Source organism: Gorilla gorilla, chromosome 18, assembly GCF_029281585.2.
Source record: "Gorilla gorilla gorilla isolate KB3781 chromosome 18, NHGRI_mGorGor1-v2.1_pri, whole genome shotgun sequence".
NCBI classification, from domain to species: Eukaryota; Metazoa; Chordata; class Mammalia; order Primates; family Hominidae; genus Gorilla; species Gorilla gorilla.
In genome coordinates this window covers 66980485-67052573 of record NC_073242.2, presented here as the reverse complement: position 1 = coordinate 67052573, position 72089 = coordinate 66980485, and the positions used below count along the sequence as shown (strand labels likewise).

Sequence of the window (72089 nt, the reverse complement as noted above, 5' to 3'; positions counted from 1 at the left end):
GGTCACCATCATTAAAGACCAAAGGTAGATCAAACCACGAAGATGGGGGGAAACCAGAGCAGACGAGCTGAAAATTCAAAAAAACAGAGCGCCGCTTCTCCTCCAAAGGATTGCAGCTCCTTGCCAGCAATGGAGCAAAGCTGGATGGAGAATGACTTTGATGAGTTGACAGAAGTATGCTTTAGAAGGTCAGTAATAACAAACTTCTCTGAGCTAAAGGAGGATGTTCGAACCCATTGCAAGGAAGCTAAAAACCTTGAACAAAGATTAGATGAATGGCTAACTAGAATAAACAGCATAGAGAAGACCTTAAATGACCTGATGGAGCTGAAAACCATGGCACAAGAACTAAATGATGCATGCAAATGCTTCTGTAGCCGATTCAATCAAGTGGAAGAAAGGGTATCAGTGATGGAAGATCAAATGAATGAAATGAAGTGAGAAGCGAAGTTTAGAGAAAAAGAGTAAAAAGAAATGAACAAAGCCTCCAAGAAATATGGGACTATGTGAAAAGACCAAATCTAAGTTTGATTGGTGTACTTGAAAGTGATGGGGAGAATGTTTTAGACATGAAATCCTTGCCCATGCCTATATCCTGAATGGTATTGCCTAGGTTTTCTTCTACGGTTTTTATGGTTTTAGGTCTAACATGTAAGTCTTTAATCCATCTTGAATTAATTTTTGTATAAGGTGTAAGGAAGGGATCCAGTTTCAGCTTTCTACATATGGCTAGCCAGTTTTCCCAGCACCATTTATTAAATAGGGAATCATTTCCCCATTGCTTGTTTTTGTCAGGTTTGTCAAAGATCAGATAGTTGTAAATATGCGGCATTATTTCTGAGGGCTCTGTTCTGTTCCATTGATCTATATGTCTGTTTTGGTACCAGTACCATGCTGTTTTGGTTACTGTAGCCTTGTAGTATAGTTTGAAGTCAGGTAGTGTGATGCCTCCAGCTTTGTTCTTTTGGCTTAGGATTGACTTGGCGATGTGGGCTCTTTTTTGGTTCCGTATGAACTTTAAAGTAGTTTTTTTCCAATATTGATTCTTCCAACCCGTGAGCATGGAAAGTTCTTCCATTTGTTTGTATCTTCTTTTATTTCATTGAGCAGTGGTTTGTAGTTCTCCTTGAAGAGGTCCTTCATGTCCCTTGTAAGTTGGATTCCTAGGTATTGTATTCTCTTTGAAGCAATTGTGAATGGGGGTTCACCCATGATTTGCCTCTCTGTTGGTCTGTTATTGGTGTACAAGAATGCTGGTGATTTTTGTACATTGATTTTGTATCCTGAGACTTTGCTGAAGTTGCTTATCAGTTTAAGAAGATTTTGGGCTGAGACACTGGGGTTTTCTAGATATACAATCATGTCATCTGCAAACAGGGACAATTTGACTTCCTCTTTTCCTAATGGAATACCCTTTATTTCCTTCTCCTGCTTAATTGCCCTGGCCAGAACTTCCAACACTATGTTGAATAGGAGTGGTGAGAGAGGACATCCTTGTCTTGTGCCAGTTTTCAAAGGGAATACTTCCAGTTTTTGCCCATTCAGTATGATATTGGCTGTGGGTTTGTAATAGATAGCTCTTATTATTTTGAGATATGTCCCATCAATACCTAATTTATTGAGAGTTTTTAGCATGAAGGGTTGCTGAATTTTGTCAAAGGCCTTTTCTGCATCTATTGAGATAGTCATGTGGTTTTTGTCTTTGGTTCTGTTTATATGCTGGATTACATTTATTGATTTGCATATGTTGAACAAGCCTTACATCCTAGGAATTAAGCCTACTTGATCATGGTGGATAAGTTTTTGCTATGCTGCTGGATTCTGTTTGCCAGTATTTTATTGAGGATTTTTGCCTCAATGTTCATCAAGGATATTGGTCTAAAATTCTCTTTTTTGGTTGTGTCTCTACCAGGCTTTGGTATCAGGATGATGCTGGCCTCATAAGATGAGTTAGGGAGGATTCCCTCTTTTTCTATTGATTGGAATAGTTTCAGAAGGAATGGTACCAGTTCCTCCTTGTACCTCTGGTAGAATTCGGCTGTGAATCCATCTGGTCCTGGACTGTTTTTGGTTGATAAGCTATTGATTATTGCCACAATTTCAGAGCCCGATATTGGTCTATTCAGAGATTCAACTTCTTCCTGGTTTAGTCTTGGAAGGGTGTATGTGTTGAGGAATTTATCCATTTCTTCTAGATTTTCTAGTTTATTTGTGTACAGGTGTTTGTAGTATTTCTGATGGTAGATTGTATTTCTGTGGCATCAGTGGTGATATCCCCTTTATCATTTTTTATTGTGTCTATTTGATTCTTCTCTCTCTTCTTCTTTGTTAGTCTTGCAAGCAGTTTATCAATTTTGTTGATCTTTTCAAAAAACCAGCTCCTGGATTCATTAATTTTTTGAAGGGTTTTTTTGTGTCTCTATTTCCTTCAGTTCTGCTCTGATCTTAGTTATTTCTTGCCTTCTGCTAGCTTTTGAATGTGTTTGCTATTGGTTTTCTAGTTCTTTTAATTGTGATGTTAGGGTCAGAAAACACCACAAAGATACTCCTCAAGAAGAGCAACACCAAGACACATAATTGTCAGACTCACCAAGGTTGAAATGAAAGGAAAAATGTTAAGGGCAACCAGAGAGAAAGGTCGGGTTAGCCACAGAGGGAAGCACATCAGACTAACAGCAGATCTCTTGGCAGAAACCCTACAAACCAGAAGAGAGTGGGGGCCAATATTCAACATTCTTAAAGAAAAGAATTTTCAACTCAGAATTTCATATCCAGCCAAACTAAGCTTCATAAGCGAAGGAGAAATAAACTCCTTTATAGACAAGCAAATGATGAGAGATTTTGTCACCACCAGGCCTGCCTTACAAGAGCTCCTGAAGGAAGCACTAAACATGGAATGGAATAACCAGTACCAGCCACACAAAAACATGCCAAATTGTAAAGACCATCCATCCTAGGAAGAAACTGCATCAACTAATGAGCAAAATAACCAGCTAACATCATAATGACAGGATCAAATTCACACATAACAATATTAACATTAAATATAAATGGGCTAAATGCCCCAATTAAAAGACAAAGACTGGCAAACTGGATAAAGAGTCAAGACACATCAGTGTGCTGTATTCAGGAGACCCATCTAACGTGCAGAGACACACATAGGCTCAAAATAAAGGGATGGAAGAAGATCTATGAAGCAAATGGAAAGAAAAAAATAGCAGGGATTGCAATCCTAGTCTCTGATAAAACAGGCTTTAAACCAACAAAGATTAAAGAGACAAAGAAAGCCTTTATATAATGGTAAAGGGATCAATGCAACAAGAAGATCTAACTACCCTAACTATACATGCACCCAATACAGGAGCACCCAGATTCTTAAAGCAAGTCCTTAGAGACCTACAAAGAGACTTAGACATCCACACAGTAATAATGAGAGACTTTAACACCCCACTGTCAATGTTAGACAGATCAATGAGACAGAAGGTTAACAAGGATTTCCAGGACTTGAACTCAGCTCTGCAACAAGCAGACCTAATAGACATCTACAGAACCCTCCACCCCAAATCAACAGAATGTACATTCTTCTCAGCATCACATCTCACTTATTCCAAAATTGACCACATAGTTAGAAGTAAAACACTCCTCAGCAAATGTAAAAGTACAGAAATCACAACAAACTGTCTCCCAGACCACAGTGCCATCAAATTAGAACTCAGGATTAAGAAACTCACTCAAAACCACACAGATACATGGAAACTGAACAGCCTGCTCCTGAATGACTATTGGGTAAATAACGAAATGAAGGCAGAAATAAAGATGTTCTTTGAAACCAACGAGAACAAAGACACAACATATCAGAATCTCTGGGACACATTTAAAGCAGTGTGTAGATGGAAATTTGTAGCACTAAATAGCCACAAGAGAAAACAGGAAAGATCTAAAATCGACACCCTAACATCACAATTAAAAGAACTAGAGAAGCAAGAGCACACAAATTTGAAATCTAGCAGAAGGCAAGAAATAACTAAGATCAGAGCAGAACTGAAGGAGATAGAGACACAAAAAACCCTTAAAAAAATCAATGAACCCAGGAGATGGTTTTTTGAAGAGATCAACAAAATTGATAGACCACTAGCAAGACTAATAAAGAAGAAAAGAGAGAAAAATCAAATGGATGCAATAAAAAATGACAAAGGGGATTTCACCACTGATCCCATGGAAATACAAACTACCATCATAGAATACTACAAACCCCTCTACACAAATAAACTAGAAAATCTAGAAGAAATGGATAAATTCCTGGACAAATACACCATCCCAAGACTAAACCAGGAAGAAGTCGAATCCCTGAATAGAACAATAACAGGCTCTGAAATTGAGGCAATAATTAATTAGCCTACCAACCAAAAAAAGTCCAGGACCAGATGGATTCACAGCCGAATTCTACCGGAGGTACAAAGAGGAGCTGGTACCATTCCTTCTGAAACTATTCCAATGAATAGAAAAAGAGGGAATCCTCCCTAACACATTTTATGAGGCCAGCATAATCCTGATACCAAAGCCTGGCAGAGACACAACAAAAAAAAAGAGAATTTTAGACTAATATCCCTGATGACCAATATCAATATCAATGCAAAAATCCTCAATAAAGTACTGGCAAACCGAATCCAGCAGCACATCAAAAAGCTTATCCACCACTATCAAGTCAGCTTCATCCCTGGGATGCAGGCCTGGTTCAATATACGCAAATCAATAAACGTAATCCATCACACTTCAGCCTTCGAGTAGCTATCAGGTGCGCCACCATGCCCAGCTAATTTTTGTGTTTTTAGTAGAGATGGGGTTTCACCATGTTGCCTAGGTTAGTCTTGAACTCCTGGGCTCAGGTGATCTGCTCGCCTTGGCCTCCCAAAATGCTAGGATTACAGGCATGAGCCACTGTGCCCAGCCAATCTATGTAACTTTTCATGGAAGGCAAATCTATAAAGACAGCAGATCATTTGTTACTTGAGACTTGGGTAGGTGGGAGTGAGGATTTAATGCAAATAAGCATGAGGAAACTTTTTGAGATTATGTAAGTATTCAAAAACTGAATTTTTGTAATTGTTGTACAACTCTATAAATTTGCCAAAACTCATCGAAGTGTGTATTTAAAATAAATAAATTTTGTGCGCTGTGTATTATACCTCAAAAAAGCTGATAAAATATAAATTGGAACAAAAGTACCGGAAAACAGTAAGTTGGGGATGAATGAGGGTGATCAAAATTAATGCATCCTTCAAGATGAAACTAGTGATTTTAATTTTACAATTAGTTTTTTAAATTACTTGTTAATTCAAGTACACATATTACATTTCAAGGGTAATCGTGAATAGAATAGAACTAGAACATACAACTTTTAAACAAATAGAGGGGAAAAACCTTAATCAATCTAATAGAATGCATTGGGGAAAAGAATTGGAGAAATAATATGGTTAACAGAAAGCACAATATATGATGACAGAAGTAAATATAAATTTATCCATAACCACAATAAACTTAAATGGTCTAAATTAGTTAAAGACAGTCACTTGAAGACTGGATAAAAATGTGAAAATCCAGGTATAACCCATAATAGTTAAAAATATGAAGACACAAAATTCTGAAGGTATGAGATGAGTAAATGATAAATAAAACAAATATTAACCAATATATGGCTGATATAGCTATTTTCATATCAAAAACAATAATTTAAGACAAAAAAACATTCTGAGGAATAAAAGTCATTATGTAAAGACATGTATGCATGTAACAATTCAACCGTAAAATATATGAAGCACAAATTGGCAGAATTACAAAGAAAAATGGCTAAATCCTCAACCTTGAAGAAACTTAAACCTCTGAGTCAATGATAATCAAAGTGTAGTAAGATTATCTCAGATTTTTACCACTGTATTTAAAAAGCTTAATTTAAAGGAAATATATAGACTTCTGTATGCTCAAATTAGAGAATATATATATACTTTGAAGCCTGATAAAGTCTTAGGAGAACTGAACCTATGGTAGCCTATGAATCAAATCACAACAAATAAACAAACATTATAACATGCAGCCTATACTCTGTAACCAAAATGCAATTTATTAGAGAACAAATGTAAATTTATTTCATCTTCAAACTAAAGGCATACCTTAAATAATTTTTCAGTCAAAGAAGACATGAAAATGAAAATCAGAAGATATTTGGAAGTGAAATACTACATAACAAAACTTGTGAGATAGAGCTGAGGCAGTACTGAAAGGGTAATTTATATCTTTACATGTTTATATTGAAAAATAGGCTGAAAATTAGTTAAGTGTCCACCTTAGGAAGTTTAGAAAGAGAAAAAGAGATTGGGCATGGTGGCTCAGGCCTGTAATCCCAGCACTTTGGGAGGTCAAGGAGGGCAGATTACCTGAGGTCGGGAGTTCAAGACCAGCTTGGCCAACATGGTGAAACCCTTGTCTCTACTGAAAATACAAAAATTAGCTGGGTGTGGTGGTGGGTGCCTATAATCCCAGATACTTGGGAAGCTGACGCAGAAGAATTGCTTGAGCCAGGGAGGCAGAGGTTGCAGTGAGCCGAGATTGGACCACTGCATTGCAGCCTGGGCAACAGAGCAAGACTTTGTCTAAAAAAAAAAAAAAAAAAAAAAAAATTGAAGTAAACCTAAATAAAATAAATTAAAGGAAATAAGGCTAAAAGTAGAAATAGACATTAATAAACTTAAAGAAACAATAGGCAAGATTCACAAAACCAAATGCTGATTCTTTGAAAAGAATAATAAAATAGGCACTCTTCTGGTAACATTGATTAATTAAAAAGAGAAGGTATAAATAAGCAATATTAGGAATAAAAAATGAAGTGTAAGATAAAATATGAGTGAAAAAATAATAAAGTTAATACTATAAATGACTATATGACAACAGTCTAAAAACATAAGTGAAATGAACAACTTCGTTGGCTACTATAACTTATAAACACTTAGTCAAGAAGAAATGGGACACATGAATATTCATGTATCTATTTTTAAAAATTCAATCAGTAAATACTTTCTCATAGAAAACACCCACTAGTATGAGATACTTTAATATGAAAGTTCTACCAAACATTCAAAGAACATATAAATAAGCACTATCATATCAAAATAATTTCAGAGTATGGAAAAAGAGGGAACACCTTCAATTCATTTTGTGAGGCTAACATAAATGCAATATAAGTATTTAAGATCATTATAATCCAAGAAAATTGGAGGCCAAACTAAGCTTAGATACAAATATCTAAAATAAAATAATAGTAAATCTAGTAATGTATTCTAAAAAAATTCTGGACCAGTTGGGTATCTCAGGAATAGAAGCAAACGTTTAACAGTTTGCCCAAGCAGCTTTTATTTTATTTTATTATTTTTAAGGAGACCGGGTCTTGCCCTGTTGCCTGGGTTGGAATAGTGGCACGATCATATATCTCACAGCATCCTTGACCTCCTGGGTTCTAGGGACCCTCTGCCTTAGCCTCCTGAGTAGCTGGGACTACAGGCACACACCACAATGCCTAGCTAATTTTAAATGTTTTTATTTTGTAGAGATGAAATCTCACTATGTTGCCCAAGCTAGCCTCAAACTCTTGGCTTCAAATGATTCTTCCACCTTGGTGCCCCGAAGTGTTGGGATTACAGGCATCAGTCATGGCACCTGGCCTGAGCAGGTTTTAATAAGTCACCCCATGTTTGGAGAATTTATAACATTATTAATATTACTTTCCCAATGCAGAAGCCAGGAACACAAGTTTTTAAACTTCCTTTGTCATGAAGGCATAGACACATGATGAACACACTGCTACTGACATTAATTTCTGCTTTTATCTGCATAGCTGGTACCTCCAGGAAAAGGAGAGGAATGAGGTTGGAAAATAGTACACAGGAAGCTTCAACTATATCTATAATGATTTTATATGTATATATATATATATATTTTTTTTTTTTTGAGGCTGGAGTGCAGTGGCGCAATCTTGGCTCACTGCGACCTCTGCCTCCTGGGTTCAAGCGATTCTCCTGCCTAAGCCTCTTGAGTGACTGGGACTACACGTGCATGTCATGATGTCTGGTTAATTTTGTATTTTTTAGTAGAGATGGGGTTTCACCATGTTGGCCAGGCTGGTTTAAACACCCAACCTCAGGTGATCTCCCCACCTCATCCCCCAAAGTGCTGGGATTACAGGCATGAACTACCATGCCTGGCCAGATAATGTTTAAATTAGAAGGTTGCATGCATAAATATGATATCTTGGATATTGAAGAGACCACACAGACAAACTATATAAAAGGAAAAGAGGAAAAGGCTCAGGTCGAAGTCCTGAGTGATATTTCATATTTAGAAGTTAGGAAAAGAAGAATGGAATATGGAAGACAAGAAAGGAAGAAGCAGTGAGGGAAGAAGAAAACCAGTAAGTGGTGCCTCAGAATTAGAAAAAAAAAGACAAGTGTTTCAATAAGAGAGTGATCATTGGCGTCAAAAGCTGCAAAGATCTTGAATACGATGCAGACAGAAACGTTCACTGGATTTGGTTAATACACTTAGTCAGATAACAAAAACCCAGCAATTTCACCAGTTACGCTCCTTTTCATACTCCAGAGATGAAGGATAATATTCACTAGCCTATATAATATTCTAGGTCTTGAATGTCAAATAACATAACATAGGTGATTGTCTTAAATGTCAGAATATTTAAGGAATAATTATGTTGTAATATACAGGCCAGCATGCATTTGTTGCTTGCTGGGGTAGTCAAGTTTTATTTCTGACAAGTCTGCAGTTCCAGGGAGCCTCTCCCTGGCTGAGTAACTCTCACCCATCCATCTGTCAGGGAGAGTTTGCTGTGCATCCCAAGTATCTTAGAATTGGGTAGAAGTTTAGCTTTAATTAGTTTGACCTTGAGTCTAGCAACTGGAGAGGGAACAGGCAGCGAAGAGGTCGTGAATGATGTCCCAGCAGCAGGAGACAGGGAGTGTCATTATCATTCTTGGTCTTCTCACAGCACTCTGAATACAGAGAATGAGGAAGATTAGGGAGCCCTGTCTGCTGACTCCCTGATGATCTCAGACCCTCTCTGCTCTTTCTGGATGGTGACCTATTAATTCTGGCATACTATTACTGGTAATATATTTATCCTTTTCACTGTGATTTGCCCAATTGTTGCTTTAGCACTGGACCTTGTCAAGAAGTTGTTGGTAGTGGATCCAAAGGCACGTTTTATGACAGAAGAAGCCTTAAGACACCGTGGCTTCAGGTGGGTGTGGGACAGTGCCTGCTAGCATAAAATACATGGGAAGCCCTGCTGCCTGAGAGACATGAGACAGAGGACAGAAACATGTTTAGTCTGTTTAATCTAATTGTTTTAGATGTATGGGGGGTATCTTGGAGGATGGGTTGCAACCTGTCTTTTTTTTTATTTTTTGAGACAGGTTCTCATTCTGTCACCCTGGCTGGAGTGCAGTGGCATGATCTCAGCTCACTGCAACCTCTGCCCCCTGGGTTCAAGTGATTCTTCTGCCTCAGCCTCCCAAGCAGCTGGGATTAAAGGTGCATGCTACCAAGCCCAACTACTTTTTGTATTTTTTGTAGAGATGGGGTTTCGCCGTGTTGGCTAGGCTACAACCTTTTTGATGTTACTCATGGCTGTTGGATGTACAAGCTCACTTTATGTCCTGTTCTCGTTCCACTTGGCTGTCCCAAGTCTCCAGTATGGCCTGTGTTCTTTTGAGGGCTTGTTCTGGCTCTAACCCCAGCCATGTCCACTGCTCTTCATAGGTGCGGTGCATTCTAGCCATCTTCAACCTTAAATCAGGGAAGTGGGGGAGGGGGAGGAGGGCAGCCTCCCTGGGGAGAATCCAGCTATTTCTCAAGCCCAAGTGACTGGGTGTAAAGGGTCCCACTGCTTGTTCATTCAGGTGAGTAAATGTGTCCTTAGTGAAGGCCATCACCTGCACCTTTCATCTGTGTTACTGCTGTGCTCCTGCTAGGGGTTGGGGCTGCCATTATTAAATGCTGACCTTATTTGGAACTGCCAAGAGTTGGAAGTACGTTTTGGCTTTGCTGGATTAGTCTTTAGTTTTGGAATTAGCTATGGCATTGGGCAGGTTTTCTGATAGATGTCTGGTCTTCTGTAATGAGCAGTTCCATTCAACACAGCCATGCCCCTTTCTATTAATTTTCTTTTGGTCTGTGTATTAGTCTGTTCTCACACTGATATAAAGAACTGCCCAAGACTGGGTAATTTATAAAGAAAGGAGGTTTAATTGACTCACAGCTCCACATGGCTGGGGAGGCCTCAGGAAACTTACAATCATGGTGGAAGGGGAAGAAGGCGTGTCTTAATGGCAGCAGGTGGGAGAGCTTGTGAAGGAAGTGAAGGGCGAAGAGCCTTTTATGAAACTGTCAGATCTCGTGAGAACTCACTATCATGAGAATAGCCTGGGGGGAACTGCCCCCATGAGACAATCACCTCTCAACAGGTCCCTTTCTCAACACCAGGGTAATACAATTTGAGATGAGATTTGGGTAGGGACATAAAGCCAAACTGTATCAATCCGTTTTCTGTGGAGATGGGGGACAGAACTGGTAGCTTGAGCTAAAGGCTGTTACTTGAGCTAAATGCTGTTTCTCTGGGGATTACTGGTCCAGGAACTCCTTGGGCAATCCAGCCTCAGCCCTGTACTTCTGGGACTCTAGGAAGACTGTCTCCATTCTCTGTTCTAATACTCTACACCTAACAGTTTTGCTCAGGCCAGCTCAGGTTGAGAACAACAAAAACTTAAAAAAATAAAAAAAGACAGATATATGTGTTTTGGATGTTGCCCTGGAAACTATAGTCTCCCCAGAAGAAATCTGTCAGATGATTTAGCATTTAATAGACCACACAGATTTGAAACAGTGGGACCCTGGAGGAAAGGGGTTTGGAAACAAAGGGTGCCTTTGCATGTGGGGAATTTAATTTTGATGAAAAAGAGAAACATGTCTTTTGGCTCTTTTCATGTGTCCTAATAGGGAAACTCTTGGGTCTAAATGTAGAGGTACAGGAGCTGTGTTCATCTCTAGCAAAAAAACAGAGCTGGCCTGTTGAGCCTGGGAACAGGGTTTGCATCTGCCTGAAATTTATGAGCAAGCACAGCCCATTTTTCTTGTACTTCTTCATCTCAAAGAAAACTTATTAACAACCAAGGAGAAGGTGTAGTTCATCTCTGTTGCAGGATCTCCCTGGAATACTCTTCTAGCCACCTTTTGTTTTTGCAGTAAAAGGAGGAATGAGCATTGAATGAAGACAAGGATGAAGACTGACCATCTAAAACATCTGTTAGTGATAGTTTGGGTTTTATTTTGTGAAAATTCAGTGTTTTCACAAAAACCAAATGGTTTTGTGGGTCTGGCACTGTACTGAGTGTTGGGAATGTGGATTCTGGTCTCTGTTTTGTCATTAACAGAGTGCCCAGTTTTGGGAGCTTCCCTTACATTTACTGTCTGCCTCATATTTACTGCCTGAAATAGAGGATTACTTCTGTTTGCTTTCCAGGGATATTATAATTTAATTTTTATTTTATTTATTGTTGGAGTCAAGGTCTTCTTCTGTTGCCCAAACTGGAGTGCACTGGTGCAATTATAGCTCATGGCAGCCTCGACCTCCTGGCCTTAAGGGATCCTCCCGCCTCAGCCTCATAAAGTGCTTGGATAATAGGCACGAGCCACTGTTCCTGGCTAATTTAATATTTTGGAATAATTGTAGACATCATGAAGAAAATCAATGTTTATTTATTTATTGCCTTTTTTGAGATGGAGTCTCACTTTTGTCTACCAGGCTGGAGTGCAATGGTGTGATCTCAACTCACTGCAACCTCCACCTCTGGGTTCAAGTGATTCTCCTGCATCAGACTCGCAAGTGGCTGGGATTACAGGTGCCTGCCACCATGCCCAGCCCATTTTTGTATTTTTAGTAGAGATGGGGTTTCACCATGTTGGTCAGACTAGTCTCAAACTCCTGACATCAGGTGATCCACCCACCTTGGCCTCCCAAAGGGCTGGGATTCCAGGCATGAGCCACTGCACCTGACCTGATTACTTGTTTTAAATATAGGCCTGATTAGGCTTGTGACCACTCTGTTTGGCTTCACTGAAGGGCTGCCAAGAGATGGACTTTTGAGAGTGACACTGCAAGATAATAGAGATCCTAAGTAAGGCTGTGAGAGGGTGCGGAGAGGAATCCAGATGAGCTTGCTGCTGTCAAATGGCGATGGGGAGCTACACTGAGTAACTCAAAACAGAGTGACCCCAAGTGATCTGCCCTGCCTTGGCCTCCCAAAGTGCTGGGATTACAGGTGTGAACCACTGTGCCTGGTCCTCCTTTCCTTCTTTCTTTCTTCCTCCTCCTTCCCCCTCCCCTCTCCTCCATTCCTTTCCCCTCCCCTCTTTCATCCCCCCTCCCTTTTTCCTTCCTTGCTTCTTTCCTTCCTTCCTTCCTCAGGGTCTTGCTCTCTCACCTAGGCTGGAGTGCAGTGGCATGATCACTGCACCATGACTTTCAGGCTCAAGTGATCCTCCTGCCCCAGCCTCCCAAGTAGCTGAGACTACAGGTGCATGCCACCGTGTCTGGTTAATTTAAATTTTTTTTTTTTTTTTTTTTTGGAGACAGAGTCGTAGTCTTTTGCCCAGGCTGGAGTGCAGTGGTGTGATACTGGCTTACTGCAACCTCCGCCTCTCGAATTCAAGTGATTCTCCTGCCTCAGCCTCCTGAGTAGCTGGGATTACAGGCATGCACTAGCACACCTGGCTAATTTTGTATTTTTAGTAGAGACGGGGTTTCACCATGTTAGCCAGGCTGATCTCAAACTTCTGACCTCAGGTGATTTGCCCGCCTTGGCCTCCCGAAGTGCTGGGATTACAGGTGTGAGCCTCCGTGCCTGGCCTAATTTTTAATTTTTTTTTGTAGTGACAAAGTCCCACTATATTGCCCAGGCTGGTCTCAAATTCCTGGCCTCAAGCAATTCTCCCACTTTGTCCTCCCAAAGTGCTGGGATTATAGGCATGAGCCACCATGCCCAACCTAGTGTTGTAAAAGTTCCATATCCATCAAATTGCCAAATGGTGGAGGACTTTGCTGTATCCTCTCCCTTTCCCCACTGTGGTATGCTTGGCTCAGCGGGAGGAGGGGCTGGAGTTGGGTGGGAAAGTACATGAGGCATTGGAATCAGATAACTCTGGGTCTGTATTCTGCACATGCCACCTGTGAGTGGCTGAGCTGGGCTTCTGGCCAGAACTCAAAGGCCACGTTCCTAGTTATAGATGTTCCTTTCACCTTGCTGAAGATGGGGAGAGCTGCACCAGACCATCTCTCAGGGTTTCCTAATGCAAATCCTTGAACCCTGCAGAAGTAAGCATCCAGAGAGGTGGGAGCTACTCGTATACACACTGTCTGTGCCCTCCTCATCTCCCGCTCCTGCAGCATGAAACAGCTGTAATGCTTTGTTATGTTTATTGTCTCCCTTTCTCATTAGACCTGAGCTCTGGGATATTGTGGCCTTAAGTACTTCTGAAAATTTGTATGGCATCTGCTGGGTGAATTTTCCTAGGGTGCTGGGCTGGTTGTTAGGACAGCCTGGGTGACTGGCCTCATTCATGGCAGGGGCAGCAGGTGGAGAGTGGTCCCGGAAGGATTTCAGGAGCTGCACGGAGTCAGGCCCAGCCCCTGGCCGCCTGATTGTCACCTTTCTCAGGATCTGGGATGTTAATTCAGAAACTCTTGACTGCTGGAGGCTGTGATTGACCCACTGAGAGCTTTTAGGCATGTGGATGTGAGTCAGCCAGGATTGATGGAGCATTGACTGCTAATTGGACTCCTCTGGGAAGGTAGAGGGGGGCAACACATAATGCCTTCGCTATGGGAGCTTCATCAAGGGGATGATTCTTGGGCGGACATCTTTTCCACCCTCTTTCCACAGGGGCATGCTAGCCCTGTCATTCTAGGAGTTTATTATCCTTCAGACACAGCTACTTATGTTTTTAATTCCCTCACAGGATGAAGACATGAAGAGAAAGTTTCAAGATCTTCTGTCTGAGGAAAATGAATCCACAGCTCTATCTCAGGTTCTAGCCCAGGTATTCGTATTCTCGATGATCACTAAATATAGTTTGGGCTTAAGGAGCTGATTAGCAAAGATGATGAAATTCAAGATTTTCCTGAGTAGCAATTGCTTAACATTGTTTCAGTTATAATGTAGTAGAAACTCTGTTTGAACTTGATTCACTCCAGCACCCTTAGATTTAAAATTGCAGGATATGTTTAATATCTAACACATAATAGACAGATAAGCACAGCTAGGGATTGTCATCCAAAAGGTCACCTGCAACGCAATTTCAAAAGACTCTATTAGAGGCTCAAATATAAATTTGCAGGAAAATTAAAATTTGGGTCAGTAGTTGATTCCTTGATTACAATTTTATTCTTTAAAGTTCTTTGAGAGGATAAGTTAATTCCAGTCCTGCTTTTTTGTTGTTGTTGTTGTTGAATGGTAGCTGTCCTTTTTCCCACTGTTTTCTCCCCCCCTGATTTTTATTTTCTTGAGACAGACTCTTAGTCTGTCACTCAGGCCAGAGTGCAGTGGTGCAATCTCAGCTCACTGCAACCTCTGCCTCCTGGGTTCAAGCAGTTCTCCTGCCTCAGTCTCCTGAGTATCTGGGACTACAGGTGTCCGCCACTGTGCCAAGTTAATTTTTGTATTTTTAGGTGAGATGGGGTTTTGCCATGTTGGTCAGGCTTGTCTCGAACTTTTGACCTGAAGTGACCTACCCACCTCAGCTTCCCAAAGTGCTTGGATTACAGGTGTGAGTCACCACACCCAGCCTTCCTCCCAATTCTGTATATGGGAAAACAACTAAGGCACAAAGGTTGTCTTCCCGCAAAAGACCAAGACTTGGGGCTTCAACTGAGAGGTATTGTAGTCCTTTTAAACTTGATATTTAGAAGAGGATGATCAAGAGGAAGTTGGTTATGCTACTTGCTTTCAGTATACATCATTCAGAGGTCAGAAGCCATAAGGGAGAGAAATATCCATTAGATAAGCATGTCTGAGTTGCGGGCTGTGGTGAGGACTCAGTTGTCAATGATGAAAACCAGTAATTTTTGGTACTAGAATTTCACATCAAATGCCCCCACTTTACTGGAAGTACATTGAGGAACTCTGATAATCTTAAAGAAGCCAGTGATTTTCTTTTGAATATTTCTCCATTTTCCTTTATTTTCAGCCTTCTACTACTCGAAAGCAGCCCCGTGAAGGGGAAGCCGAGGGTGCCGAGACCACAAAGCGCCCGGCTGTGTGTGCTGCTGTGTTGTGAACTCCGTGGTTTGAACATGAAAGAAATGTACCTTCTTTCACTCTGTCATCTTTCTTTTCTTTGAGTCTGTTTTTTTATAGTTTGTATATTAATTATGGAAATAATTGCTTTTTCACAGTCACTGATGTACAATTAAAAACCTGATGAAACCTGGGCTTTGTGCTTCTGCTTGATAATCGGTTCTTTAGTTGAATGGCTTTATTATTTATTTATTTGAGACGGAGTCTCACTCTGTTGCCCAGCCTGAAGTGTAGTGGTGCAAGCTTGGCTCACTGCAACCTCTGCTTCCCAGGTTCAAGCAATTCTCATGCCTCAGCCTCCTGAGTAGCTGGGATTACAGGTATGCACCACCATGCCAAGCTAATTTTTATATTGTTTTGTAGAGACAGGGATTTGCCATGTTGGCCAGCCTGGTCTTGAACTTCTGACGTCAGGTGATCCGCCTGCCTCGGTCTCTTAAAGTGCTGGGATTACACAGGTGAGCCACTATGCCTAGCCTGAATGGCTTTTTATATTTAAAGTTGTTGTGTGCCTTTCATCTGGAGCTACACCTTGGCTATCACTAGGCAGGTTTCCCAGGATGTCACCCTGGTCTCAGCCTGTGAGAGCTGAATGCAAATTCTATGGGACCCTTGGAAAGTTCCACGGAAAGGAGCATAGCGAGGTTGGGGGTGGAGTTTGTAGAGACTGGCTGGCTGGCTGCTGACATCTTCATGAGAACAGCAGGTACCTTGGTGCATAATAACAGGCCAGGTTATATTCTCATCCTTGCCCTCATAAAGATACAGGTCTACAGTCTCTGAAACCCTTGGGCTAGATAAGTTGTGAAATTTAATTACCCAATTTTAGGAAGGTGGTAAGGCATATCTACTATGTGTATGTGTAGCACCCCAGTGGAGTGCTACACATGTGGAGTCCTACCCCAGTGGAGACCAAACATGTTAATATTTCCACAGCAAATATTCACAGTAAGAGGGATAGAGAAAGATTATAGGTAGTTGCATATTGATTCATATCAGTCTTTTCTTCCAAATGAGCTACAATGACTCATTTTTGAAAGCTGTTTGGGTTTTGGAAGTGGAGATAAGGCACAGTTATGTCTTGATGACCCAATAATGACCGGGGAGGCCCTGTGCAAAGACTTACCCTTGGCTGCTCTTGTCCTCACAGTGATTCTATGAGGTCCTCTAGCCACTGTCATGTCACAGGTGAGGAAACCAAAGTTGGAGGATGAAGGTAACTTTTCTGATGTCACACAGCTGGTAAATGGCAGAGCTGGGACCCAACCCAGGTCTTTTTGGCTCTAAAACTAATGTTCCATATTGTCCACTGAATCTGCTTTTATAACTTTGCTTGGTCGATGCTAGGACACTTTGTAGCTCACTGGCCATGGCATGAATTGAGTGCCGTGGTTCAAAGGCCACTGGTGATTCAGTCAAGGCAGGCTCAAGGGCACACAGCCATTTCCTTAGGAAATTGGGATGGTGGTTGAAAATTTCTATTAAAGGGTATATAAGCATTCTGAGACTTGGCTGGCCGGGTGTAGGGGGTTTGTTGGGAATTTAGGTGGTTTGCATGTTTAAAGGAATAAGACTGAGATTGCCAATTAGATGGGTTTTAGCTCATTTGAATATTCAATGTGGAGGCTGTGGTTTCCTGGGACATTTTTCCCACTGTGGAGAGTTAGCCAGCTTTTCTCTGTTTCTTTTTTCTTTTTTTTTTTTTTAATTGAGATGAAGGTGACAATCATCTTACGCTTGTCACCCAGGCTGGAGTGCAATGGTGCAATCTCAGCTCACTGCAACCTACGCCTCCTGGGTTCAAGCGATTCTCCTGACTCAGCCTCCTGAGTAGCTGGGATTACAGCCACCTGCCACCATGCCCAGCTAATTTTTGTATTTGTAGTAGAGATGGGGTTTCACCATGTTGGTCAGGCTGGTCTTGAACCCCTGACCTCAGGCAATCCGCCCGCCTCCCTCCCAAAGTACTGGGATTAGAGGTATGAGCTACCACGCCCGGCCGCCCTTCTCTGTTTCCAGAGCATTTTGTATTAACTCCCTCTCATGATATCTTCCATGGCAGGCTGAATAATGGCCCCTCCAAAGTGTCCTCAACTTAATCCCCGGAATCTGTGACTATGTTCCTTTCCATGACAAAAGGGACTTTGCAGATGTGATTAAGCATCTTGAGATGGGAACTTATCCTATGTTGCCTGTGGGCCCAGTGTCCCATCACAGTGCTTTTTTTTTTTTTTTGAGACGGAGTTTTTTGCTCTTGGTGCCCAGGCTGGAGTGCAATGATGCAATCTCGGATCACTGCAACTCCACCTCCCAAGGTTCAAGCAATTCTCTTGCCTCAGCCTTCCAAGCAGCTGGATTACAGGTGCTCGCCAACATGTCCAGCTAATTTTTGTTTTTCCAGTAAAGATGGGGTTTCACCATGTTGGCCAGGCTAGTCTCGAACTCCTGACCTCGTGATCTGCCCACCTTGGCCTCCCAAAGTGCTGGGATTACAGGCGTGAGCCACCACATCCAGCCTACAGTGCTCTTTTAAGAGGGACTCAGCAGTCAGGGGAGATGGCAATGTGATGATGACTGAGTGTCTTAGTCTTTTTTGCATTGCTATGCAATATCTGAGGCTGGGTAATTTATAAAGAACAGGTTTATTTCTTAGAGTTCTGGAGGCTGGGAAGGTCAAGATCAAGGGGCCTGCTTCTGGTGAGGGTCTTCTTGCTGTGTCATCCCATGATGGAAGTTATCACATCAAGAGAGAAAGGGGGCTGAACTCAATCCTTTTATTAGGAACCCATCCCCATGATAATTAACCCTCTGCTGAGATAACATCATTACTCTATTAATGAGGGCAGATCTTTCATGACCTAATCTCCTCTTAAAGGTCCCACCTCTCAACAGTGTTGCATTGGGGATTAAATTTCCAACACATGAACTTTGGGGAACACATTCAAACCATAGCACTATGCAGAGATTGGAGTGATATGCTTTAAAAATGGAGGAAAGGGCCACAATCCAGGGTATATAGGTAACCACTAAAAGCAGAAAAAGGCAAGAAAACGGGTTTTCCCTTCAGAACCTCCTGAAGGAATCAGTCCTTTACAACTTGACTTTAGCCAAGTGAAACTGATTTGAGGCTTCTGAACTATAGAACAATAAGATATTAAGTCTGTGTTGTTGTAAGTCAATCAGTTCGTGGTAATTTGTTACAGCAGCCATAGAAAACTAATTGACTCACCAATGGGAGAAATCAGCTGCTGATTGAAGGTTACCAAACATCTACTTCCTTTCCTAATGTCACTTTAATTTTATCTTGGAGGAATTCTTTTCCCTACCCCATTAAGTTATGGGAGATGGGGCCAGGCATGGTGGCTTAGCAATCCCAGCACTTTGGGAGGCTGAGGCGGGTGGATCACTTGAGGTCTGGAGTTTGAGACTAGCCTGGAAAACATAGTGAAACCCCATCTTTACTAAAAATACAAAAATTAGCCAGGTGTGGTGGTGGGCACCTGTAATCCCAGCTACTCCAGAGGCTGTGGCATGAGAATTGCTTGAACCTAGGAGGCAGAGGTTGCAGTGAGCTGAGATCGCACCACTGCACTCCAGCTTGTGTGACAGAGTGAGACTCCATCTCAAAAAAAAAAAATGTTATGGGAGAGGATGGTAAAGCTAAGTATCTTTTGCACCTACTCCCCAGCCCCACCACTGCAGAAGCTGAAGGGGTTCCTAGAGGCTTCTTCTGCCATGGAGCTGTTCCCACTGGCCCCTAGCTAGAGGTGGGTGTAGGACTTTGAAACATGAACAAATGGAGCTGGGATGGCAATGGCGGGAACAATATTGTGCTAATCTGAACTCTGCACTTCCTAACTTTGGCTCTTGGTAAATTACCTCAAATTGCTGAGCCTTTGTTTCCATATTTATAAAATGGGTGCGGTAAGAGTACCAACCTCTTCTATGCTTTTTGGAGGAGGCAGGTCCATTAGGTACCTGGCATGTGGTAGGGGATTCATGAATGTTGGCTTCTATCATTAAGGGTGGGGGAGCCACATAAGAAGCCAGAGGGAGTCATAGAAAGTTCTTGAGCCAGAGAAGTAAGATAATCTTTTCAGCTTTTTGTGCAGCATAAAAGGTGGGTAATTTGCTTGCCTTTGACCAAGGAAATTTGGGACGTGCCAGGCCTGGGGTGAATGGTGGGAACCCAAGTAGAGGGATATTTCTCATTGACTGAATTAACTGTGATTCCATTTTGCGGAGCAGCCAGGTTGCTTCATGGTGGACCTGCTGCATGCCTACATGATGGTGCCGTGGATAGCTCTTGTTTGTGCCAGCCCTGTATCTGATACCTCCTGTGGTAATTGCATCCCTATTTTTCAGAAGGAAGCATCCCTCCTGCCACTTTCTGGTTTTCCCCATGTCCTTCTGGAGGGGATGACCCCAACCGCTTCCTGAAGGGGCTTCATGAAAGCCAGGTCTGGCCAGGCTGGATGTGGTGGTTGGCTCAGGCAGGGGCATGTGGCCCAAACGGGTCCAGTGAAAGTCAGTCCTGGGACTTTGGCTGGAACTATTGGGGAACAGCCTCTGCTTTCTTGCGCAGATGTGAGTTAGGAGCTGCTCAGGCCACTATGTGGAAAGAATTGCATGAGAATGAAGTAATCAAAGGGAAGCAAGCACTGAGAGATTAGAGAGACTTATCTTGTATAAGTGCCTGTATCCAGCTATGCCTGAGGTGAGGTACCACCCCAGGCCTTTTCAGTCATGCTATCAGTTTTGTTCCTTTTTTCTGTTTTACTCTTGGTGGAGTGATTTTATTTCCTTGTTACTTGAATAAGAAAAATACCAAACTAGAAGGCTGGGTGCAGTGGCTCACGCCTGTAATCCCAGTACTTTGGGAGGCCAAGGCAGCTTGATCACGAGGTCAGGAGTTTGAGATCAGCCTGACCAACATGGTGAAATCCTGTCTCTACTAAAAATACAAAAAAATTAGCCAGGCGTGGTGGTGCGTGCCTTTAATCCCAGCTACTCAGGAGGCTGAGGCAAGAGAATTGCTTGCATCTGGGAGGCGGAGGTTGCAGTGAGCCGAGATCGTGCCACTGCACTCCAGCCTAGGTGACAGAGCAAGACTCCATCTCAAAAACAAAAACAAAAACAAAAAAACAAAACAAAAAAAAAAACCAGACTAGTAAATGCAACCATTTACAAATCCCAAGAGACTCTTGAAGATTCTTTTTGTTAGTAGGGAAAACATTCTCCATTTTTCTGTCAACTTTAGGGTTTTCAGAGAAGTTTGGGGGAGAGAAAGGAAAGCAAAGAGGTGGGAAGAAAGAGTCCTTGCAACCCCAAGTTGGGCGAACTCCTCCCAGCTACTTATACCACAGGGTTTTGGGAGCAGAGCCCGTTTCATTAAACTTTTAGGATTCTTGGATGGATAGGGTGGGAATTACACCAGTGAAACTCAGCTTTGTGTGTGCCAGGCATTGGGCCCTGGGATATGCAGTCATGTGTTGTATAATGACATTTTAGTCAATGACAAACCACATGTAAGTCAGTGGTACCATACGACGATTATGGAGCTGAAAAATTCCTATTGCTTAGTGACATAGCCATTGTAATGTTAGGGTAATGCATTTCTGTGTTTCTGGTGATGCTGGTGTAAACAAATCTGTGCTGCCGGTTCTATAAAAGCATAGCATGTACAATTACATACAATGTATAATACTTGATAATGAACAACTATGTTACTGGTTTATTTTATTTTTTTGAGACAGAGTCTTGCTCTGTCGCACAGGCTGGAGTGCAATGGCACGATCTTGGCTCACTGCAACTTCTGCCTCACAGGTTGAAGCGATTCTTCTGCCTCAGCCTCCTGAGTAGCAGGGAATACAGGCACCCACCACCACGGCCAGATAATCTTTGTATTTTCAGCAGAGATGGGGTTTCACCACACTGCCCAGGTTGGTCTCAAACCCCTGACCTCAAATGATCTGCCCACCTCAGCCACCTGAAGTGCTGGGATTACCCACATGAGACACTGTGCCCAGCCCTGGTGTATTTAGTGTTTTTCATAATTTTAGAATGTATGTCTTCTACTTACATTAAAAAATAGTTAACTATAAAACAGCCTCAGGCAGGTCCTTCAGGAAGTATTCTGGAAGAAGAAGGCATTGTTATCACAGGAGATGACATCTCCATGCATGTAATTGCCCAGGCAGGAGTGCAGTGGCACGATCTCGGCTCACTGCAACCTCCGCCTCCTAGGTTCAAGCGATTCTCCTGCGTCAGTCTCCTGAGTAGCTGGGATTACAGGTGCACACCACCATGCCTGGCTAAGTTTTGTATTTTTAGTAGAGATGAGGGTTTCACCACATTGGCCAGGATGGTCTTGAACTCCTGACCTCAAATGATCTGCCTGCCTCGGCCTCCCAAAGTGCTGGGATTACAGGTGTGAGACACCACGACTGGCAAAATTTTTAAGATACATTTCAGTAAGCTAAGGTTAATTTATTGAAGAAAAGCTTTAAAAAATTTTGGTGTAGCCTAAGCATATGGTGTTTATAAAGTCTACAGTAGTGTACGGTAAGGTCCTATGCCTTCACACTCATTGACTCATCCACAGCATCTTCCAGTCCTGCAAGCTCCTTTCGTGGTAAGTGCCCTATACAGGAGTACCATTTTAAATTCTCTTATACTCTATTCTTACTGTACCTTCTCTATGTTCAGGTACACAAGTACTTACATTGTGTTACAACTGCTTATGGTACATTCAGTAAAGTATCAGGCGGTACAGGTGTGTAGCCTAGGAGCAATAGGCCATACAGCCTAGGTGTTTAGTAGGCTATACAAGGCTATACAAGGTTTGTGTAAATGCACTTTGCTGTTTGCACAATGCTGCAATCACCTAAGGAGGCATTTCTCAGAACCATCCCATGATTAAGAGAGGCATGATCGTACAGTCATCATCTCCCTGAAAGCTCAGTCAACCCTGTGCAGTGCTACTGCCACACTCCCCTTTTGCACATGTAGAAATCAAGGATCTTTGGCTCCTCTGAGTGACTTGTTCAAGGTTTCTCAGTTTCCAAGAGATGGAGGTGGGACTTGAATTGAGATTTCCCTTTCTTGAGAACCTGCGGTCCTTAACCATTAAAACCACTTAAGAGGTCTTCTCTCTTGATCACTACCTAGTAAGTGCTAGGCGCGGTGCTGAGGCGTTCTCTTGATTATGATATTGAGTCTTTAGATTTCGGAGAAACAGGCCGAGCGCGCTGGCTCACACCTGTAATCTCAGCACTTTGGGAGGCCAAGGCGGGAGGATCACGAGATCAGGAGATGGAGACCATCCTGGCTAACACGGTGAAACCCCACCTCTACTAAAAATACAAAAATCAGCAGGTGGTGGCGGGTGCCTGCAGTCTCAGCTGCTCGGGAGGCTGAGGCAGGAGAATGGCGTGAACCTGGGAGGTGGAGCTTGCAGTGAGCCGAGATCGCACCACAGCACTCCAGCCTCGGTGACAGAGCGAGACTGTCTCAAAAAAAAAAAAAAAAAAAGATTTAGGAGAAACAAGTCCCAAAGCCCTGACCCTGACACGCAAGGGTTAGTGGAGATGTGGGACTTCAACTCAGCTTCTCCGTTGAGTCTGGCTGTCTCCGGGACGCAGGCACCTGCTTGCACACCTACACGGTGGCGATCTCGCCCCCTTAGTAGCGTCCTTAGCTCGGCACTTCTTGCAGGGAAGTTCCTCTTGGCCCAGACCCTCGTCCTAGGCCCCGCGTGGTGGGGGAAGCGAAAGGGGCAGTGTGGGGAAGTGGCCGAGGGGTCGGGTCCGGGGTGGTCTGCAGAGAGGCAGGCGGCGGTGCGAGCCGGGAACCACGCGCTCACCCGCGGAGTCGGACGGGCCCGGCGGGGGTGGGCGAGACACTGGGAACAGCGGCCTGCTCCAGAGGGCGCGAGGCGGGGCGCGCGGGGAGGGGGGGGGGGGTGGCGCGGCGAACGCGCGCGTGCGCAGTTCGTGTGTGGGCCCGCGGGGGCGCGCGGCTGCGGGGCAGTGAGGGTCGCCTGGGCGGCGAGCAGCACGGCGGGAACGTGGCGCGCGGAACTGGCGCGCGCGCCTAGCTGGCGGGACCCTTAGCTCGAGGCGGACGCGGCCCGGACCCGCTGGATATGGAGCAGTCGCCGCTGCGGGCGCCCAAGCCGACCCAAGGGCCGACCCCCGCAAGGAGCTGAAGGAGGTGGGAGCCCCAGTCGCCGCGGGCGTCGGCGCCGGTGAGTGCGTGAGGGGCTCGGGCCGGGAGACTTTCTTTGTGAAACTCCGGCGGTGGGAGCCGGGCCGGGCCTCAGCGGCTGAGGAGTGCCTGTGAGGCAGAAGGCGTCTCGCAGTCCGGGTTCCATCCCAGCCGCTAGCCGTCAGGCGGCGGGACCTGGTCCGCCGCCTGCCTGCCTCAGTTTCCACGGGAGTGTGTGCGGGTGTGTGAGGGTGTGTATGGGTGTTGGCCTGCGCACACCGGAGGGGGGGTCGGTATACTGTCAGCGCCTAATGCGCGCGGCGCCTCCCCCCTCCCCCCAGTCCCCGTGGGGCGGAACTTGGGGACTGGAGTCCACCGGAGCAGTAGGCGGCACCCGCGGGGAGACAGGTGTCCGCGCAGCCCGGGAGGCTCAGGTGCTACCTTTCCCTGGTGGGGTTTGTGAGGAGTGAGCTCTTCGTTCCCGGAGGCGAGCAAGTCTGTCGGTGGCTCATCACAGAGCGCTGTTTTGGAAAGCGTTCCACCCACCTCAGCTTCGTGCTGTATTTGGGCCACTAGTCAGGGGGAAGGATGCTGAGCGACATGGACTTTAGAGGTGGGGCTCCCGCTGGACGGGATGGGTCTGGGCTCTCGAGCTTACCCCCACCCTTTCCTCCCAAACCCGTTAGAGCGTAGGAATCATTGGGAGCACCTGATAAAAATGCCACGGATTGTGGCTCACCTAAGCAGGGAAGCCGATTTGGAACTTAAACAAGCTCCCAAGTTGTGATCAGTGGAGCTTGGCAAGCACTGTTTTAGAGAGTAGGCTTCCCGCAAGCAGGAGCCGGTTTTGTGTATACCTCACCATGGCATCTTGGTACCTGGCATGGTGCCTGGCACACGGTAGATGATCAGAAAATATCTGTAGAAAGTCTAAATTATTAGGGAGAGTGCAGCATAGGAGTTCTTGAGACATTTTCAGGAGCTTCTTGAGATTAATATCTGTCAGATTTGTTTTACAGTATATTTTTCTCAGCTCCCAACTTTTGTGATTGTTTTTAATGCCATGTTTTCAGTATGTTCTAGGCAAAAGCAGGGTATATGTTGCTTAGTATGCACTATCGACTAGGCTGGTTGTGGTGGCTCACTCCTGTAATCTCAGCACTTTGGGAGGCAGATTGCTTGAGCCCAGGGGCTTGAGGCTGTAGTGAGCCAAGGAGTTAGAGACCAGTGTGGGAAACATAGCGAGGCTCGTCTCCGCAAAAATTAGCTGGGTGTGGTAACGTGCACTTGCAGTCCCAGCTACTCTGGAGGCTGAGGTGGGAGGATCGCTTGAGCTCAGGAAGTACAAGTTGCAGTGAGCCAAGGTTGTGCCACTGCATTCCATCCTGGATAACACAGCGAAACCCAGTCTCTTAAATAAGTAAATACATAAATGATTATGTATACTCCAGCTAGGTTAAAATTAATTCTGAATCAAAATTCTAAATTAAAATATGCATGTTTCTTTGTCTTCATCATTTGAGAACACTAGGCTTTTAGGATTTCATTCCGTTGAGGCAGGTAAATATCTACATTTTTGACAAAGCAAATATGAATTACTGTTAATTCAAGAAAGGTGGGAATTTGCTTAAACCTGAGTATTTGTAGTCTTTGTGACTTTTTTAAATTTTAAATTTAAATTTTCTTTTTTTTTGAGATGGAGTCTCACTCTGTCGTCCAGGCTGGAGTGCAGTAGCACAATCTCAGGTCACTACAACCTCCACCTCCCGAATTCAAACGATTCCCCTGCCTCAGCCTCTGGTGTAGCTGGCATTACAAGTGTGTGCCACCACGCCCAGCTAATTTATGTATTTTTAGTAGAGAGAAGGTTTCACTGTGTTGCCCAGGCTGGTCCCAAACTCCTTGACCTCAAGTGATCTGCCCACCTTGGCCTCCCAAAGTGCTGGGATTACAGGTGTGAGCCACAGCACCTGGCCTTATTTTTATTTTTTTGAGACAGACTCTCAGTCTGTCGCCCAGGTTGGAGTGCTGTGGCATGATCTCCACTCACTGCAACCTCCACCTCCCAGATTCCAGCGATTCTAATGCCTCAGCCTCCTGAGTAGCTGGGGTTACTAGACCCGGCTAATTTTTGTTGTATTTTTTTAGTAGAGACTGGGTTTCCCTATGTTGGCCAGGCTGCTCTGGAACTCCTGGCCTCTAGTGATCCACCTGCCTCGTCCTCCCAAAGTGCTGGAATTACAGGCATGAGTCACTGCCCCCAGCCAATCTTTGTGATATTTTGAAATTGACATTTATATTTTGTTCAGAGTCAAAGCTAAAATAGAATTGTTTGAAAATTAATATTTCAGGAACTATTTTTTAATTAAGTTGAATTTTATTTTATTAGTTTCATTTCAGTAGGGTTTTAACCTAATATATATATATATATATATATATATATATATTTTTTTTTTTTTTTTTTTTTTTTTCCTGAGACGGAGTCTTGCTCTGTCACCCAGGCTGGAGTGCAGTGGAATGATCTTGGCCTCACTGCAGCCTCCACCCTCCCGGCTCAAGCAATTCTCCTGCCTCAGCCTCCCAAGTAGCTGGAACTACAGGTGCCCACCACTACACCTGGCTAATTTTTATATTTTTAGTAGAGATGGGGTTTCACCATGTTGTCCAGGCTGGTTTTGAACTCCTGATCTCAAATGATCTGCCCTCCTTGGCCTCCCAAAGTGCTGGGATTACAGGAGTGAGCCCCCGTGCCTGGCCTAAAAAATATTTTTAAAGACAGGATCTAGCTATGTTGCCTCAGCTGGTCTTGAACTCCCAGTCTTGGCCTCAAGTGATCCTTCTTCCTCAGCCTTCTGAATAGCTGGAAGCACAGCTGTGAGCCAGCACACATGGCTTTTTTTTATTTCTAATAAAAAAATTAATAGAGTTTCTTGTTTCACTGGACAAAATATGCATATATAGGAAGGAAAGACTTTTGGACTTGAGATTGCACTGAAGAAGAAAAATGGAAAAATTAAGCATTTTAGTCTCTCAGTGTGTTATTTTTGTAGCTTATACAGATATGTCTTTTTAAAGTGTCTTTAAAAAGCTTTATTGAGATAAAGATAAATGAGATAAATTCACCTACCATGAAATCAACCCCTTGAGTGCAGAATTTTGTGGTTTATAATATGTTCACAGAATCGCACAAACAAGACAGGTATCTAGATATTTTCAGACCATTTTCATCAGTCCACAAGAAATCCCATACCCATTAGCAGTCATCCTTATTCCCTTTTCCCCTAGTCCCTGGCAATAACTAGCTTACTTTCTGTCTCTGAGTTTAGCTGTTCTGGAGGTTTCACAGAATGAAATCTTACTACATATGGTCTTTTGTGATTGACTTATTTCACTTGGCACAGTGTTTTCAAGGTTTATCCATGCTGTAGCGTATATCAACACTTCATTCTTTTTTAATGCTGAGTAATCTTTTGAATGGATGTACTATATTTTATCAGTTCCTCTGTTGATAGGCACTTGAGTTTTTTTTCCAATTTTTGGCTATTATGCACAATGCTGCTATGAACATTTGTGTACAAATTTTAGTGTGGATGTATATTTTCATTTCCCTTGGGTATATCCCTAAGGAATACACTATCTGGGTCATATGATAATTGTTTAAGACTACAGGCACGTGCCACCACACCTGGCAAATATTTAAAAATCTTTTGTAGATAAAGGGTCTCGCTATTTTGCCCAGGCTGATCTTGAACTCCTGGCCTCAAGAGATCCTCTCACCTCAGCCTCCCAGAAAGTGTTAGCATTACAGATGTGAGTCACTGCACCTATAAAAGAGGCTCATACCTCTTTTTATGTATTTTTTTTTTTTTTGAGACAGGCTTTCACTCTGTTGCCCAGGCTGGAGTGCAGTGGTGGGATCACAGCTCACTGCAGCCTGGACCTCTCTCCATATGATTCTAGCTGTGGGTGTCTTTCCTGTAGTTTTTATTATGTTGTGGTATGTTTCTTCTGTACCCGTTTATTTGAGGATTAATAGCATGAAGGGATGTTGAATTTCATCAAATGCTTTTTCAGTTTCAGTTGACATGATCATACTGTTTTTGTCGTTTATTTGGTTGATATGATGTATCACATTGTATGTTGAGTGACCCTTGCATCCCAGGGATACATCCCACTTGATCATGATGAATTATCTTTTTAATGTTTTACTGAATTTGATTCACTGGTATTTCATTGAGGATTTTTGCATCAATATTAGAGATACTGGCCTGTAGTTTCCTTCTTTGATGCCTTTGTCTGATTTTGGTATCACAGTAATAATGGTCTCATAGAATAAGTTTGGAAGTATTCCCTCCTGTTTTTCAAAATAGTTTGAGTAGGATTTGTACTAGGTCATTAAATTGTTTGGTGTGAAGCCATCAGCAGTGAAGACATCAGTTCCTGGGCTTTTCTTTACTGGGAGACTTTTTCTGATGGCTTCAATCTCATTACTTGTTACCAATCTGTTCTGGTCTTGGATGTTTTCATTGTTCAACCTAAGTAGGTTGTATGCATCTAGGAATTTGCCAATTTCTACTAGGCTTTCCAATTTATTGGCATATAATAGCAAGTTACGATCCTTTGAATTTCTGAAGTATTAGTTGTAATGTCTCCCTTTTTTAATCTGTTGATTTTATTTATTTGAATCTTGTCTCTTTTTTCTTAGTTAGCCTGGTTAAAAGTTTGTCAATTTTGTTTTGCTTTCCAGAAAACCAACTTTTCATTTCATCTTGTGTGTTTTTCCTTTCAATTTTATTTCTGCTACGATCTTATTTGTTTTTCTTATTTTTGGTTTAGTTTGTTCTTACTTTACTAGTTATTTAAGATGTATTGTTTATTTGAAGTTTTTCTTTTGTTTGGATGGTAGGCACTTATAGCTGTAAATCTCTGCCTTTGTACTGCTTTCTGCATAACAAGTTTTGGTATCCTGTGTTTTCGTTACCCTTTGTTTCATGAAATTTTTGAATTTCTGTCTTAGTATCTTCATTGACCCACTAGTCATTTATTCAGGAAGGTAGTGTTTAACTTCCATGTGATTGTATTGTTTCCAAAATTACTCTTCTTATTAATATCTAGTTTTATTCCTTTGTAGTCAAAGAAGATGGCCACAGAGACAGCAGTGTGGTCAGAGTGGTAGGAGCTGGCCATCGGCGAGAGCTGCTCCATGTCTGGCTGCTGGGTGCTAGAGCCTGTGGCCCACTGGCTTGCCTCACTGTGGTTGGTGGTGGCGGTGACAGAGACTGCAGCATGACCAGAGTGGTAGGACAGGGGCTATCCAGGGCTGCACCTTTCACAGTGTGGGGTGGGTTGGGGGTGCTATCCAGGGTGTCATTGCCTGCATTAGGGGTACTGGTTGGTAACACTCTACAGGGCTGCACTTCCCATGGCAGGGAGGGTGGGTTATGGGCACTTTCTGGGGCTGCAATGCCCATGGAGGAGGACAGGTTAGGGCACTATGAGGTATACGCTACTGGCGGCATTGGGGGATGGAGGTGGGGGGCGCTATTGAGGGCAGGACTAGCCGTGGAGCGGGGGCGAGTTCGGTGCTATCAGGGGCTGCACTGCTGGCAGTGGTCAGCAGAGTTGGCATCCAAGGAAGGAGTGGTTCTCCTCTCCCTGACTCCACACTCCAGAGGGCGACCCACTCTTGGTCATACTGGAATGCGGCAGGCACGCAGCGTTTGCGTGGGAATCCTGAGCACGGCAGAGCCCCCACACCCACCGTGGTTCCTGGGCCTGTGCACTCTGGGTCTGTGCCTCAGAGGCTGCCAGGCACCCCTGGGGACACCATGGGGGACAGGGCCCTGTGTGTGGAGGCATCTGGAACAGGAATTGGCACCTGGGTGCGGAGGGCTGGCTGGGTCTGAATTTTTCTGCTTCTCCTGCTCCCCGAGGAGTGCAGCCCCGGTGGGCCCAATGGTTCCTGTGGAGTGGGGAGCTGGGTGCTGTGGTGTCTCCAGCACCCACCCCAGACCCCAGTTCCTGGCCAGCTTGGGCCAAAAGGAGAGGCTGGACTTTGGAGGGTGGGTGTGAGTGCCTTTGCTGAAACTGGCCCCTGCCACCCAGTGGCCAGCATGACAAGTTGAGGCTCTAAGCCTTCCACCCCTCACATCTTCCTCTAGGCTTTTCTGGCTTTGCCCACCCAGCTGCTCCGTGCCAGGAGGAGGAGGAGACACCTAGAGCCTGCGACACCACGACTTGCCTCACTGCGGGTGGGTGGCAGCGACAGAGACTGCAGTGCGCCAGAGCGGTAGGAGAGCGGCCACGCTAGGAGGGCAGGTGGCTGCAGCCAGGGTTGGGGGTCAGGCTTACAGCGATGGACGGGCTGCAGCAGTGGCCAGGTGGTAGGAGCCTTGTAGGGCAGGCTGGTGCATTGGCAATGGGCCTGGCTTTGCCCTGCATTGCCCTGTACCTGCCCTACTGTTACATGGACTGTCTCGGCCCTGTCCTGCTCTGGTCCCATCCTGACCCTGTCTTGGCCCTGTGCTACCCTGTCCCTGCCCTGGTCTTGCCCTGGCACTGGCCCTGCCCTGAACCTGCACTGGCCTGACCTTGGCTCTGGCCCTGGCTCTGGCCCTACCCCTTGTCCTGACCCTGGTCATGTCATGGCACTGGCCCTGCCAGTGGTCATGGTCCTACTCCTGTTCTGGCCCTGACCTGGCCTTGGACATGTCCTGGTCTTGCTTTGGCCCATCCCTGCCCTGGCCCTACCATGGGCCTGCCTTTTCTGCCCTCTCCTGGCACTGACCTTGCCATGTCATGGCCCAGTGGTGCCATTGCCCTGCCTTACCCTGCACTGGTTGTGCCTCGGCCCCACTTGGTGCTGGCCACTCCCTGGACCTGCCCAGACCCTGCCTCGACTTTTGCCCTGCCCTCACTACGGCCTAGCCCTGGCCGTAGCCCTGGTCCTGCCATATCCCTGGCCCTGCCCTTATCCGGGCCCTGCCCCTGCTGCTGCCCTGGCCCTGGCCTGGAACCTGGTCCTGTCAAGGACCTGCTCTGACTCTGCCATGGCCCTGGCCCTGCTCTGCCTTGTTCCTGGTCCTGACCCTTTCCTGGCTCTGCACTGGCCTTTCCCTGGCCCTGAGCTGGCAGTGGTCTGCCCCTGGTCTGGCCATCACCCTGCCCTGCTGTGCTCTGGATGTGTCATCACCCTGCCCTGGCCCTACTCTGCCTTTGACCCTGCCCTGGCCTTACCTTGGCCCTCACCCTAGTCTTCGCTAGGCCCTGCTCTGGAGCTGGCCCTAGCACAGACCTGGCCCTGACCCTGGCCCTGGTCTTTGTCCTGCCATAGCCCTGGCCCTGAAGTGGACTTGGAGGTGTCCTGGCCGCGGCGTAACATGGCTCTTTGTTGGCCTGTCCCTGCCCTGCCCCTACCATTGCCTTGCCCTGCTCTGCCCTGTCCCAGTACTGACCCGGCCATGCTATTTCCCTGCCCTACCCTGCCTTGGCTGTGCCCTGGCTCAGTTCTGGCCCTGGCCCCGGCCCTGCCCTGGACATGTTCTGACACTGCCTCAGCCTTGGCACTAGCCTGGCTCTTTCTTGGCATCAGTCCTGCTCTCTCTGTGGACCGGCTCTTGTCCTGTCCTCTACTGGCCATACCATGCCCTGCCCTGCCCTGCCCTGACTCAGCCCTGGCCCAGCCTTGGCCTTGGCATTGCCCCTGGTCCTGCCATATTTCTTGCCCTGTCCCTACCCTGGCCTTGGCCCTGACCCTTACCTTGCTCTGGCCCTGCCCTTGCCCTAACACAGCCCCTGGCCCTGTCATGGCCCTGCCCTGGACCTGTCTGGGCCCTGGCCCTTCCCTGCTTGAGACCTTGCCCTGGTTCTCCTCTGGCCCTGACCCTGAAATGCCTGGCCCTACCCTGGCCTTGCACTGCTCTGGCCCTTGCCCTGACTCTGGTCCTGTCACTGGCCTAGCCCCAGCCCTGTTGCTGGTCTTACCATGGCCCAGACCCTGCCTTGGCCCTGCCCTGACACTGTCCTGGACCCTGGCTGTGCCAAGATCCTGCACTGTCCTTGCCCTTGTTTTGCTCCTGCCCCAAACCTGGTCCTGCCCAGGCCCTGGCCCTGGCCCTCCCCTGGCTGTTCCCTGGCCCTGCCCAGGTCTTGGCACTGGCCTGGCCCTGCCCTGCCTTGGCCCTATGCTTTCCTGGCCCTGCCTTGACGGCCCTGGTCCTGCCTTGGCCCTAGCCTGGCTTTGACCCTGCCCTGGCCCTACCTTGGCCTTCATCCTAGCCTTACCTGTGCACTGTGTTGTACCTGGCCATAGCACAGACCTGGCTGTGGCCCTGGCCCTGCCATGGCCCTGCCCTAGACCCTAGCCCTGCCAGGTACCTGTCCTGGCCCTGCTCTGGGCCTGGCTTTGTCCCTGGTTCTTAGATGACCCTGGCCCTGCCCCTGCCCTTGTCCTTGCCCTGGCACTGGCCTTGGACATGTCCGTGGTCCTAACCCTGGCCCTGCCCTGGAGCTGCCACTGTCTTGGCCGTGCCCTGTCTCTGGCCCTGCCCCGGCCCTGGCCCTGCCCCGGCCCCAGCCATAGACCTGCCCTGGTTGGTCGTGCCCTACCTTAACCCTGTGCTAACCTGGACCTACTCCACCCTGCCCTGGCCCTGCCCTCCCTTTGGCCCTGCCCTGACCCTGCCTTGGCCCTCACACTGGCCCTAGCACATACCTGGTCCTATCTGCGGCGTTGGCCTGGCATCGACCCCTGCTCCTGCCATGGCCGTGGCACTGCCAATGACCCTGACAGCCCTGGCCCTGGCCCTGTCTTGGCCCTGGCCCTGAACTGGCCCTGCCCTGACCCTGGCCCGGAATTGGATTTGCAGGTGTCTTGTCCCTGATTTAACCTGGCCCTACCATGGCCCTGTCCCTCTCCTGGCTCTGTCCTGGTCTTGTGCTGACCCTGACCCAGACCTTGGCCCTGCCCCAACCTTGTCCTTGACCTGGCCATGGCCCTGCCTCTGCCCTGGACCAGCGCTGTCACTGTCATGGACCCTGGCCCTGGCCCTTTGCTACTTAAGTCTATACCCTGTCCCAGCCCTGGTCCTGACCCTGTCCTGGCCCTAATTTGGCCTGGCTCTACCCTGGCATGCTATTCTGGCCCTAGCCCTGACCCTGTCCCTGTCCCTGTCCCTGTCCTGACCCTAGCCCCATTGCTGGTCCTGCCATGGCTCTTATCCTGACATTGCCCTTTCCTGGTCCTGGCCCTGGCCCTGTCCCAGCCCTGTTCTGGCCCTGGTCTGAACCCTGGCCCTGCAATGGACCCTCCTTGGTCCTACCCAGACCCTGGTTCTGGCCCTACCTCTGCCCTGGCCATACCTTTGCCCTGGCCTGGACCCCGGTACTGGTCCTTGTCCTGCCCCAGCCGTGGCCCTGGCCCCGCCCTGCCTGTGCCCTGTTCTATCCTGGGCTGGCCCTGCCATGGCCTGGTCTTGCCATTTCCCTGCCCTAGCCTGCCCTGCTTGTGCCCTAGATCTGCCCCGGCCTTTGCCCCTGTCTTGGTTCCAGCCTTGACTCAGCCCTGGACCTTCCCTGACCTTGCCTCAGCCCTGGCACTACCCTGGCCTTGGCTTGGCATTTGCCCTACTCTCTCTATGGCCTGGCTCTGGTCCTGCCCTGCTCTGCTCTTGTTCTGTCCTGGCACAGCCCTGGCCCTGCCGTATCACTGGCTCTGGTCCTGCCCTTATGCGGGCCTGCCCCTGCCCCTGCCTTGGCTTTGGCCTGGACCTTGGCCATACAGTGACCCTGCCATGACCCTTTCCTGGCCCTGCCCTGGAACTTGGCCCTGCCAAGGACTCACCCTGGCTCTGTCATGGCCCTGGCCCTTTCCTGGATTTGGATGTGTCCTGTCCCTTATTTGCCCCGGCCCTTCCCTGGCTCTGCCATACCCCTTCTCTGGGGTAGGGCCAGGGTCAGGACCAGGGTAGGGCCATGGTAAGGCCTGAAGATGGGAAGGGCTGGGTCGGCGGCAGGACCAGGGAAGGGTCAGTGCCAGTGATGTGGTAGGACTAGGGGCAGAGCCGGCACTAGGGCTGAGCCGGGGCAGAGCAGGAGAGATTACATTAGGCTATTACATAAAATTTTTATTTTAGATTTTTAAGATAACTATAGTAGTGGTAATAATGTCTATACTATGTTGTTTGTAATAGTATTACTATTTGCAGTAAATAATCACTAAATTTTAACTAATACTATCTTTGCTTCCAGTAGTGCTCTATGAGTATAATTTTATCAATATGTAAATATGTGAGGCGTTGATTCTCACAATAATTCTGTGTGCTAGGTACTTAAAGCATCCCCATTTTCCAAATGTAGGAAACAGGCATAAAGAAGTTAAATACTTGGCCAGATTACTCCTGTAATCCCAGCACTTTGGGAGGCCAAGGCAGGCAAATGGCTTGAGCTCAGGAGTTTGGAACCAGCCTGGGCAACATTGTGAAACCCCATCTCTACTAAAAATGCACAAAAAGAGCTGATTTAAGTTTCTTGTAGGATTCTGGTTATAAAACACTGGTCAAACACACAGGGCATGGATAGGGCAGGGCCAGGGACAAGGTCAGGTCAGGAAGGGGCCAGGGCCAAGGCAGGGCCAGAGCTGGACTTGGAGGTGTCCTGGTCTGATTTGCCCTGTCCCAACATTGGCCCAGCCCTGCTCTGGCACTTCCTGTCATGCCCTGTCCCTGGTCTGGGCATTGGCCCTGGCCCTGTCCTGCTTCTGGCCCTGCCCCAGAGTTGACCAGGCACTGCCATGGCCCAGTCGTGCATTGCCCTGCCCTCTTCTGCCCTGGTGCTGCCATGGCCCTGCTTGGGCCCTAGCTCTGCCTCGACTCTGTACCTGCCCTGACTCTGCTCAGCCCTGGATCTACACTGACTCTGCCTTGGTGTTGCCCTCCCATCTCTATGGCCTGGCTCTGGCCCTGCCTTGCACAGGCCATGCTCTGCCCTGCATGTCCCAGCCTGGGCCCAGCCCTTGCCCTACCATATTTCTGACCCCAGCCGTACCCTTGTTCTGGCCTTGACCCTGCCGTGGCACTCTCCTGGCCCTTCCTTGGTCCTGCCCTGCCCTTCCATGCCCTGGCCTTTCCCTCACCCTGCACTGGTCCTGCCCTGCCCTGGCAGTGCCTTGGCCCTGGCCCTGCCTTCTCCCTGGCCTTGCCCTTTCCCTGCCCTGGCCTGACCCCAGGCCTACCGAGTCCATGAAATGACCCTGGACCTGCCTTGCCATTATCTGTCCTGGCCCTGTATTGTCCCCACCATGCTCTGGTCCAGCGCTTACCCTGGCCCTGTTGCTAGTCCTGACACTGCTATGGCCCTGCCCTGTTTTTGGCCATGACCTGTGCTACCCTAGCCCTGCCCCGCCTTGGCCTTGGCCCTACCGTGGCCTTTTCCTACCCTGGCCTGGCCGTACACTGGCCATTTCTACCCTGGCCTTGCCCTTCCCTGGTCTTGCCCTGCCCTGGCCTTGCCCTGCCCTGGCCTTGGCTTTGCCTTATCCTGGTCCTGGTTCTGCCCTGGCCCTGCCCTTTCTCTGGATCCTCTCTGGTTCTGCCTTCTCCCTGGCCCTGCCCTTGCTCTGGCCCTGTTCCTGGCTCAGCCTTGACCCTGGCCCTGGCCCTGACAATCCCCAGGCCCCACACTGGCCATGCTTGGGCCTGGCCCCTCCTTTGGCCCTGCCCTGGCCCTGTGCTATCTTAGTACAGGGCCTTGACCTTGGCCCTGTGCTATCTTAGTCCTGCCCTGGCCCTGAACTTGCCCTGGCCCTACCGTCACCCTACACTGGCCCTGCCCTACCCTGGCCTTGCCCTGACCTGGCCCTGCCTTTGGCATGCCCTGGCTCTGGTTCTGCCCTGGCCTTGCCCTTGCCCTGGACCCTCCCTGGCCATGTTTTTACTGTGGTCCTTCTCTGGTCTTGCCCTTGCCCTTTCCCCTTTCTGGTCCTGCCATGTTTCTGGCCCTGCCCTGTCCATGTCCTGGACCTGACTCTGGCCCTGGACCTCCCTGTCCCTGCCCTGCCATACCCTGGCCCGTTCCTTGCTCTACACTGACCCTGCCCTGCCTTGGCCCTGTGCTACCCTAGCCCTGCCCTGGCCTTCTGCTGGCCCTGATCCTGCCATGGCCCTGGCCCTGGTTCTGCCCTACTTCTGGCCCTGGCCTTGGTCCTCTTATGTCCCTGGCTGTGACCCTGCCCCTGGTTTTTCTCTGGCCATGACCCTGCTCTGGTTCTGTCCTATCCCTGGCCCTGTCTCAGTTCTGTCCTAGCCCTGGCCTTTCACAGTACTTTATGCTTAGTAAGGGCTCCATAGTGTCTGTGAGTTGAATGTTGTGTTCATAGTATCTGCCAAAACAGAAAGAAAGAAAACAAAATCTGAAGATGAGAAGTTAAAGCTTTGTATATAATATGCCTTGAAGTGTAAGTGCTTGTTATTAGTTGTATTACATGTAGGTCATGGTTTTGTACACATAACTGCAAGCCATTGATACTGATAAAAGAATATATGAATATATGAAAGAATATATAAACATAAGAATGTATGAGTATCTAATGACCTCTCCAAATTAATTTTTATTTGTAGCTCTATTAGATTTTTCTCAGTGTAACAAATGTTTATTCCTATGTAATTAAGGGCATATTTCCTGTACAGAATATTCATATTACTTAATTGAAAATTATATAATGCAAAAATATAATACTATTTTTAGGCCAGGCATGGTGGCTCATACCTGTAATCCCAACATTTTGAGAGGCCAAGTTTGGAGAACCATTTGAGTCCAGGAGTTGACCAGCCTGGGCAACATATTGAGACCTTTTCTTTATTAAGTAAATAAATAAGTAAATAAATAGGATGGGCACTGTGGCTCATATCTGTAATCCCAGCATTTTGGGTTGTGAAGGCAGGAGGACTGCTTGAGCCCAGGAGTTTGAGACCAGCCTGGGCAGCATCACAAGACTCCATCTCTACAAATAATAAAATATTAACCAGGTGTGGTGGTGCGCACCTGGGGTCCCAGCTACCTGGGAGGCTAAGGTGGGAGGTTTGCTCGAGGCTGCAGTGAACTGTGAATGCACCACTGCATTCCAGCCTAGGCCACAGAACAGGACCTTGTCTACCAATAAATAAGTAAAAATATAAATAAAAATAAGTAAAAAGAAATATAAGTAAATATAAATATAAATACATATAAATATAAAAATGAATACATGAAAGCAAACAATTTTTAAATTTAACATCACTGAGGGCAACCTATCCATTTCATTTCATGATTCCATTACATCATTTCACTTAGATGAAATGATAAGATTACTTGAGATGAGATGAAATGATGAGATGAAATGATGAAATGATGAGATGAAATGATGAGATGAAATTTTGAGATGAAATGGTGAGATGAAATGATGAGATAAAATGACAAAATTGAAAAGAAATTGAAAGGAGATGAGATGAGATGAAATGAGATGATGGATGAAATGATGAGATGAAACGAGATGAAATGAGAAGAAATGATGAGATGAAATGAAATAATGAAATGATATGAAATAATGAAATTGAGATGAGATGAGATATAATGAGATAAAATGATGAGATGAAATGAGATGAACGATAAGATGAAATGATGAAATAAGATGAGATGATAAGACGAAATGATGAGATGAAATGATGAGATGAAATGAGATGAAAAATGAGATGAAAAATGAGATGAAATAATGAAATGAGATGAAATGAAATGAAATAATGAAAGGAAATTATGAAATGTAATGATGAAATAATGAAATGGCAATGATGAGATGAGAAGAAATGAGATGAAATGAGATTAAATGATGAGATTAAATGATGAGATGAGATGTGATGAAATGAGATGAAATGATGACATGATATGATGACATGAAATCAGATGAAATAATGAGATGAAATGAGATGAAACGATGAGATGAAATGATGAGATGAGATGAAATGAGATGAGATGAAATGTGATGAGATGAAATGACATAATGAAATGAAATGATGAAATGGAATAATGAAATGGAAATGATGAGATGAGATGCAATGAGTTGAAATGATGAGATGAAATGAGATGAAATGATGAGATGAAAAGATGAGATGAGACGAGATGTGATGAAATGATGACATGAAATGACATAAAATGAGATGAAATAAGATGTAATGAATGAAATGAGATGAAATGATGAGATGAGATGAAAAGAAATGGTGAGATAAAGTGATGATATGAAATGATGAGATGAAATGATGAGATGAATGATGAGATGAAATGATGAGATAAGAGGAGATGATGAGATGAAATGAGATGAAATGATGAGATGAACTGATGAGATGAAATGAAATGAAATGAAATAATGAAATAATGAGATGAAATGATATGAAATAATGAAATAAAATGAAATTGAAATGAAATTGAAATGAGATGAGATGAAATGATAAGATGAAATGATGAAATAAAATGATGAAATGATGAGATGTGATGAGATGAAATGATGAGATGATAAGATGAAATGAGCTGATGAGATGATGAGATGAAATGATGAGATGAAAAGATGAGATGAAATGAGATGAAATGAAATGATGAGATGAAATTAGATGAAATTAGATGAAATGTAATGAGATGAAATGAAATGACATAATGAAATGAAAAAATGAAATGAAATAATGAAATGAGGTGAAATTAAATGAGATGATGAAATTAAATGATGAAATGAAATAATGAAATGGAAATGAAATGGAAATGATGAGATGAGATGAAATGATGAGATGATGAGATGCAATGATGAGATGAAATGATGAAATGATGAGATGAGATGAGATGTAATGATGAGATGTAATGAAATGAAATAATGAAAGGAAATTGAATTGAGATGAGATGAGATGAAATGATGAGATAAAATGAGATGAAATAAGAAATGATGAGATGAAATGATGAAATGATGAGATGAGATGAAATGATGAGATGAAATGAGATTAAATGATCAGACTAAATGATGAGATGAGATGTGCTGAAATGAGATGAAATGATGACATGATATGATGACATGAAATCAGATGAAATAATGAGATGAAATGAGATGAAATGATGAGATGAGATGAAATGAGATGAGATGAAATGACATAATGAAATGAAATAATGAAATGAAATGATGAAATGGAATAATGAAATGGAAATGATGAGATGAGATGCAATGAGTTGAAATGATGAGATGAAATGAGATGAAATGATGAGATGAAAAGATGAGATGAGACGAGATGTGATGAAATGATGACATGAAATGACATAGAATGAGATGAAATAAGATGTAATGATGAAATGAGATGAAATGATGAGATGAAATGAAATGGTGAGATAAAATGATGATATGAAATGATGATATGAAATGAGATGAATGATGAGATAAGAGATGATGAGATGAAATGATGAGATGAAATGATGAGATGAAATGATGAGATGAACTGATGAGATGAAATGAAATGAAATAATGAAATAATGAGATGAAATGATATGAAATAATGAAATAAAATGAAATTGAAATAAAATTGAAATGAGATGAGATGAAATGATAAGATGAAATGGTGAAATAAAATGATGAAATGAAGAGATGTGATGAGATGAAATGAGATGACATGACATGAAATAATGAAATGAAATTGAAAGGAGATGAGAAGATACGAGATGAGATGAAATGATGAGATGAAATGATGAAATGATAAGATGAAATGAGTTGATGAGATGATGAGATGAAATGATGAGATGAAAAGATGAGAGGAAATGATGAGATGAAATGAAATGATGAGATGAAATTAGATGAAATGAAATTAGATGAAATGTAATGAGATGAAATGAAATGCCATAATGAAATGAAAAAATGAAATGAAATAATGAAATGAGGTGAAATTAAATGAGATGATGAAATTAAATGATGAAATGAAATAATGAAATGGAAATGAAATGATGAGATGAGATGAAATGATGAGATGAATGATGAGATGCAATGATGAGATGACATGATGAAATGATGAGATGAGATGAGATGTAATGATGAGATGTAATGAAATGAGATGAAATGAAATAATGAAAGGAAATTGAGATGAGATGAGATGAAATGAGATAAAATGAGATGAAATAAGAAATGATGAGATGAAATGATGAAATGATGAGATGAAAAGATGAGATGAGATGTGATGAAATGATGACATGAAATGACATAAAATGAGATGAAATAAGATGTAATGATGAAATGAGATGAAATGATGAGATGAGTTGAAATGAAATGGTGAGATAAAGTGATGATATGAAATGATATGAAATGATGAGATGAATGATGAGATGAAATGATGAGATAAGAGGAGATGATGAGACGAAATGATGAGATGAAATGATGAGATGAAATGATGAGATGAAATGAAATGAAATAATGAAATAATGAGATGAAATGATCTGAAATAATGAAATAAAATGAAATTGAAATAAGATTGAAATGAGATGAGATGAAATAAGATGAAATGATGAAATAAAATGATGAAATGAGATGTGATGAGATGAAATGATGAGATGACGACATGAAATAATGAAATGAAATAATGAAATGAAATTGAAATGAGATGAGAAGATACGAGATGAGATGAAATGAGGAGATGAAATGATGAGATGAAATGATGAAACGATAAGATGAAATGAGTTAGTGAGATGATATGATATGATGAGATGAAAAGGTGAGATGAAATGAGATGAAATGAAATGATGAGATGAAATTAGATGAAATGAAATTAGATGAAATGTAATGAGATGAAATGACATAATGAAATGAAATAATGAAATGAGGTGAAATTAAATGAGATGATGAAATTAAATGATGAAATGAAATGGAAATGATGAGATGAGATGAAATGATGAGATGCAATGATGAGATGAAATGAAATGATGAGATGAGATGAGATGTAATGATGAGATGTAATGAAATGAGATGTAATGAGTGAGATGAAATGAAATAATGAAAGGAAATTGAATTGAGATGAGATGAGATGAAATGATGAGATAAAATGAGATGAAATAAGAAATGATGAGACGAAATGATGAGATGAGATGAAATGAGATGAAGTGAGATTAAATGATGAGATGAGATGTGATGAAATGAGATGAAATGATGACATGATATGATGACATGAAATCAGATGAAATAATGAGATGAAATGAGATGAAATGATGAGATGAGATGAAATGAGATGAGATGAAATGACATAATGAAATGAAATAATGAAATGAAATGATGAAATGGAATAATGAAATGGAAATGATGAGATGAGATGCAATGAGTTGAAATGATGAGATGAAATGAGATGAAATGAGATGAAAAGATGAGATGAGACGAGATGTGATGAAATGATGACATGAAATGACATAGAATGAGATGAAATAAGATGTAATGATGAAATGAGATGAAATGATGAGATGAAATGAAATGGTGAGGTAAAATGATGATATGAAATGATGATATGAAATGAGATGAATGATGAGATAAGAGATGATGAGATGAAATGATGAGATGAAATGATGAGATGAAATGATGAGATGAACTGATGAGATGAAATGAAATGAAATAATGAAATAATGAGATGAAATGATATGAAATAATGAAATAAAATGAAATTGAAATAAAATTGAAATGAGATGAGATGAAATGATAAGATGAAATGGTGAAATAAAATGATGAAATGAAGAGATGTGATGAGATGAAATGAGATGACATGACATGAAATAATGAAATGAAATTGAAAGGAGATGAGAAGATACGAGATGAGATGAAATGGTGAGATGAACTGATGAGATGAAATGAAATGAAATGAAATAATGAGATGAAATGATATGAAATAATGAAATAAAATGAAATTGAAATAAAATTGAAATGAGATGAGATGAAATGATAAGATGAAATGATGAAATAAAATGATGAAATGAGATGTGATGAGATGGAATGATGAGATGACATGACATGAAATAATGAAATGAAATAATGAAATGAAATTGAAATGAGATGAGAAGATACGAGATGAGATGAAATGATGAGATGAAATGATGAAACGATAAGATGAAATGAGTTGATGAGATGATGAGATGAAATGATGAGATGAAAAGATGAGATGAAATGATGAGATGAAATGAAATGATGAGATGAAATTAGATGAAATGAAATTAGATGAAACGTAATGAGATGAAATGACTTAATGAAATGAAAAAATGAAATAATGAAATGAGGTGAAATTAAATGATGATGAAAGTAAATGATGAAATGAAATGGAAATAATGAGATGAGATGAAATGATGAGATGCAATGATGAGATGAAATGAAATGATGAGATGAGATGAGATGTAATGATGAGATGTAATGAAATGAGATGAAATGAATGAGATGAAATGAAATAATGAAAGGAAATTGAATTGAGATGAGATGAGATGAAATGATGAGATAAAATGAGATGAAATAAATGATGAGACGAAATGATGAAATGATGAGATGAGATGAAATGATGAGGTGAAATGAGATTAAATGATGAGATTAAATGATGAGATGAGATGTGATGAAATGAGATGAAATGATGACATGATATGATGACATGAAATCAGATGAAATAATGAGATGAAATGAGATGAAATGATGAGATGAAATGAGAGGAGATGAAATGAGATGAGATGAAATGTGATGAGATGAAATGACATAATGAAGTGAAATAATGAAATGAAATGATGAAATGGAATAATGAAATGGAAATGATGAGATGAGATGCAATGAGTTGAAATGATGAGATGAAATGAGATGAAATGATGAGTTGAAAAGATGAGATGAGATGAGATGTGATGAAATGATGACATGAAATGACATAAAATGAGATGAAATAAGATGTAATGATGAAATGAGATGAAAGGATGAGGAGATGAAATGAAATGGTGAGATAAAATGATATGAAATGATATGAAATGATGAGATGAATGATGAGATGAAATGATGAGATAAGAGGAGATGATGAGACGAAATGATGAGATGAAATGATGAGATGAAATGAAATGAAATAATGAAATAATGAGATGAAATGATATGAAATAATGAAATAAAATGAAATTGAAATAAAATTGAAATGAGACGAGATGAAATGATAAGATGAAATGATGAAATAAAATGATGAATTTATGAGATGTGATGAGATGAAATGATGAGATGACACGACATGAAATAATGAAATGAAATAATGAAATTGAAATGAGATGAGAAGATATGAGATGAGATGAAATGATGAGATGAAATGATGAAATGATAAGATGAAATGAGTTGATGAGATGATGAGATGAAATGATGAGATTAAAAGATGAGATGAAATGAGATGAAATGAAATGATGGGATAAAATTAGATGAAATGTAATGAGATGAAATGAAATGACATAATGAAATGAAAAAATGAAATGAAATAATGAAATGAGGTGAAATTAAATGAGATGATGAAATTAAATGATGAAATAATGAAATGGAAATGATGAGATGAGATGAAATGAGATGAATGATGAGATGCAATGATGAGATGAAATGATGAGATGAGTTGAGATGTAATGATGAGATGTAATGAAATGAGATGAAATAAGAAATGATGAGATGAAATGATGAAATGCTGAGGTGAGATGAGACGAAAGGAGATGAAATGATGAGATGAAATGAAAGGATGAGATGAAATGATGAGATGAGATGAAATGAGATGAGGTGAGATGAGATGAAATGAGATGAAATGAGATGAAATGATGAAATGATGAGATGAGTTGAGAAGAAATGATGAGATGAAATGAGGTAAGATGAGATGAAATGATGAGATGAGATGAAATGAAATAAAGTGAAATGAAATGAAATAATGAAATTGAGATGAGACGAAATGAGTTAAACTGATGAGATGAATTGATGAGAAGAAATGAGATGAAATGATGAAATGATGAGATGAGATGATGAGATGAAATGATGAGATGAAAAATGATGAGATAAAAATGATGAGATGAAATGATGAGATGAATTGAAATGAGATGAAATGAAATAATGAAATAATGAAATGAGATGAAATGAAATGAAATGATATTGAAATGAAATTGAAAGATGAGATGAGATGAAACGATGAAATGTTGAAATGAAATGATGAAATGAAGAGATGTGGTGAGATGAAATGATGAGCTGAAATGATGAGACAAAATGAAATGAAATGAGATTAAATGAGATGAAAAATGATGAGATGAAAAATGATGAGATGAAATGATGAGATGAAATGAGATGAGATGAATTGAGATGAGATGAGATGAAATAATGAAATTAGGTGAAATAATGAAATGAGATGAAATGAAATAATGAAATGAAATTGAAATGAGATGAGAAGAAATGATGAGATGAAATGTTAAAATGAAAGGAGGAAATGATGAGATGAGGAGATGAAATGATGAGATGAAATGAATTGAGATGAAATGATGAGATGAAAAATGATATGAAAAATGATGAGATGAAATGAGATGATATGAAGTGACATAATGAAATAAATGAAATTAGATGAAATTAAATGAAATAGTGAAATGAAATAATGAAAATGAAATGGAAATGAGATGAGATTTGATGAAATGATGAGATGATATGATGAGATAAAATGAGATGAAATGATGAGATGAAATGATGAAATGAGATGAAATGATGAGATGAAATGATGAGGTGAAGTGATACACTGTCACGTGTGTGTCTATTCTTTTTCCCAACCAACAAAAATTATAATTCATTTTAATTTTATTATTTAAGAATATTCTTAAGAGTTGAAGGAAAAATATCTACATTATGGGTTACAATGTAAGTATAAATAATACATAAATATATTAAAACTTACAAAGAATATGTTTTGGAATCAAATATACCATGCTTCTGTGATGACGGTTATTTCATGCTGGTTGTCACAATTTTACATGAAAAACTAATGAAAAAATGTTTTTAACTGTTTCTAAAAATAAGTTTCCAAAAGAGTTTTACATTCGAAATATGAAAAAGATGTCTTTGCGTTCCTTAATCTGATGAGATTTTCACACTCTGCACATGATAATTGTTAGATTTTTATTGTGTTGATAAAGTGTATATCAAATAAAAAATGTTATTACCTCTTAAATTAGGATTTTTAGGTGATATAGGCAGAAAGGAAGGCAAGTTTTTATAACTTTGTCTAAATGAACTTTCTAAATGCCTGAGTATTAAAAGATAACGTCTATAAATCACAATGTATATATTACTGTATGACCTAGGACCAATCAAAACCGTTACCTCTGATAACATTATATTGTGCCCAATATAAAATAGATATAATAATACCTCAAACTTAAATCCAGGCATTGTCATTGAATATCTTAAGAATATGCAGCAAAGGTGCTTTTAAAAATACAAGCTAGTGATTGTACTAAATTTGTAAATCACATAGGATAGTGGGTCATTTTAAGAATATTAGTTATTTCAATCTATAAACGTGGATGTCTTTCCTTTTTTGTGTTTTCTTTAATTTCTTTCATTAATATTTGTCATTTTTGTTGTAGAAATCTTTTACTTCCTTGGTTAAATTTATTTCTAAGTACATTTTTGTAGCTATTGTAAAAGGAATTGCTTTCTTAATTTCTTGTTTCAGCTAGTTTACTATCAATATAGAGAAATGCTACTGATGTTTGTATGTTGATTTATATCCTGCAACTTTATTAATTTCATGTATCACCCTAAGAAGCTTTTGGTAGCATCTTATTTTTTTTCCATGTATAAGATCACGTTGTCTTTAAACAAGGACAATTTGACTGTCTCCTTTCCAATTCAGATATCCTTTATTTCTTTCTCTCACCTAATTGTCCTGGCTAAGACTTTCACTATGTGAAATATGATTGGTGAAAATAGGCATCCTTTTCTTGTTACAGTAAAATCTTTTTCTTGTTCACGGTAAAATCTTTCACCTTTTCCACACTCAGTATGATCTTAGCTGTAGATTTGTCCTTTATGTCCTTCTGTGTTAAGGCATATATTTTCTATACTAAATTGTTAAGAGGTTTTTTGTCATGTAAGAATATTTAATTTTGCCAAATGCTTTTATTGTGTTTATTAATTTGATCATATGGTTTTCAGTATATATCCAAAGGAAAGAAAATCAGTATATCAAAGAGTTACCTGCACCTGCATGTTTATTACAACACTATTCACAATAGCCAAGATATGGAATCAACAAAAGTGTCCATCAACAGATGAATGGATAAAGAAATGTGACATACATATATAATGGAATATTATTTAGTCATAATAAAGAACAAAATCCTGTTATTTGTGGCAACAAGAATGCAAGTGGAGGGCATTATGTTAGGTGAAATAAGCCTGGCATAAAAACATAAACACCACATAACTACGTGTTCTCACTTATGTATGGAAGCTAAAATTTTTAATCTCGTAGAAGTAGATAGTAGAGTTTTGGTTACCATATCCTGGAAAGAGTAGGAGAAAGAAGAGTATAAGAAAAATGTGGTTAATACATACAAAATTATAGCTGGAGAGAAGGAAGAAGTTCTAGTTCTCTACAGCACTGTTGGGTGACTGTAGTTAATGGGAATTTATTGTGTGTTTTCAAATAATTAAAATAAAAGATTTTGAATATTCTCACTGCAAAGAAATAATACATGATTTAGGTAATGGATATGATAATGACTGTGACTTGATCTTTATGCATTGCATAAATATATCAAAATATCACTCTGTACCCCATAACATGTACATTTATTATATGTCAAAGTAAATTTAAAAGAGAAAAAATTAGGTAAAGGTAAATGTACAGAATTTAATTACTTTTTCTTCTATAAAACCCAAGAGTCAGTACCAAGAAGAGTCAATTTATTAGTTTTCTAAAATAAAAAAAATCAAAGTCGCCAAAAAAGAGCAATATCCAAGAAAACATTGAAAATGAAACACAACATTTAGTAAGAATAGAAAACTTGGGCACTGCATCACCCTGTTCCTAGATACCGATTTACTGATAGCAATTTAAATAGAATTGTATTCTATCTAATTCGTTTATACTCCCAGAGTTCGAAATTACATTTTACCTACAATAAATGAGATAACACTTGCAAATTATATGGTACTCTGCCTAACACACGTTAATAACTCAATACATGTTAGCAATAAACTTTTAGTATAGTAGTCAAAGTATTAATTTCTCACATTGCAAAGTTCCTTCAAAGACATGAATACAACCTTTCTAATGACTCCTTGTTCATCAAGATACCTCTTCAAATTATTCTATTTGTTTCATTCAGTATATTATCTGTGTATACCGATATGATATTACACTCTTTTTTTTTTTTTTTGAGATGGAATCTCATTCTGTTACTGATGCTGGAGTGAGGTGGCATGATCTCGATTCGCTGCAACCTCCACCTCCCAGGTTCAAGCGATTCTCCTGTCTCAGCCCCCCAAGTAGCTAGGACTACAGGTGCACACCACCATGCCTGGCTAATTTTTGTATTTTTAGTACAGTCAGAGTTTCACCCTGTTGTCCAGGCTGGTCTCGAACTCCTGACCTCAGGTGATCCACCCACCATGGTCTCCCAAAGCGCTGGGATTACAGGCAAAAGCCACCGCACCCAGCCTGATATTGCACTCTTGGATTTTGAACACTGAATATCTTTTTGAAAGATTACACCTCTTTACCTCTGTGCTTCATAAATTATTTTCCTTCAAGTGTTCTAAGAGTCTAATGAAGAATGAAGTCATGTTTTATCACTTTTGTCCTTAAAGATTTCAGACATGCTGAAACTGATTGAAGTATCATTTGCTACCAGATGGATTAATTATCTCTAGTTGTAGGAGTGGATACATCTTTAATGGTATATTTTGGGTTATTGTCTTATTTTTGATGCAGTGTTCTATAAATAATTTATTAAACCTGGCATCCTTGGGTGAGCATGGATTTTTCAACTTTAGTGTTACATTGTGTTTGCTTTCAAAAACTGCTTTTGAGGCCGGGTATGGTGGCTCTTGCCCATACCCAGCACTTTGGGAGGCCAAGGTGGGCGGATTACCTCAGGTCAGGAGTTCAAGACCAGCCTGGTCAACATGGCAAAACCATGTCTCTACTGAAAACACAAAATTAGCCAGGCATGGTGGTACATGCTTGTAGTCCTAACCACTCAGGAGGCTGAGGCAAGAGAATCACCTGAACCTGGGAGGCAAAGGTTGCTAGGTTGCTGTGAGCCAAGTTCGCACCATTGCACTCCAGCCTGGGTGAAAAGAGCAAAATTCTGTCTCAAAAAAAAAAAAAAAACCCACCAAAAACTGCTTTTGAATGGAGTTGTACATACAATCTTTATGAAAAAAAATTATCAAGTGCATAAGTTCATAATAGAAAAACCAATAATACTCCAGGCACAAGTTAGTACTAAAAAAGTTATGTTGAATATTCTCTAATACAACATGCTTTTTCCCTTCATGAACGATTTGTGTTTTACTGAGAAGAGTCATTGTTTATGGTAGACATTAGACTACAGATGAATATGTACTTTAAACACTCTTAGTTGCTTTCTTAATTTTATATCTGCTGCTTTATGCTTCTGTTTATTTTCATTCTTTCCAATGTCCACATTCTAGTAAATTTGAATATTTTAATCCAAGTTTATATACTATTTAATATTGCTTGTATAGTGTAGTATTTTTAGGACTCAAAAAGGTTTACAGAAAGAAGAAAAAGATCAACATGTTATTAATCATTTAAAGATCATTTAAAAATCTTTGACCTTTATATTTTAATGAATAAAATGTTGGTAGTTATTAGTATAAAATAATTTATGTCTTTTGGACTTAGCATCCAGTATTTCTTTTTTAATAAAGAAAATAATTATTCTCTTGCAATATACTATGTTTATCTGGGTTTTGAAAAATGATGTTTCCTAATATGAGAAAGCCATTTACATTTTTAAATCTACAAAGGCAAATGGAATGGTACTAAATTATTTACATAATAATGTTCAGATGGTGGCCCTTATAACATTCTTTCTATACTTCCTACAGAGTTGGGGATATGCAATCCTAGAATATTTCTGGGAGCTAGTCCTTTAGCTTGATGAATGAAACAAGACTTTTAAATAAAATTAAACTTTCAAATTATCCAGGTAATGGGCCTGTCTTTTAATTCAACGGATATGGAGCATAATGAATTATCCCCTGTTCATTGGGTAATAAGTTCTCATTCTTAACTTCTAATACTCAAAATGTCCTTTAATTTTTAATTTTCAATAGTCATATCATTATCCCTAGGTATTTTAGCTTCTATCTTAAATTCTAAGATAATTTTGAAACAGGAGAAAGTATTCTTTATTACTATATGTATTAAACATCATGGTTTTCAAATTTAACTGCAAATGTATCTTTTCATTGCTTCTTGGTGACGCCCTTCACCCTATCCATATTGTCACTACCAAGTGGTGATTACTTTTCAGGTTCACATACTTGTTCTTTAGAAAAATCTTCTCTGTGCCTTATAAAGAATATGATTGTTGGCATTCAAAAGCCAGCGAAGTATACATTATTAGCCTGTTGCCTAACTCATTTCTTTAAGAAACTACACTAATTACCCACATACTTATGTTTTTATTTCCTCATTATTTCTGGAGAAAACAAATACTGCTAACATGATATTTGTAAGAGAGAAAAAAGTCTTTTCTTGAAAAGTGCTGTCATTGTAGTACTAACTTATAGTATCAACTTCTTTATCAACTCCTTATACACTTTTTATTCTGAGAGAAATAAAAAAGCTAAAAGTGAAATGACTTTTTTTACTCTCCATATTATAAGCACCCATCTTGGTGATTTAGGGTCTTTATAGTTAGGGTAAGTTGTGTCATACCGAGGTTACAAAATAATAAGTATTTTGTCTCTTTGGGCCTTTCCTTATTCAGTAATACTGTCAGTTTGGCTTTTTTTCTAGGTCAACTTATTGATCTCAGTATTCTGAAATAATATGTTTACTATCTTTTGATAAGCATTTAAAATATTAGATTTGTTGTTACTCTTCTGCCTTCATTGGGCTGGAAGAATAATTGTTTCTCTCACTCCACAAAAGCCAAGTTGCAGAGAAAAGCACATAGACATTCAACTGCAAAGCAGAGAATCTTGACTATTTCCTGCAATTTTAAAGTGTATATTGAATAAAACCATCTTTTTATTTTCTTTTTTGCTCACTGGCAAATATTAACAACATCAAGTGTGTTACTATAATATTATCTAGTTAAAAATCTCAAAAAGTGTTCATAATTACCATTTAAAAATATATAAATAGGTGACCTAATGTTAATTTTTATTGTCTGAGACCATGTCTGTTATTTCCCTCTTTAAATTCAGTTAGTAATGCAGAACCTAGCACTTAGTGGATACTCAAAAATTATTTGCTGGATAAAAAAAGGTTAAACGTGTAATATATACAAAATGTACTAGAAAAAAATGCACCGAACAATTTTGTTATTGCAGTTTAATGTAGAATATTGCCTTTAAAAGATAATATAGTTTTCAGGTGTCTACAGTGATTTTGTAATATTTGTGCACATATAAAATAATATTTCCAAAAATGTAATCCAGTGAGGAAATATACTTTCTAAATTCTAGATTTATAATTTAGGGTTTAAATTATAAAATCATTAAGACACAAGTGAAATATAGTCAAATATCACCTTGGAAAAAAATTAAGTGGCCTCTAAAGTGAGGTATTCATATATGTAATTTTACAATCCTCTAGTGATAGAATTAATCAAATACACCACCAAATTGATTAATTCCTACAGTGTTAAAAGAGAAGCACTAATAATGCCAGTGACCATGTAACATGGATTAAGCTACAAGTCATAGAAATGTGATGAGAAGCCTCAGCGCTGTAAAAGAGAGGGTGGAGGAAAGCTTTTCCTCTCTCGAATGAGATTTGCCAAGTATACTTCTTGAAGAATAGGAAGTTGAAGTGTTCAGGACTTTTATGTCTATTCTACTTTGGCTTAGTTTACATGATTCTTAGTTTATTAGCCTAGAAATGGCCAAGAAAACTTAAGGCTCAATAATTAGTTATAAATATGAAATATCCCCAATTTTTAAGATAAAAACAACTTACAAGTGTATTTGTCTGTAAAAATTGTGTATATTTTTACAGAACATCTATTTCTTTTTTTTTATACTTTAAATTCTAGGGTACACATGCACAATGTGCAGGTTTGTTGCATATGAATACATGTGCCATGTTGGTGTGCTGCACCCATTAACTCATCATTTATATTAGGCATATCTCCTAATGCTATCCCTCCCCCCTCCCCCCGCCCCACAACAGGCCCTGGTGTGTGATGTTCCCCTTCCTGTGTCCAAGTGTTCTCATTGTTCAATTCCCATCTATGAGTGAGAACATGCGGTGTTTGGTTTTTTGTCCTTGTGATAGTTTGCTAAGAATGATGGTTTCCAGCTTCATCCATGTCCCTACAAAGGATATGAACTCATCATTTTTTATGGCTGCATAGTATTCCATGGTGTATATGTGCCACATTTTCTTAATCCAGTCTATCGTTTTTGGACATTTGGGTTTGTTCCAAGTCTTTGCTATTGTGAGTAGTGCCACAATAAACATACGTGTGCATGTGTCTTTATAGCAGCATGATTTATAATCCTTTGGGTATATACCCAGTAGTGGGATGGCTGGGTCAAATGGTATTTCTAGTTCTAGATCCCTGAGGAATGGCCACACTGTCTTCCACAATGGTTGAACTAGTTTACAGTCCCACCAACAGTGTGAAAGTGTTCCTATTTCTCCACATCCTGGGCAGCACCTGTTGTTTCCTGACTTTTTAATGATCACCATTCTAACTGGTGTGAGATGGTATCTCATTGTGGTTTTGATTTGCATTTCTCTGATGGGTCTATTTATTTAAAACAAAGGGAGGGAAGTCTCATTTACATTAGTATTTTTCATAGCCTTTTGAACTTTGCAATTTCTATGTTTCAGAACCTATTTCTTACAGTTTTTCTATGCTAAACTCTGTCCTGGTCAGTTCTAGAGTGTATGAAGAACCAAATGATGTAACTGTATGCGACCTGGCTGTAGTGGAACAAATTTGACTCTTAAGTATGCAGGCTCTAATTTTCCTGTGTGGTTTCGGTAAGTATTCCTTACACAGGTTTTTTCTTTGAAAATCTGGGATTGAGAGGTTGATGAATGAAAATTAATCCTTTCACTTTGTTGTGTATAGGTTTGCAATAATTAGGTCAGAGTGGAGTTTTAAGGTCATGGAGGGGGCTGATGACTTACAAATAATGGGCTCTGATTGGGCAACTACTCATCTGAGTTCCTTCCACTTGACCTAATTAAGCTTGTGAAATTTACACTAAGCCATGAGCTCATCTTTAAAAAGTTTTATTAAAAGATTTTCAGCTGTTCCAAATAGGACTTATTGGTGGAATGTGTTTTAAAGGATCATATCAGATGAATGAAAGATATTTGATCCTTTGTTTCCTTAATAATAAAATGATGGTTTGGAAAAATAGGCTAGAGTCTAACCACAGTGCTATTATTAGGCTTTCTTGTTAAACATAGGTCTAAGCCTAAGTATGTCAATACAACAAATACTTACTGTTTCATTTCTAGTAATAAAAAAATAAAGTCTTTCTGGCATAAGGATGATTTTCATCTGGTTATTTTGAAACATTTTTGTAAAATAAATTTCCATCTATAAAGAACATTTTTAATTTGTAAGGAGGGGTATGTCTCTGTGCACTGGAAGAGAGGGAGGACTAAATCACTGGGAAGTCTTATGATAAAGAAGCCATTGGCTTAAATCAGCAAAGCAAGCCATCCCTTGGTTTAAGGTGTTTTTCCTGGCCATCCTGTCTTGACTAGAACTTTACCTACACCTTCCTTTTTGGTTTAGGCAAATTATAATATCTAAACCTGAAGTCTCAGCTCTGTGTCTTTGAGATATAAATGTTCTACCACGTCTTCTCTGGAACCTGATAACTATCTATCTCTTTAAAATGCAAGTCTAGGGAGATGACTCATCAGAAAAAGAAGAAAAAAGGGGTATTTGGAAATTGTGCAAATTAAAGCAGCCCCTGATGCCAAAGTCTACACATTCCTGAGTGAGTCAGTTCTGGTCAGTTCTAGCTGGATCAAGAGAGCTCTGCTGGGCAAGCCTGAAGAGCACCTGGATGGCAGACACCTGAGGAGCCAGGTGCCTGAAACTTCCTCCACCTGCTTGAGGAGCGCTAAAGCCCAGGTGCTGGCTGGACAACCCCTTCTGGTTGCCTAAGCAGGTGGCAGAAGAAGGAAACAAGGTCAGAGGCAGAGTGTTGAACCCTGCCTCCCAGGTGGGTGGAAGATGCCTGTCGCCAAACTAGGGCCCAGCTTGCCGGGTGAGATGGGCGAACTGGTGATCCCCCGAGAGAGTGGACGTCAGAACTACATGGTCCTGGACCTCACCTCGGCCAGCGAAGGAGAGAGAGGGTTAATGTTAACTGCACGAGGCCCACTCTAGCCTTAAATTCTGAAATTCAAACCCTTCCCTTGGAGACAAAACAAACATGACAAGGAATTCTGACATCAGGGGACAAGAATCACAAGTTCCCTAGTGGGAGACTGAGGAGGCAGTGTCCTTCCTGCCCTTGGTCTACTGGCTGAGAACCTTCCTCAGCCTGACCTTTCCACATTGCACTTCCAGCTCTGTTTGCAATTTTCCTCCTTTAGTGCTGAGGGAATCCCAGTGTTCGATCCTGAAATCTATAGGTTCCTAATGGGTGGTTAAAAAAAACCTCAGCGAGAGAAGCAGAAAATGTTTCCTCTTCCTGAAAAACTGTAGAAAGGCAGGCACCATTCTGGGTGAGGACACGGTCCTTGCAAATGTCTTTGTGTTTTGTTTTGTTTTGTTTTTATTTTGAGATGAAGTTTTGCTCTTGTTGCCCAGACTGGAGTGCAGTGGTGTGATCTCTGCTCATTGCAACCTCCGCCTCCTGGGTTCAAGCAATTCTCCTACCTCAGCCTCCTGAGTAGCTGGAATTACAGGCACCTGACACCACACCTGGCTAATTTTTTGTATTTTTAGTAGAGATGGGGTTTTGCCATGTTGGCCATGTTGGTCTCTAACTCCTGACCTCAAGTGAGCCACCCGCTTCTGCCTCCCAAAGTGCTGGGATTACAGGAGTGAGCCACCGTGTCCCACTGTGAGTGAGTGAGCCACTGCAAAAGTCTTTAAAGACAGCATGTTTCAGAGGCTGTGACGGTGCCCTGTGAACATGCCAAATCTCGCAGTCCCGGGAGCTCTGAGGAGCAGGCCCAGCTCCTTGCCAGGCTGATGGTACTGAAACTCTGCTCTCCAAGACATAACCTGATGGCCGTGCACGATTTCTTAATTGACTGTGGACCGTGAGAGTCTGCATCTCATTTTAATTAAGACAGGAAAAGAAAGAACAAAAGAGCAACTCCCAGGTTATAGAGAGACTGGATTTTAGTATAATATTCAAGTGTAGCATTGCTAATAATAACAAACCTTTCCCCTCCCAAACGGTAAATACTTGCACTGCCTATTATACAAAAATTCAACCATCCTCTCTGTTCCCCCGATATCTCCTCCCCAGTGACCCCCCTCTCATGCGGCCTCATGAGCCTGGCCAGTGGTGAATGGCACTTTCATGGGCATGAGACTCCACGTGAGTGGGACTCAGCTGGGACCCCTCTCCACGTGGGAGCTGGAGAAGCCACCCTAGTACCAGCTTAAAGTGCCCGTGATGTCCCTGCTGCTGAGGTAGGGGCCGCCTCTGAGCTGGTCTCGGGGTGTGAGCTGCTGCTGGTAGTGGGCTCTGCCCTGAGGGCCTGGTGGCTGGTCGGAAGGGCAGGCACACATGAGTGACTCCCCAGGATCTCAGGCCACCTCCCCACCACAGTCCTGCACTGTGTGCTCCAGGCATGTGCTGAGTGCCTGGTCAATCACCAGTGCCCTATTGATCCCCGTCTCCAGAGAGATCACTTAGCGTCACTCCACAGAGGGGGAAACTGAGGCCCAGAGAAGTAAGGCGACTCTCCCCAGTCACAGGTTTGGTCAGCAGTAGGATGGGAGGCTAGTCCCTTGCTGTCTGACTCCCTGAGCCCACCCATATCCCAAGGCAGCCAACCTCTGCCCGCCCTGGCTCAGGCCCCGACTGGCCCCTGTGGTGGGTGATGTCTATCTTCCTGGCCTTTGTGCTCCCAGCCAACTGGGATGGAGCCTCCAGCTGGCATGACAGGTTGTAGCTACGGACAGAAGAGTGGCTGTGAGGCTGCCAGGAATCTCACCAGGACCCCCTCCCAGGGCCTGTCCAGAGTGAGGTCTGGGTACCCCAGGCATTGCCAGACCACAGGATCTGATGTTGGCCAAGAGGCTATGGCCACAGGCTTTCTGAGGCTGGCCCCCAGGGAGAGTTCAATCCTACTGTCCCAATTCCTGCCCTGGCCTTACCTCTCAGTCTCACTGAGCCACTTCATGGTCCCAAACCAGGACCCAAAGTGCTGCTTGGGCTCAAGGTTGTAATTATTTGCAGCCAACTGGAGCAGCGGACCTCCTTGCTTACTTTGAATTCCTGGGTCCAGAGGGAAAAACTGGGTGGTGACAGGGACTGGACAGGGATGCCACAGGGGCCCTGTGGGGGTGTTAGATGGGGTGGTGGCCAGTCTTTGCTCATAGGGGACCCCCTCCTCCTCTGCAGTCCTGTCCCCACCTGTTCTCAGAGCTGGCTCAAGCAGCAGCTCCTCCAGGAAGGTGTCCTTGGTTTCAACCTGGTACTCCCACCTGCAGGTCTTCCTGGAGTGTCTCCTCTTTGTCTGTCTCCCCATAAATCTAAGACGAGGGGGATGGATTTGCCCACCGCTACTCACCGTATGACTCTTGTGAGGTTCATCTGTCTCCCCTGCAAGGCCAACAGCTGAAGTCCATCAGAAAGGGTCCTCTGGCCCAGAGCCAGCCCCTGCCCACCCCTGTCATGCTGCACCCAGGGTGCAAGACCCAGATCAGGTCTGGGTGACAGGAGGGGTATAGAGGGGCTGAGGCTCAGGGGCCTTCTAGCCTAACTTGTCTGGAGACAGTTGGGGAAACTGAGACCCCAAGCAGGGAGGTATGGCTCCGAGAGATTATTCTCATTAACCTGGAACACTTTTGCAAGCTGTTAGGTATAGGAAGTCTGTCACAGGTAAGAGAAATGCTTTTTGAGAGCATGAGAGACAGCAGGGTTGTGACAGTATTGAAACACCACTGTGCAGATTCACCAATTGCCACCACCAGGAGCCCCCTGAGAGTCATTGCAGATGCACAGCCCTCCCCTGCAACCCCTGGACCTCGCCATGGTCTGGCACCTAAAGGGTTATGACTCATGGCAGGAATCAGGGCCCTCAGGATGCCCTGCCCACTCCAAGGTTTGCCTCTGCTCTGATTGGTCACTGACATTCAGATTGTCACCCAAATATAAGGACGTTAGCAGAAAGACTCATTCAACACAAGTGGACTCAGACATAGATAGGATTTGGGTTGCAAAAAGCCCCTTTTGTTCTTTTATTTTATTTTGGAAAAAACTGTTATTGTGAAAATTCACACATATATGTAGAAAAAAACTCAATCAATACAAAAGGATAGACAATGAACAAATGAATTCCCCTTCCACTCCAGATCCGCACCTCAGATCCAGACCTCCTGAGCCCACTTCCCCCATCTCATCACAGATCCAGACCTCCTGAGCCCACTTTCCCCATCTCATCACAGATCCAGACCTCCTGAGCCCACTTTCCCCATCTCATCACCAGTGATTTCTTGGGCTCTGCATTAGTTTTCTATTGCTGCTGCAACAAACAGCTACAGACTCAGTGGCTTCCATTTCTGTCTTATAGTTCTGGTTGCCAAAATTCCTAAGAGGATCTCACTGGGCTAAAATCAAGGTGCTAGCGGCGCTATGTCCCTTCTGGAGGCTTAAGGGATGAATTGGCTCCCTGCCTTTTCTAGCTTCTAGGGGCTCCAGCTTCTAGGTTTGTGGCCTTCTTTCTCTATCCTCAAAGCCAGCAACAGCAGGTGAAGTCCTCGCCCATCGTGCATCACTCTCCCTTCTGCCTCCTTCAACTTTTTTTTTTTTTTTTTTTTTTTGTATTTAGGGGGAACGAGTACAGGATTCTTACATAGTCAAAAAGCTCCTTATAGAGAAGCTCGAACTTTCAATACAGCTTTGCCTTTTTTGCCATTTTAATTTTCCATTTAATTTAAATGTATTCTCTCATTTGACCTTCATACTCTGTGGAGAAATATTTCTATTTCGGCTTGTATTGACAAGCTGTTTTCACACAGCCCCCGCATCACCCAACCAACCAGCAGAGATCCTCATTCCCATGAAACAGATAAAGAAACTGAGGCCCAGGGAGGCTAAGTCCTGCCAGGATCATTCACCTTCCAAGGTAAGGAGCCAGTTCCAGACCTGGGTTTGTGCAGCTCCAAGCTCCCCCGTCTTTCTACAATGCTAGATTTAGACTATAGCAATCTAGCAAGTGTGGCCACACAATGGTCAAGTTGGATTTAGATGATGTTCTCTATAAATCCATTCTCCTCTCCCGTGTAAGCAAGGCAAAGTACTCTAGGCCATGGGGAGTCCCTGAAGACTCGATGAACTGCAGTGGCCACATCGGGAGGTTGCAGGTTGACCAGAACTCACCAACACAGCAGGAGAGCAGCTTGGAACCTGCAACTCAGCCAAGACCCAGTGCCTTGGATTGGGGGAGAAAACATGCAGCCATTCCTCTCTCTCTGTTGGCTAGGGGGGATTCTGGCTTTTCCTGCCAGAGCCACCCCTTTCCCTCCTCCTAAAGTTGATGGTGGTTCTTTAAGGAAAGGGAGAAGTGAACGGTGTGATAGGGCAGGAAGAGAAGAAAACGGAGGAGAGGATGGGACTTTCCCATAAGCAGGCAGAAGAAAAGGCAGCTGTGGTGTGTGATGGACATGGAAGCAGTGGTGTCCAATGTGGGGTCAGCCCTAGAGGAGAGACAGAGAGAGAGACAGAAAAGTGAGAGAGTGCTGACCCTTACGATTAACATGGGATCTGCCTGCAAATGCTGTTTAGGGCCATCGCCTCTTCCTGTACTGCTATTTTTGAGAGTGATGCTCCTGAGCCCCATGACCCAGTCAAATTTGATGTCCCCTTGAGCCAGATTCAGTGCTGGGAGTCCAGTGTGATCTGCCTGGATCTTGCTGCATTGAGAACAGGCCAGATCTTGACACCAATACAGGGGCTGGATATGAAAGGCAACAGCTGGGTTTCTGAGTCAGAAAGACTTGGTTAATTGCTAATTGCTTAGGCGAGTAATTCAATTTTGTTCAGTCAGATTCCTCAGCTATAAAATGCAGATGACAGTACTTATTCCTCCAGGTTGTGGGGAAAATGGAGATTCTGAGCACGATGTCCATTTCACAGAAAGGTACCAATTTGGTGGCTTATTTTCCTTTCTACCTTCAGAAGTGGCTATCCCTGCCACCCAAACAGACCCTTGACTCTCAAGTGGATGGGGTCCCATTTGCACAGGGGGAGAGCTTACAGCCTACGTTGAGTCTATACTTACCACTTAGTGAGCATGGTATCCGCTCAGGGGCCTCTGTGGGCATCCGTCTCCTCTGCGGCATCTTTCCTCCCCACCGCTGGGCCTGCACATGACCCCCTCCTTGGGTTAGGCCTCTGATCAGTGATGACCTTGGTATGGTGGTGATGGTCAGTCTTGGCACCAAATGAGCCAGTTTATATCATCAGCTATTCAATAAAACACTAATCTAGGTGTCACCATGAAAGTATTTTGTGACATTGTTATATACGTGTTGTTACAAATGTGCATGATGCATTTACTACAGCATAGAATTTTGCCTGGGTGCCAGCCTGAAGTCTGTCCGACAGATCATAGCCATGTTAGTCCCACAGTCACAGGGGCCAATGGATTAAATTATTTTATCTCCCTTGAGAACTAAAAATAAAATCCTAAGCCCCCCACCCGACTTAGCAGACCCCCTTTTGGCCAACGGAACCTCAAATAAATCTTAAAATTCAGTTCTTGGCCATGACAGGACAGGAGGTCAGACATACCTCCCTGTACCTCATTCCCTCTTATGGTTTAGACCCAACGACTGAACAGCATTAATGTTAAAATAGAGATCATGAGACTGACAGAACAGACTCTTTGTGGCAATAAGACCCCAAATTATAAACAGGACCTAGGGCCATGCCAGGCAAGGGTTAAGTCTTGTACCCTACTCTTAAAGCATAAACTAGATTCTAACTACCACATGGTTTTTATTTTTCTCTAGCAGCCAAGCAAGCACTGGCTGTGACAGAAGCAAGATTAAAACAGTTACAACTCAGCCAGTTCACAGACGCTGAGTAACTGATCTCCTGCCCCACCAACCTTAATGACAGCTTTCACTGGACAAGGGACTGATTTCAGTAACTCTCTCCTGATAAGAGACCATCCTCCATGGACTGGCTCTGGCCAGTTTTAGAGGTTGTGCCTTTACAGAGGCTGAGTACCTTCATGTCCCTGCTTCACTTTCTGATGTGTAGGGCCTAATTATAATACATTTAAATGTCAAGTCTCCACCCCAGAATGAACATGCATGTTTATTGAATATGCATCTGTTACGTCCTCTCTTATGAGTATTCTCATAAAATGATATAGCTCCTCTGATATCCTATTGAGTATGTATATGTAGCCAACTCATTCGGCTCAAATTCCTGTCCTCTCCTTCCCTCCCTGGAAATGCCTGCCTCTGGCCTTGGCTGTAGGCCACACTTCCCAGCCTGTCATAAGGGCCACCTTGCAGGCTGCAAACCTTTATAAGAAATAAAGCTCTCTTTTCTAAGTTTATAAAATAGTGTGATTTTTCAGTCGATGCTCTCTTTCTACACACACACACACACACACACACACACACACACACACACACAATTTATACAGAAAGAAATCTGGAGAATATATGTGGGAATGGATATTAAGTGTGTGGCACCATGGTGGAAGTAACATAAAGTTGGATTCAGCTAAATTTATTAATGTTGACCCACTAAACAGAGATTCTGGATTCAGGGTTTTAGGTCAAAGCTTTAGAAAGGGCTCCAAGGGTTGGTTTGATCAGTTACTTGGTTGGTTGCTTGCTTGGTTGGTTGGTGCTTGCTTCCTTGCTTGGTTGTTTGGTTGGTTTGTTGCTTGCTTGCTTGTTGGTTGATTAGTTGGCTGTTTGCTTATTTGTTTGGTGTCTTGGTTGGTTGGCTGAAACAGAATCAGAGTTTACCTAAGGTACATAAAGTTGAGATGCCACAACTTCCTTGGTTTATGTGTACAGGAAGGTACGCAAAAACTCAGGGAGACTGGATTTATTATGTCAGACCTGCTCACTCACACTGGAGGGTCTACAGAGCATACTTCTCACAACGATCGTGAGAAAGAATATTGTGAGAGCAGCCCAGTATCCTGGAAGAGCTTTGAGCTTGTGCTCTCAGTAGGCAAAATGTTAACAGCAGGAACTGCAGCCACTGGACTGGGATCTTCAAATAAAATGAGGATAATTGAATCCTGGGGTGGCAGGGAACATGGGCTGTCCTTAATCACCAAAGATGAGGTGAGTGTGGTCACCACAGTGGAAAGCAGTGTCAAAGCAGCAGTCAGAATGGTTTGACTCACAGAAACCCACGGCATTGTGTAGTCCATGGTATCCACAGGGAGAGCTAATGGGCTGTACCAAAGTCTTAGTTGTTCTTTAAAAAATGAAGAATTCTAGGTCAACTGAATAAAAGACTAACTCAAATTAATGAAACACAGATCTAAAACCCTCAATCAATTCCCAGACTTGAGCCAGTTCACAGGCCACAACCCCTTAAGTGAAGGGGAGGCTGGGTGATCTTGGGGAAGTACGCTGCTACATTGCCAAAAATTTACATTGTTAATCTTTTTCCCAGTCTTCCCCAAAGGGACCTACAGCCTTCTACCAGGATGACTGTGACTTAGAGAAAAGAAAATTCTCAGATATTTGGGGAATTACTGGACACGGGCTCTCATTTAACACTATTATCACTATGTTGCCTATGATGGATTCACGCCCCTAGTTCAAGCAGTCCTCCTACCTCAGCCTCACAAAGTGCTGGGATTACAGACATGAGCCACTGTGGCCAGCAGAGCTTTGAAACTAGAACATGGAGGTCCAGTGGTAAAGATTTGACAAGTCTGGGAAGAGATTGGGCCATGGAAATGTGGATGATTCTTTTTGTTTGTTTGTTTGTTTTTGCAACAGAATCTTGCTCTGTTGTCTAGGCTGGAGTGCAATGGCGCGATCTCGGCTCACTGCAACCTCTGCCTCCAGGGTCCAAGCAATTCTCCTGCCTCAGCCTCCTGAGTAGCTGGGATTACAGGTGCCCACCACCACACCAGGCTAATTTTTTTTTTTTTTTTTTTGAGACAGAGTCTCACTCTATATCACCCAGGCTGGAGTGCAGTGGCGCGATCTGGGCTCACTGCAAACCCCGCCTCCCAGGTTAACGCCATTCTCCTGCCTCAGCCTCATGAGTAGCTGGGACTACAGGCGCCTGCCACCGTGCCTGGCTAATTTTTTGTGTTTTTAGTAGAGACGGGGTTTCACCGTGTTAGCCAGGATGATCTCGATCTCCTGACCTCATGATCCGCCCGCCTCAGCCTCCCAAAGTGCTGGGATTACAGGGATGAGCCACCATGCCCAGCCACACCAAGCTAATTTTTGTATTTTTTTTTAGTTGAGACAGGGTTTCACCATATTGGCCAGGCTGGTCCCTGACCTTGTGATCCGCCCGCCTCGGCTTCCCAAAGTGCTGCGATGACAGGCGTGAGCCACCGCGCCTGGCCAATGTTGATGACTCTAAACGGCAGCCGCTAATGTGAAAACCATCCAACTGGAAGCCCTGGCCTTGCCCAGAGGACACAGTCTGGGTGGTGGGCAGAGACTTCAGCTGCCTTCCAAGGCAAGCAGCTCCCTGCTGCCTGCTTGCTGGGGATTTTACTTACAGGGCAGAAGCTGGCAGGTGATTTGGGGGCAGCAATTGCTTCCTGGATGGTGTAGGATGAACCACACTCCCCAGGAAGGCACTCATCCAGGTGGCCTAACAGAAGCAGCCCTCACCCCAAAAGGCAATGCTGCTCCACTAATTTTATGGGGTGACTCCTTCTTGTAGGTTCCTTCCAGCTTTACCAGAAAAACACAGAACATCTTTCCTGACAGGGCATTGGTTTTGTTTTTGAACAGAGAGATCCTTCTTTTAAAAAGTTAGTTTTTCCTTTTTTTTTTTTTTCTTTTGTAATGGAATCAACCTAGGTCCTAAGCCTAACAGGTTATTATTATTATTTTTATGATTATTTTTTGAGATGGAGTCCCACTCTGTGGCCCAGGCTGGAGGGCAGTGGCGTGATCTCACTGCAATGTCCACCTCCTGGGTTCAAGGGATTCTCCTGCCTCAACCTACAGAGGAGCCGGGATTACAGGCGTGCACCACCATGCCCGGCTAATTTTTGTACTTTTAGTAGAGATAGGGTTTTGCCATGTTGGCCAGGCTGATCTCAAACTCCTGACCTCAGGTGATCCACCCACCTCGGCCTCCCAAAGTGCCGAGAACACAGGTGTGAGCTGTCACACCCAGCCACAGGTTATTTTTGCTGATCTTCTCCCTCCTCCCACCCTCCACCCTCGAAGAAAATGCAGTACATCTACACCATGGAATACTACGCAACCCTGAAAAGGAACAAAAATCATGTTTTTTTGTTTTTTTTGCAGCAACACGGATGTAGCTGGAGGCCATTATCTTTTTTAATTATTTTTATTTATTTTTATTTTTTCTATTCTACTTTAAGTTCTGGGGTATATGTACAGAATGTGCAGGGTTGTTACATAGATATACATGTGCCATAGCGGTTTGCTGCACCCATCAACCCGTCATCTACATTAGGTATTTCTCATAATGTTGTCCCTCCCCCAGTCCCCCACCCCTGCAACAGGCCCCAGTGTGTGATGTTCCCCTCTCTGGGTCGATGTGTTCTCATTGTTCACTTCCCACTTATGAATGAGAACATGCAGTGTTTGGTTTTCTGTTCCTGTGTCAATTTGCTGAACATGAGGGTTTCCAGCTTCATCCATGTCCCTGCAAAGGACATGAACTCATCCTTTTTCATGGCTGTATAGTATTCCACAGTGTCTATGTGCTTTGTTTGTTTGTTTTGTTTTTTTGAGACCAAGTCTTACTCTGTTGCCCAGGCTGGAGTGCGGTGTCACGATCTTGGCTCACTGCAATCTCTGCCTCCTGGGTTGGAGCAATTTTCCTGCTTCAGCCTCCCGAGTAGCTGGGATTACAGCCATGCACCACCACGCCCGGCCAGTTTTTGTATTTTTAGCAGAGACGGGGTTTCGCCATGCTGGTCAGGCTGGTCTTGAATTTCTGACCTCAGGTGATCCACCCACCTCGGCCTCCTAGAGTGCTGGGATTACAGGCGTGAGCCATCGCACCCAGCCAACAGTGTCTATGTGCTACATTTTCTTTATGCAGTCTATCACTGATGAGCATTTGGGTTGGTTCCACATCTTTGCTATTGTGAACAGTGTGGAGGCCATTATCTTAAGTAAATTAACAGAATGCTGCGTGTTCTCACTTATAAGTGGGAGCTAAATGTTGTGTACATGTAGACACAGAGAAGGGAACAGATACTGGGGTCTAGTTAGGGGGAGAGAGGAATGTAGAAGGACAAGAGTTGAAAAAACCAACTGTGGGGTATTATGCTCACTACCTGGGTGATGGGATCACTCATACCCTAGACCTCAGCATCACACACCGTACCCATGTAAGAAACCTGTACATGTACCTCCTGAATCTAAACTGCTCCACCATTTGCACCAGCAATTCCAAGACTGGGCATCTACCCAAAGGAAAAGAAGTCATTCTACCAAAAAGACACATGCATGGTAAAATTCCTTGTTTTTTTGTTTGTTTGTTTGTTTTTTGTTTTTTGAGACGGAGTCTCGCTCTATTGCCCATGCTGGAGCGCAGTAGCAATCTCGGCTCACTGCAACCTCTGCCTCCTGGGTTCAAGTGATTCTCCTGCCTCAGCCTCCTGAGCAGCTGGGATTACAGACATGTGCCACCATGCCTGGCTAATTTTTGTATTTTTAGTAGAGATAGGGTTTCACCATGTTGATCAGGCTGGTCTCGAACTCCTGACCTCAGGTGATCTGCCCACCTCAGCCCTCCAGAGTGCTGGGATTACAGTGCCCGGCCCTGTAAGGCTCATCACAGCATGACTTACAATAGGAAAGTCATGGAATCAACCCAGTTGCCCATCAGTGGGGTAACGGATAAAGCAAAAGTGGTTCTTCTACAGCATCGAATACTACACAGCCATGAAAAAGAATAAAATCATGTCCTTTGCAGCCACATGGATGTAGCTGGAGGGCATTATGCCTAATGAATTAACACAAGAACAGAAAACCAAATACCACATGTTCTTGACTGGATAAAGCAATTTTGGCCCTTCTACACCATGGAACACTGCACAGCCATGAAAAAGAATAAAATCATGTCTTTGCAGCCACATGGATGCAGCTGAAGGGAATTATGCTTAGTGACTCAATACGAGGAACAGAAAATCAAATACCACATGTTCTTCACTAGATAAAGCAAATGTGGTCCTTCTGCATCATGGAATACTACATAGCCATGAACAAGAATAAAATCATGCCCTTTGCAGCAACATGGATAAAGCTGAAGGGCATTATGCTTAGTGAATTGATGCCAGAAACCGAAAATCAAATACCACATGTTCTCAATTAGATAAAGCATATGTGGTCCTTCTGCATCATGGAATACTACACAGCCATGAACAAGAATAAAATCATGCCCTTTGCAGTCACATGGATGAAGCTGAAGGGCGCCATGCTTAGTGAATTAACGCCAGGAACAGAAAATCAAACACCACATGTTCTCGCTTATAGGTGGGAGCTAAACATTGCCTGCACCTGGACACAATGAAGGGGCACCACAGACCCTCAGGACTAATAGAGCAGGAAGCAGGGGCGGGGGTACAAGGGTTGAAAAATTACCCTGAGATTCTTTGAATTTCAGGCAGAAAGCAGCAACTGGAGAGATCTTTGGGTCACGGATTTTTCTGTTGCATTTTCTTGCTTGTTTGTTTTTTTTCTCTCTCTCTCTTTTTTTTTTTTTTTGAGATGGAGTCTCGCTCTGTGACCCAGGCTGGAGTGCAGTGGTGCAATCTCGGCTCCCTACAACTTCTGCCTCCTGGATTCAAGCAATTCTTCTACCTCAGCCTCCCAAGTAGCTGGGACTACAGGCACCCGCCACCACACCTGGCTAATTTTTGTATTTTTAGCAGAGACGGGGTTTCACCATGTTGGCCAGGCTGGTCTTGAACTCCTGACCTCAGGTGATCCACCTGCCTCGGCCTCCCAAAGTGCTGGGATTACAGGCATGAGCCACTGCACCTGGCCTCTCTTCTTACATATTTCTAGAACTCCTCTAGAATTTGGGGTTTGTTTTTCTTAATTACAAGGAATCAAGTTGAATCATTAGTGCATATATAAATATACATTTTATTTTTAGTACACATTATATACCTCAGGAATGTACAATGCTCAGTGCCTGGGTGACGGGATTATTCATACCCCAAACCTCAGCATCGTACAATATCCCCAGGTCACAAAGCTGCCCGTGGATCCCCTGAATCTACAATAATAATAATAATAATAATAATAATAATAATAATAAATAAAAAGTGACTTTGTCATTTGCAGGGAAATGCGAATGACATTCACTCTGCCTCTCAGGCCCTTGGATTCCCAAAGTTTGTTTTCATCACGCCCAGGGGACACTCAGAATCTCATTTTCAGAACGTGGGTTGTTTTTCTTAGAAGCGCTTTGCAGAACAAAATAGGAAGCAAAATCTTTCTCACTCCTTCTGCTCCGTAATAGACAAAATAAAATGAAGGGGCAGGAATCCAGAGACTTTGACCGCAGTTGGCAGATTTATTGTGGTACAGACACGAAGGCAAGCAGTGTTCTCTCTGATTCTACGAACCGTACAGCCCGGGCCGGCTGCCTTCTGCTTTCTGGATGGTGCAGGCATGAGCTCCAAGCCCAAATTTCACCGGAGCTCCAGGAATCAAGCCTGGCCCAGGCACTCACTGCACGGGGGCCAAGCGTGAAACCAGTGACTGCTCCAGCAAGGTAACAGGACAGCTTGGTGATCCTTCTTGCTGGCCACAAAAGGTTATAGCCAGAATTCCACCGAATGTGGTCTTTCTGGGTCTCTCCTCAGAGAGTGAAGCTGGACAAACCTGGGGGTGGGGGGTGGGGGGTGCTGACCTCAGTGGGGTGTCCTGGAGAGGCAGAAACCAGGGTTTACAGGGTGCAGATCCTACTGAAGCAAATGGACGTGGCATCCGCGGGCAGAGATGGCTCTAGCATCCCCCCTCTGCCTGCGGTGTCACCAAATGTGCCCAGAGACTGCTTGTAAACCTGGAGGGTGTGCTGACCTCAGTGGGGTGTCCTGGAGAGACAGGAACCTGGGTTTCCAAGGTGCAGATCCTACTGAAGCAAATGGACGTGGCATCCGCGGGCAGAGCTGGCTGTGGCGTCCCCCCTTCTGCCTGGGGTGTCTCCAAATTTCACTGAGAGACCCCTTCTAAACCTGGGGAGTGTGCTGACCTCAGTGGGGTGTCCTGGAGAGGCAGGAACCAGGGTTTACAGGATGCAGATCCTACTGAAACAAATGGACGTGGCATCCTTGGGAAAGGCTGGCTGTGGCTGGCCTTCCATCCTGGACGTCTCCCCCACTGCCTGGGGTGTCACCAAATGCACCCAGAGACCTCTCGTCCGAAAGCCCATTCATGGGAAGCCTCCAGGTCTCCTCAGCAGGCAGCATCACGTCTGATTTAACTGCATTATCAGGTAATGCAGGCCTGTTCTACCTGTGTGCATGAGCGTGTGGGTGCCGTGTGGGAGTGTGTGTGTTGATGTGGGTATGGGTGTGTGCTTGTGTGGCTGTGTGTGTGTGCCTGTTTATGTGATGATGAGTGTGTCTGTGAGTCTGTAAGACAATGTGTGTTTCCATGCGTGTTTCTGTGTGAGCGTGCATTCCTGTGTTTTATGGAAGTGTGTTTTTCTGATGGGGTTTGTGTGTACCCCTGCATTTATAGTACTTGTGTGTTTGTGAATATGAGTGTATGTGTATGAATCTGTATGGCAATGTATAAATTCTTTTTTTTTTTCTGAGACAGAGTCTCCTTATGTCACCCATACTGGAGTGCAAAACATGGTGAAACCCCGTCTCTACTAAAAGTACAAAAGTCAGCCAGGTGAGGTTGCTCAGGCCTGTAATCCCAGCTACTTGGGAGGCTGAGGCAGGAGAATTGCTTGAACCTGGGAGGCAGAGGTTGCAGTGAGCCAAGATCATACCGCTGCACTGCAGCCTGGGAGAGATAGCCAGCCAGCCAAGCCAGCCAAGCCAGCCAGCCAAGCCGGCCAAGCCAGTCAGGCAGCCAAGCCGGCCAAGCCCGTCAGGCAGCCAAGCCAACCAAGCCATCCAGGCAGCCAAGCCAGCCAGCCAGCCAAGCCACCGAAGCCAGTCAGCCAGCAAAGCCAGACAAGACAGTCACCCAGCCAAGACAGACAAGCCAGCCGGCCAGCCAAGCCAGCCAAGACAACCAGCCGGCCAAGCCAGCCAAGACACCCAGGAAGCCAAGCCACCCAAGCCAGCCAAGCCAGCCAGCCAGCCAAGCCACACAGCCAGCTCAGCCAGCCAGCCAGCCAAGCCACACAGCCAGCTCAGCCAGCCAGCCAAGCCAGTCAGCCAGAAAAGGCAGCCAATCCAGCCAGCCAGTCAAGCCACCCAAGCAACCAAGCCAGCCAAGCCAGCCAAGCCAGCCGGCCAGCCAAGCCAGCCAAGACACCCGGCCAGCCACGCTGGCCAAGCCACGGAGCCAGCCAAGCCGGCCAAGCCAGCCAAGCCAGTCAAACCAGCCAAGCCACCCAGCCAACCAAGGCAGCCAGGCAGACCAGCCTGCCAAGCCAGCCAAGCCACCCAGCCATCAAAGCCAGCAAAGCCAGCCAGCAAGCCAGCCATGCCAGCCAAGCCAGTCAGCCAGGCAGGCCAGCCAAGCCATTTCTAACTTCTTGATAAAGACATTTAGGGCTATAAAGTTTCCTCTTAACACTGCTTTGGCTGCATCTTAGAAATTTTGGTAAGTTGTGTTCCTATTTGTATCAATTTCAAGTAATTTTTATATTTCTGCCTTACTTTGATGTTTACAAAGGATTTATTCAGGAGTAAGTTGTTTAATTTTCATGTATTTCTGTAGTTTTGAGAGATCTTGGTATTCATTTGTATTTTTTATTGTACTGTGCTCCAACAGTGTGCTTGGTGAGATTTCATTTTTTTTTATTTAGAAATTATATACATGTGGCCAGGCATGGTGGATCTCACCTGTAATCCCAGCACTTTGACAGGCTAAGGTGAGAGGAGCTCTTGAAACCAGGCTGGACAAGATAGTGTGAACGCCCTGCCCCCCACCTTTTCTACCAAAAGAGAGAGAAAATATTAGCCAGGCGTGATCACACTTGTCTATGGTCCCAGCTAGGCCACTGTACTGCAGCTTGGGTGACAGAGTAAGATGCTCTTTCTCTTTCTCTCTTTGTCTCCCTCACTTTGTGTGTGTCGGGGAGGGGGGAGTGTGTCTGTGTGTGTGTGTGTGTGTGTGTGTGTATTATTCAAAGTGAAAACAATGTAATGACAATTATTTATTTTATTTTATTTTATTTTAGAGACTAAATCTAGCTCTGTCACCCAGGCTGGAGTGCAGTGGCGTAATCTCGGCTCACTGCAACCTCCGCCTCCTGGGTTCAAGTGATTCTTCTGCCTCAGCCTCCTGAGTAGCTGGGACTACAGGTGCGCTCCACCACAGCCAGCTAATTTTTTGTATTTTTAGTAGAAACGGGGTTTTACCATGTTGACCAGGCTGGTCTGGAACTCCTGACCTCGTGATCCGCCCACCTCGGCTTCCCAAAGTGCTGAGATTACAGGCATGAGCCACCGCACCCGGTCATTTTATGTTTATTTTTTGAGAGAGAGTCTCACTCTGTCACCCAGGCTGGATTACAGTGGTGCAACCTGGTCTCATTGCAACCTCTGCCTCCCAGGTTCAAGCGATTCTTCTGCCTCAGGCTTCCAAGTAGCTGGGATTACAGGCATGCACCATCTTGCCTGGCTAATTTTTGTATTTTTAGTAGAGATGGAGATTCCCCATGTTGGCCAGGCTGGTTTCAAACTCCGGGGCTCAAGTGTTCCATCCGCCTCAGCCTCCCAAAGTCCTGGGATTACAAGCACGAGTCAGCAAGGGCTTGGCCAATGAGAATTATTTTTAAATTTTAGATTTTACAATCTTTCTGGCCTCTTGACTTTTGAGGCAGCCTAAACTTTTAAAATAGGCAATCCTGCATTGTAGCAATGTGCAATACAAGTAATAGAAGTGAAATGTGGGAGTATGAAAAATACCTTCTAGGAAAATTGCAATCAAATGACAGCAAGAGTGGTCAGAATTGTGCAAAATACACATTAAGTCAAAACTGAAATAAGAGACAAAGAAGGATATTATATAGTGATAAAAGTGTCGATTTACTGGGGAAACTGTATTAATAATATATACACACTTCACCTCAGGGTTCCCAAGCATATAAAGCTAGCCTTGACACAAATGTAAAAAGAAATAGATATGCAAAAATACTAAGAGACACAATTAGCCTACTTCAGTAATGAATAATAAAACCAGACAGAATATGAACATGAGAAGAGAGGATTTGAATAACACTGCAAACTGTGCAAACCTAAAAGACATATAGAAAACACTACTCACAGTGAATAGAAGTGAAAAAGAAAAAGAAAAAAAAAAGACACTCCACACGACAACATCGGAATACACAATCTTTTCATCAGGTCGTGGAAACTTCTCCTGGGTAGATGACCTACTAGGACATAAAACAATTTTACTAAATTTTAAAATATTAAAATATGAGCTGGAATGGTGGCTCATGCCTATAATTCCAGCATTTTAGGAGGCTGAGGTGGGAGGATTAAATGAGTTTAGGAGTTCAAGGCCTGCCTGGGCAACATAAGGAGACCCTGTCTCTACAAAATAAAAAAAAAAATTTAGCTGGGCATGATGGCACATACTTGTGCTTCAAGCTACTCAGGAGGCTCGGGTGGGAAGACTGCTTGAGCCTGGGAGATCGAGACTGTGGTTAGCCATGATTGAGCTGCTGTGCTCCAGCCTGAGCAACACAGCAAAACTCTGTCTCAAAAAAAAAAAGGTTAAAATATTACAAACTATAATTTTTATTAAAAGGGAATAAATTTAGAAATTAATAGTGGAAGAAACACTGGAAAATCTACAGATATTCAGAAATTAAACAACACACTCTTGTGGGTTTTTTTTTTTTTCTTTGAGACAGAGTCTTGCTGTGTCACCCAGGCTGGAGTGCAGTGGTGCAATCTCAGCTCACTGTAACATCTGCCTCCTGGTTTTAAGTGATTCTCTTTCCTCAGCCTCCCAAGTAGCTGGGACTAGAGGTGCCCGCCACCACGACTGGCTAATTTTATATTTTTGAGACAGAGTCTCACTCTGTTGCCCAGGCTGGAGTGCAGTGGTGTGATCTTGGCTCACTGTAACCTCTGCCTCCCAGGTACATGAGATTCTCCTGCCTCAGCCTCCCAAGTAGCTGGGATTACAAGCGCTTGCCACCACCCCCGGCTAATTTTTTGTATTTTTAGTAGAGACAGGGTTTCACTGTGTTAGCCAGGATGGTCTTGAACTCCTGACCTCATGATCCTCCCACCTCCGTCTCCCAAAGTGCTGGGATTACAGGCATGAGCCACCGCACCCGGCCACAATCGGCTAATTTTTGTATTTTTAGTAGAAAAAGGATTTCTCCATGTTTGCGAGGCTGGTCTTGAACGCCTCACCTCAGGTGTTCTGCCCGCCTCAGCCTCCCAAAGTGCTGGGATCACAGGCATGAACCACTGCAATCGGCCAACAACACACTCTTGAGCATGCTCCTATTCAAGGTTTGGAAGATAATATTGTGAAGACATCCACATTACCCAAAGTGATCAAAATCAAATTTTAACTGTCATTTTATTTTGCGGAAATGCAAAAGAAAATTTCTAAAACTTACATGGAATCTAAAGGGACTATAAAGAGCCAAACAACCTTCAAAAATAGAAATAATACTGGAGTCATCCCACTCCTGGACTTCATAATGTATTGCTATGGTAATACTATGATAATACAGGGTAAAACTATGGTAGCCAAACTGATTGGAACTGGCATAAAGGCAGACAGACAGACCAATGGAACAGAATAGAGCACAGAAATAAGCTCTCAAATATATGGCTAAGTGAAGAGTTATTTGTATATCCATATGCATTGCAGAATTAGTCACAAAAGTGGATAGGTGGAAGCAACCCAAACCTCCCTTAATAAGTGAGTGGATAAAGACAATTTGGAATATACAAATAATGAAATACTACTCAGTTTTTTAAAAGCAGAAGATCTGATAATTTTTACACTAAGGATAAATCTTGAGGACATTATGTAAGTAAAATAAGCCAGTCACAGAAGGACAGGCACTGTGTGATTCCTGTTAAATAAGACATCTAAAGTAGTTAAACTCCTAGAAACAGAAAGTAGAATAGTATTAGTCAGAGCCTTAGGGGAGGAGATAAAGGGGTAGTTGTCATTTCATGGGTATTGAGTTTTAGTTTTGCAATATAAAAACATTCTAGATATATGTTGCATAACCATGGGAATATATGTAATATTATTTAACCCCTATGTACTTAAAGTATTTAAGTTTATAAATCTTATGTGCTTTTCACTATATTAAAAATGAAAAACTTTCTAAAGAGATACATATTTATAAATCTTTTCAAAAATTACCATCAACTCATAAAAATGTCAGAGAAACAATAAAGAGCCCAGGTGCAGTGGCTCATCCATGCAATCCAAACACACTGGGAGGATGAGAAGGGAGAATAGTTTGAGGCCAAAAGTTGGAGACCAGCCTGGGCAACATAATAAGACCTCTTGTACAATTCATAAGCAGAAGCAAACAGGCAAATCAAGAAATAAATGAAACTTAAAACATCACATTCTTGACCTCATGTTCAAGGGTCAGAAAATTTAATATTATTAAGATGTCAATACTACTCACAGTGAAGCACAAATTCAAAGAATTTTCTTTCAAAATCCAAATGTTACATTTTTACAGAAATGTTATTT

General features: G+C 43.1%; 1 long non-coding RNA gene across 2 annotated transcripts; it reads left to right on the top strand.

Annotated features, from left to right (window-relative positions):
• The first annotated feature begins 28785 nt into the window (after positions 1–28785).
• On the top strand, positions 28786–52818 carry LOC129527832 (uncharacterized). Of its 2 annotated transcripts, none has more exons than XR_008672930.2 (3): positions 28786–28919; positions 29783–29872; positions 51756–52818. It is a non-coding gene; the product is annotated as an uncharacterized lncRNA (long non-coding RNA). The 2 variants fall into 2 exon arrangements; XR_008672929.2 differs by having other exon boundaries at positions 29783–29910.
• Positions 52819–72089: the final 19271 nt, after the last annotated feature.